The sequence below is a fragment of the Malania oleifera genome, chromosome 2 (assembly GCF_029873635.1).
Source record: "Malania oleifera isolate guangnan ecotype guangnan chromosome 2, ASM2987363v1, whole genome shotgun sequence".
Taxonomy (NCBI): Eukaryota; Viridiplantae; Streptophyta; class Magnoliopsida; order Santalales; family Ximeniaceae; genus Malania; species Malania oleifera.
The window spans coordinates 78,513,975-78,586,063 of NC_080418.1; the positions used below are offsets into that span (position 1 = coordinate 78,513,975).

At 34.9% G+C, this 72,089-nt stretch overlaps 1 protein-coding gene across 10 annotated transcripts; it reads right to left on the reverse strand.

Annotated features, from left to right (window-relative positions):
* Positions 1 to 9,873: 9,873 nt before the first annotated feature.
* On the reverse strand, positions 9,874 to 57,863 carry LOC131149174 (uncharacterized). 10 transcript variants are annotated; one of them, XR_009135159.1, is made up of 9 exons: positions 57,643 to 57,863; positions 57,136 to 57,208; positions 56,550 to 56,780; positions 38,392 to 38,500; positions 19,437 to 19,482; positions 18,757 to 18,842; positions 16,189 to 16,247; positions 12,350 to 12,540; positions 9,874 to 10,130 (listed from the first exon to the last, which is right to left on the reverse strand). XR_009135159.1 is itself a non-coding variant. In XM_058099352.1 (9 exons), the coding sequence occupies exons 1-8, from the start codon at positions 57,740 to 57,742 to the stop codon at positions 12,351 to 12,353; spliced, it is 831 nt and encodes a 276-aa protein (XP_057955335.1). In that variant the 5' UTR covers positions 57,743 to 57,863; the 3' UTR covers positions 9,874 to 10,130; position 12,350. The 10 variants fall into 10 exon arrangements, 8 of the variants coding, with proteins under 8 accessions (XP_057955335.1, XP_057955336.1, XP_057955334.1 ...); XR_009135160.1 differs by having other exon boundaries at positions 9,874 to 10,214; positions 57,643 to 57,835; XM_058099352.1 differs by having other exon boundaries at positions 12,350 to 12,477.
* Positions 57,864 to 72,089: the final 14,226 nt, after the last annotated feature.

The window sequence follows — 72,089 nt, forward strand, 5'->3', positions numbered from 1 at the left end:
ACAAATTTTCTACTTTGTTAATAAAGCACATACTAAAATATAACCAGAAAATCACAAGCACGATGATCCTAAAAATCTATCAGTCACATGCAAGATCATATGGCAACACAAAGAACATGTGGCAAAACAATATATATCAACTAAAGATTTTCACAAAGATCATTTCATTTAAACACAAGTATTCCAACACAGATCTAAGCTGAAAAGTTTGTGAGCATAATATGATAGGCATTTTAATTTTTGGATGCTCCCCCTATCAATTTGAGTTCAGGCTTTAGATGTAATAAGCTGCTTATACCAGTTAAAGACCATTTTCAATATGCTTAGTAGTATAAGCCGTTCATTTTAAAACCTTTAAACCAACCATACTAATGATTTATCAACTATGTTCTGATTAGTATGGTCATCCATATAGGCAACAAATGCATCGGCGAATATGTATTAAGGCATTCTATAATACTTATTACCAAGAGCAATCCATATCTCAATTATAGAACCATGAAAGCTGGATATTTTGCTCAGGGTTTCCAGAAGAGCCTCAATATGTCAAAAAGTAAAGCATGATGCATATGAAGCCATTAAGCTTTTTTCTCTAGGGATGGAGCTTAGTTCCCCTAATCATTTTCGATGATTATGCAAGGATGAAATTTAATTTTTCAATTAGTTTTCACTCATCCTTTCAAAAATATTTTAACATTTATTCTTTAATAATCATCTTTGTACAAGGTTTTACTTTGGGAAAAATCTACCGAAATTTTGGTAGCATTCCGTCTGTAAATTGGACATTTTCTAATAAAACATGTACCTGATAGGTTGTTATCAATAGATATATCATATAAGGCACGCAACAACCTATAATTTCTACTAGCATGCAACTCACATCAACTGCATTTGCCATGTAGAAGGCATTCAACACAAACAAGCAATCAGGTAGCAATCAACAAATCACAATATACAATCTATCCATTAAAGAATATAAATAGCAAAGAATAGTGGATAGTATTGAGTTCAGTGTAGTATTGTTAATCATCTAAGCATATATGGACATGAATGTTATGAGATGATGAGAGCATTTAATTTTAAAAATTATGAAGATGATGCTCTCCCTGAGTTATGTATATATTCAACTTATGCCTTTTTCTAATTTTCAAATCCTTTGCCAAGTGTTTTTAAGATTTTCAATGATTTAGGCTTGGCAATGAACGCTTTAGGCTTACCGGACCAAAAAGTCACAATGAATGCTTCTTTAAATAAACTAAGCCTACATTGCCTCTGTTCTTATGAATCCGTGTGAGAAGCCTAAGTTCAAATGGCATTCAATATAAAAATGCATATGTATAGGTCCACTTGAATTTTATGCATTCATCTAGATTGAGACCTAGTGCAAGCATATTAGTCATTTCACTTAATTCACAAGGATGAAGCTCTAAATGATTTTATATAAAGAGCAAATGAAGGGAATTTGAATGAATACTTTTAAATATTCAATTTCCTTTAAGTTCAGAAAAAAATTCATGAAGAAGTAGGACATCATTTAGAATGTTTTCGTGCTAGCGAATATGTCCTAACTATTTTGGCAAAGAGCATTTAAGGAGGATGTGAATAACTAGTAACCGATGTTCTTTGGTGATTGGAATGTATCCTTTAGATATGATTATGATTTGGAGCAAGGATACTGGCTAGTGAGTAGAAAGGACCTTACCGAATATGATCTTGGTTTGGTAAGGATTTCCTATGAAGGAGATAAACCAAGATTAGGAATTTGTTACAATTTAAGTACAAGGGAAATATTTAGATTTAACTAGATAAGAAACTTGATTCCCCTAGGGATACCCCCTAACTTGATTTTGATGGATTTCTTTTAATAAGCACTCAGTAAAATAGGCATTTATTATCCTTAGTGCTTTAGGCCAGAGTGATGACTCAATTTTGATTAATGAGCTTAGGGTAAAATGATATATGGTAAGACGAATTCCCTAAAGCTCAATTCTGTGTAATGGACAAAAGTATGCTTAACATTAGGTTTTTTTTTTTTTTTTTTAAATTCAAGTATCGATTAAGCATAAAGAATTATATACCTAGCAAAGATGTCTTGTCCAATTGGAAGTGGATTTTCTAGATCATGCTTTAGCCAATTTTCACATTTTATCCAGACACTATGATATATATACGTATTAAGTTCAAGTTGGATATATTACTTGAATACTCATATTGGCTTAATCATTTAAGATTCTTAGTATTCAATATAGTCTATAGTGAATGCATATACTAAGATTTTCATTTTAAGCACCAACCACTTCCCAATCCTACAGTCATTACTACCCCCTAAACCTAGGAACTAAGGGAAGATTAAAAATATTTATGTAATGTTAATTTAGATCCATTTCCCTTTTGGTCCTATGGGGTTTGCTTTCATAACTACCCATGCCATCTCTTTATCTAAGCCTCTGGCACTTCTAGATGGACAAGTAAATTGAATGTACCATAACATTTCATAGAATAAGCAAATTTTGTGTATGCATGAAATATTATGCTTATTTATTCAGTTTCTACAAGATGAAGCAGACGAATGACTATAGGTTTTACGTATCAATTTTGAACCCCTTTTGAAATGATTTTTCTTTTTGATTCCTAGGGGTTTATTCTGGTTATCTTCCTCACTTGTGAATTTGAAAACCATTTCAAAGTAATCTTCAGTTTTCCTTTTTAAGCAAATTATTTTCAAAGATCTTTCAACCTTTTTCCTCTCTAGAGTGGCATGATATACTTTTAATTCTTTTAAGTGTTTTGGAACCTTTTTATTTTCATTTCTTAGGAAGATTTTATGTTTAGGTATCCTACCTAGAAGCTTCTACATTTTAAATAAAGCTTTTTTCTAGTCTTTCATTAAAGAGCATGCTTTCATCATATAATTCAACATATGATTCATCACAAAATTTAACACAATCATTACATGATCATTGCATATGTCATTAGTAGGATTATTACAAAATTTAACAGATGATTCATCGTGTAATATATTTCGGTATTCTACCTGAGAATCATCAAGTACATCAATAACAGAATTATCATCACATTCAATGGATGTTTCAGCACATGAAACAACACAACATTCAACATACGAATCATCAATCAAGCTAGAGTGAGAGTCATATACCTCCTGTTTTGTTGATGCATTAGCCCTGTGATTTACCACTTCCAGATCATTTAAACTTGACACTTCCGAAGTGGTGGTCTCCTTTTCATGGGACTCTCCATATTTCCTTTCCAAGTCATCCCAAATTTCTTTCACACTCTTACATGCCATAATCTTAATAAAGATGTTAGAATCTAAAATGCAATATAGCATGTCTATGGCAAGTGAATTTGCATGCACAAAAGTAGTATCATTTTCATTCGTTTGCATACAAGTTTAATCACCTGCCAAGCCTTCTAGTCCATTAATTTTATAAATATGCTCATTCTAATTTTTCAGTGGGTGTAATTTACATCACAAAACAATGGAGGACTGGAAGGTGATCGTCCCTCTCCAAATGGGGATTCACCAATGAGAGTCATTGCGATCTTTTACAAAAACGTTTAAGTCTAGTGCAACGAGGCTCTGATACCAACTTTAACCCTTTGATTTTGGAAAACTTAAATGAAACTTAATTAAAAACATTTTTTGAGGTTTTCAAAATCAGGTTTCCAAGTCAATATTGAATCCTAAGAGCTTCAACCATTCATATTAAAATTTAGTGAAGTACTTACATAAAACTTCTTAAAAGACTACAACTTTTCTAATCACTACGTCTTCATGTATAGCTTGACTTCAAGCTTTGATAGTCTATAATTTTATAAGATCTTCTTTCTTGAAGTATGAGCTTTCAATAAAACTTGTAAGCACTTGATCTTGTATTCGCATACTTGAATCCTAAAACATCACTTAACTGAACATGTTAAGTTCCTTTGATTTGTTATCATCAAAATAAGAGTCGTAAGCCTTGTTAGGCCAACAATCACCCCTTTTTTTATGATGACAAATAATGAGCAAAAATGAGTGTACCTTAATAAGACTCCCCCTTACAATAAACATACTTTTAACATCATTTGGAAAATAAATCATTTATTCATGTGATGGTTAATCAGATTGTATCAGAATCAGTTTTAGATTCAATTTAAGTTCATATTGCAAGATAATTATATCACAAATAAATATCATTGTATCATCATATCACAAATGAATATCAACAATGTATATCTCAGTTGTGCCATATTTGTCAATTTAAACATCAGAATCATGCTTGGTTGTGAATTTTTAGATGTTTCAATTTCAATGATCAGTTGTGATAATCTCAATTTTACTAAAAAAAATTCTCCCCCATGGCAATCAAAACATAGAGCAATATTAAGCATAAAACAGAGAATGATAGTCATCACAAAGTGTCCAAAAACAGCATGAAATACATTCAAACATACAAACACATGTTTGATATACAAAGTGCAAATGATAACTAAAATAAACTACGCATCAGCAGCTTTATCATCACCATCTGCTTCTTCTTCATCTTCTCCAGTTCCTGCTTCATCTCCTTCTCCATCATTAGTTTCTTCTTCATCTCCTTCTTCATCGTCAATTTCTTCTTCATCTCCTTTGCCATCGTCACTTGCATTTGGAGAACTAATCTCCATAGGATCTATGTCCAAGGTTTAGCTAGTCAAATGTTGTTCAATACGACCAACTCATTGATCTAGTGAGGAAAATTTGGTTTGAATGGAAGCAAAATTTGCTTGAAGAGATTGAAGTTTAGTTCTCATGTCACCCCTAAAGGTGGTGAATTGTTGATGAAAAGCAAGAAACCATGCAGGTTTAGTATTAGCTTGAGAAGCAAAATGCTGATAGGGTTGCTGAACTGGAGGTTGTGGTTCAAGAGTTTGTTTTTGACGTCTACCACCTCTAGAAAATGTTTTATTTAAATATTCCAAGAACAAACGGATAAAGTGTTGAAAATCAAAGATTTTTTTGAAAGTTGTAAGCTCAGACGACTGACCTTGTTAGATCAATTGACTGACATTTTCATATGTTTTTAAGTATGCAAATAGAACTACATCAGGCAACTGCCCATTAAGGCTTAGGCGACTAACCCAGTATTGACTTTCAAAATATGTTGTAATTTCAAGGCACAGGCAACTGACCCTTTGGGATCAGGCAATTGACCTTCGTGTTTTTAAAATTTAAAACAATGAGGGAAGTTTTCAAAATTGATTACTTGGTCCCCAAACATTGCGAAAACTTGGAAACACTCTAAGAAACTTGAAGAATACAAAAATTAACTTTTTCTATCTATAAATACAAGGTAAACCTATAAATCAAACATACCTACAAGCAGCAATCAATCTAAATTCTTTCTACCCTTGAAAGCTTTCTTACTCAAATATTTTCTAAAGTCTTGCTGTGTTTGTGCTAATATAACTCACAGTTTCTGATTGTTCTCTACTGAGATTTTCAAATCAAATCAGAATCCCGGTGATAATAATTTGAGCTTCACTCTTTTATATTGATTATTGATTGAAGTATTTTATTTTTAAATTGCACTTATCTGCTCTTATTGAGAGAGTTCTACTTGTACACAAAATTGTTTCTTGTTTTGTTGTTGTTTGACGATTTAAGGTTGTTGAATCGTTGGCTAACAAGAAAGGGTATTCTTGTTAGAGAGAGATTTCCACCTAATACGGAGAGGTTGTAACTTGGCCTATAAATAAGTTGGAAAGGAAAATCCTCATAGCGGTTGCCTAGGGTAAGGATGTAGGCTGCTAGCTGAACCTTATAAAAAATACGGACTTCAGCTTTTCTCCCTACTCTCTTTAATTTTCTACAAGCATATAACCTACGTGTATGATTATTTAACACTTGCTAAATATTGAGAGTTGCTAAAGTTTCTTACTTTGATCCATATTTGAAATCAACATACTTTATTGATTGATTGATTGAAAAATCAAATTATTAAATTTTGAAACTCACTGAATTATTGAATTTGTTTCATATTTAAAACCAAGAAGCATGTTGGTTATCATTATTTGGTTATTAAGTGGTTTGAAAAATTCAAAAGTAATCTTGAATATTGATTTTACTACACTACTGAAGTTAATCTCACTTTATTAGGAAATTTTTAGGTCTTAAAAATCAAATCTCTGAAAATTATTTATTCTAACTGTTCATTAATTGAAAGAAAATTCAGATTTTGAATTTTCTAAGATTTTATTCAAATTGATCTTTACCATCATTCATTCATTAAAGGATTGAACTTGGATTAGTTGTTGACTTAACTTAAAAGGATTGTTGGTTGTGCTTGTAGGGTTGCAAATCAATATCATTGTGATTATGTGATTGTTGAATATTAGATCATTGGGTTAATTCTTAAATCAAGGAATTTGTAGAACAAAAGTTTTAAAGAAATTTTAATAAACCCAATTCACCCCCCCCCCCCTCTCGGGATTACACCTTACTTCTCATATTTCTCAATGACCTTCTCACTGAACATGTTTGCATGGAACAGCCCCCTGGGTATATTAACCCTCGCTTCCCCAATCATGTCTGTTAGTTGAAGAAAGCTTTTTATGGCCTTAGGCAAGCCCTTTGCACCTAGTTTCAACGTTTCAACTCCTTTCTCACTCACCTTGGTTTTTACTGCAATCGTGCAAATACATCTCTCTTTATTTTTCATAAGCAGTCTGACACAATATACTTGCTTTTCTATGTTGATGGCATCATTATTACAGGCAACAACACCAAGCTTCTTGACAGTTTTATTACCAAGCTCAATTTTAAGTTCGCTACCAAAGATTTAGGTTCCCTCAGTTACTTCCTTGGTCTTGAAGCTACCCCCACTACTGACGGTCTTATTATTGTTAGGAATATACGAACAAATTCCCGAAACCTGTGAGAAACAAATAGAGAAAGAATAACGCCAAAGAAAAATTCAATCACACGCACAAGACAATATTTACGTGGTTTGGCAATTTTGCCTACGTCCACGGAGTTGCAGGGATTTCAATATTATCAGGAAGAAAGAACAGAGAGTGCGGCGATACAATTCTCTCGCTCTCGCTCTCTCTCGCGGATACAAACACACAAACCCTAATCACCCAAAAGCACCCTTTTTATATGTTGCGCCTAGGGTTCCGCTCCGAATGGGCTCCAAAAATTTTCCCCGGGGCCGTTGCCCCCGGACCCCCACGAGTACAGCTTGTACCGACCCAAGCCTTAGGATAGAAATCTCTAATTAAAAAGAGGTCGGGTCATCATCCAAATTAAGACACAACTAGGCTCCACAAAAGCCCAACAATTATCAGTCAGTTGAAATATGCACGAGACATTCTTACACGTGCTCAGCTACTTGACAGCAAACCCGTCCACACCCCATTGGTTGTTTCCCAGCACACGTATGTTGATGGTCCTTTATTTTCGGATCCCACGATTTACAGATCTCTCGTTAGTGCTCTTCAATATCTAACTATCACGCGTCCTGATATTGCTCATGCTGTCAACTCTGTCAATTAATTTCTCCACTCTCCGATTGAAGATCATTTCCTTGCTGTTAAACGTATTCTTTGCTATATTAAGAGCACACTACATTTTGGCCTCATATTTCATCCATCTACTCCTCGTGGTGCTCTAGTTGCTTACTTTGATGCAAACTGAGCAAGTTGTTCTGATACTCATCGTTCAACATCTGGTTATTGTATTTATCTTGCCAACAATTTGGTGTCTTGGAGTCCAAAGAAACAACCTACTGTTTCTTGCTCCAGTTATGAATCTAAGTATCGTGCCTCGGCTCTCACTGTTGCCGAAATTCTTTGGCTCATGCATCTTCTTTGTGATCTCAAAGTCCCTCTTCCCCAGCAACCTCTTCTACTTTGTGACAACAAGAGTGCGATCTTCTTGAGCTCTAATCTCCATTTCTCACAAGCTGTCCAAGGAGCTAGATTACCACTTTCTTCATGAATTTGTTCTTACTGACAAACTTCGCACCCAATACGTGCCCCCTCATTTGTAAGTTGCCGATATCTTCACCAAAAGTTTGTCAAGACCTCTCTTTGAATTCTTTCGAATCCAAGCTTCACGTCCAAACAAATCCGACGCTTAGCTTGCGGGGGGATGTTGAGGATCATGCTGAAGATCTGCCTTAATTCTAGGACATTAATTATGTATATATTTTCCATTTTACTTGTTCTAAGATTGGTATGTAATTAATTGTAATTATTGCACCTAATCACTATAAATAAACCTTACTCACCACTTTACAAGGTGTGGTGGCTTTTCAAACCTTATTAGTACTAAATGTGCCCTCAATTTCCGTTTCTTGGTTAAGTACGTTTCTTGCTTAAAATTGTAGGAGGGGCTAGATTCCCCCTCGTCAATTGGTTGATTGCAAAAGAATGTGCTATTTTCCGACAACAATATACTCTATGCCAAAGCTTCAAAAAAAGACTTCGCATCACCATGCTAGGTCCCCTAGACTTGGTCATGTTATACAAAACTTTGACGCATAATACTTTTGAGGAAGATATTGAAGACAAAGAGCTCGTAAGTTTAAACTACTTCTTAAGATAACTAGTTTTTTAATGGTCTAAAATTCAATAATTAGTCTTTGATAAATCTCTTGATTGGCATTAAAAGGTCTAATCCAACGTTCACATCCCTACAAAATTGTAGGTTTCACAACACTTCGGGACATATTACTTCTTATCTCAGGATTCCTATCTTGCATATATATTTAGTATGACCAAAAGAATTTGTAAAAAACAAATAGAGAAAATGTTGCAAAATAGAAAACGCTTCAAGGCACGTTACAATGTTGTTTTAAGCGTTAAAACGTTATTTGCCTCCACCAGATAAGTGTGTATTGAGTCAGCAAACACGTTTTCAAGATACAATGAAGTCCAGAATATAATCTAATATCAGTTTGCGTTATACACAAACGAAAAACTGATCACAAACACCCTTAAAATAATTTGAACAAATTTCTGAAATTCTGTTTCTGCAGAAAATAGAACCCAAAATTGAAAAAAGATATAATTTATGAAAGCCTTATGAGAGAAAGAGAAGTAGAGAATGATTGACTATTTTTTGTAGGATTTTTAGAGTTAATTTTATCTTTTAATAGACAAAATTATATTTATTCCCAATAGTTACAAAGATGGTTATTTGAATAAACAGTTACATCCGTTCAAATTTAAACGATCAGTTAAATAACCATTTTATTAATTGCCATATGTCATATTAAAATCTGACCGTTAGATTATTTATATGGTTTAGATCGCATCACTTGATCTTATAAAAAATATAAGATTAATTTTAAGTCATCTGATCATGATCAACGATCATAATCTCGCAACAATGCAAGTGTACAAAGTGCTAAATGCTTGTGCGCGCCACCGTCCTAGAGTGCACTAGAGTACACACTAGGACTATCTCTTCACAAACTTAAAAGAATATTCTTTCTTATCATTTATTAAAGACTTATTCTTTTTCACTCTTTTCAAAGTGGGACAAACCCACATAACATTAAATACTTCTCATAAATGCTTTAAAGAATAGAGAAAGGGAAGACTTCGAAAACACATAAAATCAATTATTTTAGAAAATATTTCGATTGAATTCAATATTCATATTCAAAGACAATGCCAATTATATTTGGAACTCATAACTGCATTCAGCACACAATTCCAATTAGTCTTGATTTTATCAACCACTATCCTAAACAAAGTTCGGCTTTAAGCCAAACCCACAGATTTTTGCATCTGCACCAACCTAAAGATATAAAATTGCACCAAGTTAAGAAATTCGCCATCAATAGTTTACAGGAACCTGTTTTCTAAGAGTCAGATGCATAGTTGGAAATTCAATTTCCAATTTTCAATTCATTGCATCTATATTTATCAAGCTTAATTCACTCGGAAAATAATGTACATTATCAACACTTGATAATCACAAATTTTAATTACTATTTAACCATGTAGTTTGATAAAATAAAACACCAATAACAAGAAACATCATATTTGCACGTCAGCTCCCACCTCTAAGCTTCTCAATACGCTAAGGGGTTTCCAAGTCTTACCAAAATATCCACTGCTCAAGCAAAGAAGTCCTGCAATCTCAAACAAACATCAAGGTAGAAAGATTGATTGGTAGCGCTCTCACCTTCTAATATATTTATTTTGTTTTGTGTTGCCTGCAATCATTAACAAAAATTTAAACAAAAAAAAAAAAAATTGATAATATTGATACTGTTAAATAATGATGACATGGTCAGCAAAGAAAGACTTTCATGGCCAAATCATTGACAGAATCGCAAAGTGGAAGAGCCTTCACTCTGTTACCTGTGTTTTTTGCTGGCCAGAAACTGAATGTAGAGATCATCTGTTCTCTTCATGTGATTTTACATAACCAAGTTTACTACAAGGACCTATTAGAAAAACCGATAGTCCTCTTCAAGGATGGGAAACTGAACTAAAGAGAATTTCAAGCCTGGAAGGGCAGATTGCTGGTTAGAATAAACTCATCACGACTGCCAGAGTCTACCATATCTGGAAGGCTTGGAATGAGGCAAGTTTTGACAATGTTGCTTGCTGCATTACTAGTATAGTAAATTCCATGAGTGATGCAGTTGTTTTTACCCTTAAGTCTGTAGGCTCGCTTTTCCTACTGTCAAGGTGTTTCGTTTTGGTAACATCACTCGTAGTCTATTTTCTTTTACTTTTTCATGTATTGTGCTTACTTTCTTCCACCCGTACCCCCCCCCCCCCCCAACAAAAAAATAAATAAATAAAGGGCACAAGATAAGAGAACCAGCCATAGAGAAAACTATATAACCTAATCACTCAACAATGGAAAGTGTTTCTCATCAAATTGATTACTAAATTATAGCATAGCAACATTTTTCTTTTTATTTTGGACGATTTTTTCGGATACATCTATTCATCTAAAATATGAAGGTTAAATTCAATTTTAAGTTAAAAATGAAACCCAAAAACACAATAATATGTGATATTCAATACTTAGATCTGCAATTGTGACAGTAAATCTTTCATCAGAAAAAATTCAGTTATGGTTGTCACAAATAAACAGCAGTGTAGAAGGATTGCCTTTTCTAAGGGTAAATACTCCTCTTAAGAGATTGGCGTTGGCCTGTGGGTCCGCTGCAGTAGAAGGCCTTAGCTGGCGTCCATTTCACTTATGAATCATTGGCAGGAGCAAATAAAGAGTAAAAGCATCATATTAGTTATTTAATCCATTATCAGGTGGCCCCTTTTTCAGCTAATTTTCTCCATCAAATGACAGAAGATATGTTGGATTGCCACTTTACCTAAAAGCTTAAGATGCTAGGTTGTGGGCTAAACAACATATATCAAGCTGTAACACTCTCCCACACTGCAGCCCAATTGCATGTGGAGAAATTAATAAATGATAAATAATACCCAGTATAGGGAATAAGATTATTTTTAGCCATCACAACAAATGGGGGCAATAGGACTAGAACCACGACCTCCAGGCAAACCATAACTCCAATGCCATGTTAGATTACTAGTTTACTAAAAGCTTTAGTAGTAAGATTATGGGGCAACAATATATATCAAACAAGATCAAATTCACAAAGTAAAACTTTCTACCTAGCTCAAAAATATGAATTAACATAGGGTAATATAATATATGAAAGTTCACCAATGAAACAATGTTCACAATCATTTAACTCATCAAGTTCCCCAAGTCGAACATTTCCTCAAATCAACTCTAAACTCGAGTGCCTTGAATAAACAAAACAATACTTCCGCCATTCAGTTCATTAAGACTGCATTTGCCAACTGTTGTGAAAAGCTGTACTGAAATGTTTACTAAGGTGATTCTCAACGTGGAGAAGACAATTGAAATTTTCCAGTGGTAATTATGCGCTCAGTCCTAGAGTTGTGTGATAAGGTGCAATGCAACCTTTTACTTTGTTACCATTCTAAAACCAAGAGAACAAGAAAAGAAAAGGAAACAAAGAATTCCTATGTTACTAGGAACATTGAATTTCTATTTGTAAGACTGACAGGGCATAATATTCAACTTAGAAATCACGAAATAAAACAAGAGAAGTTGCTTTCACCAAGAATATGACATGATTTGGGATAAATTCATTTTGTAATTGTAGGCTTCATAGTTGAATGGATTAAGCATTCTGGAGAAAACAAAAGGCCCATCAGCACATTATGTAAATTTTTTTTTTATATCCTTAATATCATAAATTAGTTTGAGATGTCAAAATTCCATATATAGCCATCTACTGATATTATAAGTAGATCTGATGGGGACAAAAGACATGCTTACATCAAAATATGAGGGGACTCGAATGTACGGAAGACATCAACAATTGCTGTTGAACCCATTTGTCATAATCTTGCGATAACTGTTGTAGAAGCAAGGGTACGAGCCGATCCACTAGAGCTTGCATCATTCTGTATGCCACCACACTTCTAATTGCTTGAATTGGTTTATGTAGTGCTTCTGGCTATAAACAACTATAATATTCGAGAGGAAGAAAAAATGCAGCTTGGATGAACATGCAACTTCCAAATTGTATAAACTTGTTGCAAGAAACAAGCAACTTGGTTTCAGGATTTTTCATATAGTTTGCCATATTGATTATTAAAGAAAGTTCAAATACATAAGCAAGAAATTTTTTTTACATACTTTGAGTAACAATTCTTGAAGCAAGCTTCCTTTAAAAAATAAAACTGAAGGATGCTAGTAGAGAAATAGGTGGTTGTAGAAATATTTTCTTTCCCAAATTTTACAAAGTTCAGAATTACTTCCATGCATAAGTTCCCCAATTGGAAGTATTTTTGGAAAATAATTTAGTTGTGGGAAACAGTTTTTTTTAGATAGCAAAAAATTCATTAAAGCGAGAACAGGAACAATTACATAAAATGAGGATATGCTGTCCTCCATAAAAGCAGAAAACAGAAAAAGTAAAAAATACAAAATATTTACATCAACGCTGCCTCCCAGTCCCTGTGGGTATCAGAGAATGAGAGACCCTCAAAAACCCTTAAAAGAAGGAGCTGAAAAGGAAGCCAAAAAAATAGATCTCGATAACATCAAATTTGGTGGAGTCTTTTGGTCTTTAAAAGTTCTAGCATTCCTTTCAAGCCATAGTTTCCACAAGGTAGCAAAAACTAGACAATCACAAAAAGTTTTCCTTTTTCCATCCCTTCCGAAACCCCAAAAGTGCACCACTATAAATTCATGAATACCCAAACCTCACCAAAGCAGGAGAATAACTTGCTCCACAGAAACTTTGTTACCCCGCAATGCAAAAACAAATAATAATTAGCCTCGTTCTCCTCATGACACATTACACATACATCTGGCCTGTGAGCCTTGCGAGGCCTCCTAGCCTGAAGCAATTCATTTGTGTTAATCATGTTGAGAGCCAAAGTCCGAATGAAAGCTCAAATATTGGAAGGGACTTTTGCCTTCCACTAATGTTTGGTTTGAAGGGATTCAGAACACTCAATAGGCAAGTAAGTTCATCCACCTCTCACGTTGAGACTCCTAAAAAAATGGAAGTCTCAAGACACAATGCCCCCCATTAGAAGAATAGAACTCAGAAATTGGTGCATCATGGGTGGAAGACAGTCCATACAGTCAAGGCACTAAATATTCAAACGAAGTTTCAAGCACCCAAAGATCATCCCAAAGATGAATCCTATCACCAGTGCAAACAGTGAAATGAATGAGGAAAAAATAACCAGATACTTGTGAAACAAATTTCCAGGGGCTTGCATAAGAATGCTACTCCCCCTAGTGTCCCACCATTCCCATGAATACCATACTTGCTCTTAATTACCTTGTGCCATAAGGGATTAGACTCTAACTATTTGCCTCTTTAAGGAATTCTTAGAAACCACATTACCGAGCCCAAGTTCCACCCCCCACCCCCCAACCGAAGTGATTTTGGTCTCCTAACTGCTCCCAGCTAACAAGGTGATCCCTCTTTCCTCCTAATAACATGGCCATAAAAAATATCTTATTAGCTTCTTCAAATGCCCAACTACTTTTATGGTAATTTTAAAAACAGGCAACATAAATGGGAATATTAAAATGGGAAGCACCCTACATCCCAAAGAGAGAGTTTACTTCTTCCACCCCTCTAATCTTTTCCCTAGCCTTTCAATCACAAGGTCCCAGAAGGCAGTTGACAAAGGGTTACCCCCAAAGGAAAGCCAAGGTATAAGATGGCCAAGCCAACATACAGTTTTCATTTTTCATTTTTAGTTTTACAAAGAATTTAAATAAAAAAAATCCAGCTTATTTTTCAGTTTTACAACATGTATATAAAACAGGAGAAAAAAAAAGTATTTGCTTTATCCATTTTTAGAATATCGCTTTATTTTCCATTCTCAAATTTTCAAATACTTACAAAAAATGCCACCTTATTTTCCAATTTTTAAAATTTTTATAGGAACAGTGAGAAACATCTTTTTATTGTTTTTCTATATTTTTTATTTCTTATATAATTTTAGGAAATTGAAAAAAAAAAAAAAAAAGGTGTTTTTTTCGTACTTATTTAGAAATCTAGAAATCAAAAAAATGAAAAAAAAAATTGACAACTATACAAACTATTTAATTTTTACCCTTTTAATACAAATATTGGAAAAGCAAAAAATAAGCTGGTATTTTTATCACGGAAAAATTAAAAATGGAAAATGAAAACCGTCTTCCACAACTAAACACGGCCTTAATGATTTCCAAGCATGATATTAGTACATAAGGGAAGGATAGCCTTAAACTATTTTCATTCACTATTCTAGAAAACCTAAAAAAGAAACAAAGTATTTCCCCAAACCAACCAACCTGGCTTTTTAAAAATGAAAACCAATAATTCTAGGCTGAGGCCATTTTTAAAAATGAAAACCAATAATTCTAGGCTGAGGCCAAAATAAAGAAACCACCCAAATTTTTCGTAAAACTATAGCAGGAAACATGTCTGATAATTTTTTTTCCCATCCCCCGCTATTTATTCTCGAGAACATGTCCAAGTGGGCAAATTTTGGAAGCAGAAAAAAGTTATTTCCAACTATTTCCGAAAATAATTTTTAAATGTTGTATTCTCCTTTCTTTATAATAGGAAACTAAATGAAAACACATTGCTAGTTTTCATGAAACAAAAAACAAATACACACAGCGTAGCCTTAATTAAGTGGTTGTTTGGCATGACTATACAAGATTACGAAAACAAAAGCTAAAAACCAGAAGCCAAAATTAAAAACCAAAAACTAGTAACCTATTTGGGAAATATTTTTACAACTAAAACAAATTAAATTTTGATTGAAAAAATGCTCATTTTTATCCTTCAATCATATAACAATGAAAAAAATAATATTAAAATAATAAAAATACAAAATAATACAAATTAAAAATATTATACTAAAAATTTATTATAATTCTTTCACTTAATTATTATATTTCAGAATTTACTTTACAAAAACAATCTTATTGTACGTGACAATAGAAAAATAGTAAAAATATTTTTTAAATTCATATGATCAATTAATTTTAATTTTAATTAAAATTATGTATAAATATATGGTTTAGTCCACAAAAAGGTAATTCTAGATATAAAAGTATTCTAAAAACAAGTTGCCATAATAAATGAAAATAATATAATCTAGTGTGCAGTTTTTCAGAAAATGGCTCAAAATTGACACTAGAAACAGAAAACTGGAAAAATAAACAAACAAATTTTCATGATCTGTTTCTTCACTATATAGAATCGAAAATAGGAAACATAAAACATAAATGATACCATGATACCCTAAAAGGAGGTTAAAGATAATTCAACATTACAAAATTTGCCAACATATATTCCTAATCATCAGGTGGATGAGGAAGAGGAATTGAGAGAAAATCAAAGAGAAGATTAGTGCATCAAAAAATCACAAAGGATGTGCATCATAAATTGTTCATTAAAATTATGTTTGAGCAATAACTGGAAAACAAAGTTGGAGGTGCGGATTGAATTTACAGTCCAACATAAATTCAAAAATACATAACAAAGTGAGGCAATGTTCAGAAATTTAAGTAATAATGTCCGTGTGTCTGTGCACACTCATGTCTTCATGCAGATAAGCTGTAACTAAACCACAGTACACAAAAGTACTTACAAATTTCCTGGGCCCTCAACAGCAGAGGTAGGCAGCAGGGCTAATGGCAGTGTGTAAATCTGTGCAGAAAGGATGATGTTGCTGTATGACTGAGATAGTTGATAATTTGGGAACCATATTTTCAAGCTTAATAACTAGATTAAACATAGATGTAAGCATAAAGGACAAGAAAAAGTTCATTTTAAATACATAGAATATAAAAATACAATAAACAAAGGTTAGGTGTAATTTGCACATCAAAACTTGTATACTACAAGATAAAATCAACCCTGCAATACAAGGGAAAAGTTTGATTCATAACTGAGAAAAATTTTGTCAAAGGCGGCTAAAATTATTGGTTCTATAACCTAGAAACTTAAAGAGGTTGATTTAAATATGGTCAAGTTAATTCTAACTCATTTTTCCTATGGTACAAAGGTTACAAAGGCTGAACAAAAGGTGCAGCCCTTCCCTGCACGCCAATAAACCCCCAATCTTAGAGGGATTTTATCCTAGGTCTTCAGTAAGACATAATTTTTTTTTAAAAAATTCTTATCCACCATTAAGTTTTGCATGAAGCTTGGTAGTCGATTGGATTTTGAATTAAGTTTGTTAGAGACCAGTAGTCAGAAATTAATATCACCGATTACATTACACAATAATTTATATACTAGAGTAGATACAAAAGACGAGGAGAGCAACATTCAAACTTGCTAGAGGTGGAGAAAGAAAGAGCAAGGACATAGATAATATAAAATGTATAAGGGACGATGGAGTAAAAGAAAGATGGCAAAGTTACTTGAAGAAGCTGTTTACTAACAACCAAGTAGAAGACTTAAACTTAGTATTGACAAATGAGGAAAAGGCTAAAATTTAAGATTTATTTGCAAAACTAGAGTTATGAAGTTAAGTTTGCATTAAAAATGAAAAAAAATGGAAAGGTTATGGGACCAGATGACATCCCATTTGAAGTTCAGAAATGCCTACAAGAAAAAAAACAAAATTATTACACAAAAAATGCTAGACGATGAATCGGGCGAAAACTTGAACTACACACATACATACTTTTAAAAAAAGGTAAAGCCAACAGACATATAAAAACTGGTGCTATTGAGGCTACACCTCCCGATTTGTCAGGTATACTATGAAGAATGGCATGGATCGGTAGGAAATACCATCCAAGCACAATATGAGGCGGGGTGGGCATCGGATTAGCAGGCATATAATTGTCGGGACGCCCCAAAACATTGGGAGCATAAAAAATCCAAATGGAAAAAGAGATAGCAAAAGCTACCTAACCTAAAAGAACATTAGTACCTAATGAAAGGAGACATTCAACATTGTAATAGCTATCATGGAATTAACTTATGGGTCATATAATGAAATTGTGGGAAAGAGTAATTGACCAAAGGCTAAGGTTAGAAATGAAAGTTCCAAAAAAATCAGTTTTACTTTTATGATTGAGGAATTAACTACAGAAGCTATATATATATTAAGAAGATTAATGGAAAAATTTAGGGAAAAGAAGAGGGACTTGCATATGATAGACCACCTAGGGAAGTTCTATGGTGGATTCTTGGAAAAAAGGAAATATACAGCAGGTATACTCATACTGGCTTTAGGGCTACAGTTGAAGAGTTTATGCTACATTTGGTTTGCAGTATGGACTGAGGTAGGAATTAGAGAGAAGAAAGAAATCAAGTGATAAATTCGATTCCATTATGCCCGATTCCATTCCATTCTTATGTACCAAACATGCAATTAGGAATTTTCAATAAACATGCCTTTATCTTTTTGCATTACTCATGGATGAACTTACTAGGAGCAGCAAAATGAGGCTCCATGGTACTTCGAATAGAAATTATGAGATCATAGGGTTGGAGCTGTATGTATAAATTTAATAGAAATTATGAGATCATAGGGCACTTCGAAAAAAAATTGAGCTAGCTCTGTTGATGGTGGAAAGTCTACTAGCAGATACTATATAAGTTGGTAGCCTGGAAATGTACATAATGTCCAGTAAAACTACCACCAGACTTTTCTCTCTCTTCTCCATCTATAACTTTACAACAAATTTTTTGATAGATAATCTGAATCCTGTCACTTCAACCATAATATTAACTCTCAAAGTTTCTAAAGGATAAAAGTAAACAATTCACATTATTTTATGAAAAAAATCCTCCAATAATGCTTTTTTAGCAAGTTGTCCTGCAAGCAAGTACCCCAATCAACTATGAGTAGGAAGAACACCATAAACAAGCTGCATAGCCAAGCTACATTATTGCTATATACATAATAGTGATTAAGATTGAAGTGGGGCCACAAAATTTTACCAAAAAAGCTGAATATACTCCAAATAATGCAATTTTCACATCAAGTTATTTGCTTCTACTGAGACAAAAAACCATGAAGGTGCAAAATTTAAGCAAATTATAAAATATAAAAAATAAATTCATCTTAGTGCAAGTGTCTGTGAGGCAGACAATAAGAGCAATGTTTCAGAGATTAGTTGTGCCCTTGGGTTGTTTCACATCACAATAAATATCTTTCACGTGATTACTACTTAGAATAATATTATATGAGAGCTACCTCAAGAGTGAGATTCAACTTCACGTCGACATCCAAAAATGGCTCAGACTCATTAGTGTCCCATGTAATGTGGTTTTTCATCGATGCTGCAAATTGAAGCAAATTAAAGTATCATGTATCCTTCTGACTTGCTTGAGATAAAGCATAAATACCATACAATACACTAAACAAATTCCCAGGTTCTAAATTTCTAATAGATAAAGCATAAATACAGTACAGTACATGCTATGAATTCTTGAACTATGAGCAAACATGTTAAAGCCTCTAACTAGTATTGCAATGAAAGCATTAGGATACAGCCTGTTTCTGCAGAAAAGGCTTATTTTGGCAGGCAGACTCAGCAAAAGCACTAAACCAGTTACATAAATTACTTTGAAATAAAACTCAGCAATAGCACTAAACCAGATACATAAATTACTTTGAAATAAGTTGCATACATCCTATCAATATAAGGCTCTAAACAATCCACACATAAAGCATAGCAAAAATAAATTGATAAAACAAGGCTCTAAAAAGTCCACATATGCAACAAATTTACAGGAGTTCAATTTTTCAAATTAAACATAATAAGGAAGAAATAGCTCAAAGTAAATGAAGAATTTTCATTCCCATGTGCCACCATGCATTCATTTAACAGGTCAAGAGTAAGCAGCAAGGTCTAAACTAGGCTTATCATGTACCTGAAAAATGGCTATTTTGGCGCTCCAAGATGTCAGAACCCTCAAACTGCAATATATTCAAACAATAAATATCTATAGCACATCTTAAAGGACAACATATTTACATGTCATCAAATTGAGATGAGTATCATCAAATTAAAAACATCGACAAAGACAATCAGAAGCACCATAGGAATGTATGCTTTTGTGAAATGATGCAGAAGGTTCTTTGAAAAGAATAAAAATTAAATCTTTACTGTACTGTTCAACACTTAATATTGAACAACAGAATGAGGATTTATATCGTTCCAATAATTTTGCAGAAATATCTAAAAATTATCAATGATTTAAAAAAAATAAAGATAAAAAGCATTAATAATGAATAAGCAACAGGAATTGTGTTGATCATCATTATTACTCCTTCACAACATTATCTCATGACCAGTTGAATATAAAAAATAAAAGAAAATGAAAAACAACAACAGTTCTCTAAGTTTTTTCAACTCCTAAGCCCAATTTCAATGCCTTACCAATGGCCTATTTCAATCTTAACAAATCTTCAAACTTCCAATCCTAATCTCAACTTATTGAAGAACATTAAGTAGCTAACTTAATCCAAAAAATTTACAGAATTTTGAATAAAATCCAACATAAATTTGCATATTTATTATTATTGCTTTGTTTTTTTCAAAAATTGTGAACTCTAGAAATAATAAAATTCACATGTTCAAATGCACCGTGTTAGGGTACTACTTTACCCAAAAGCTTAAGTTATTAGGTTTGTAAGCTATCAATGTATATAAAGCCTTAACACTCCCCTGCACATGCAGGCCAATTGCACATGGAGGGTGATAACCATATGTTTAAATCCTGAGTATCCTTGACAATATTGAGTAAATTAGGAAAGTGAGTAAATGTAGAAAATTGTGTATTATTCTGTAGGGAGATTATTTCCTTGTTTAGAGTCTTTGTTTGTATTATATATTGCAAGATTGGGATGCACATATTTTAAGAATTCAAGAAATATTGAAATTGAATTCCGCTCACATGGTATCAGAGCTAGGTATCTCAACCTTAGCTAATGATGGCCAGCAGCACCAGCAGAGGGTCGACCTCTTCTGGAAAACCCGACGGGGATTCAGAGGCCACATCCGCTGGGGGTTTGAATGGGCTGGACAATACAACCTTTCCACTCTCAGTGGAGAAATTGAAAGGAAAAAACTTTCGTGAATGGGCACAATCTATAAAATTGGTGATTAAAGGAAAAGGGAAACTGGGTTACCTTATCGACGAACGGAGGACAGCAGACCCTACCGATGCTGTCACCTTGCAAAAAATGGAGGTCCGAAAACTCCATGGTCACGGCTTGGCTCGTCAACTCGATGAAGCTAGCGATCTGAAAAATCTACCTGTTCTTACCTACGGCGAAGGATGTCTGGGACACCGTTAGTGAAACCTACTCTAATGTCAAGAGTTATTCGCAAATCTTTGAAATCAAAACCCAGTTGTGGCAAATGAGGCAAGGCAATGGAGATGTCATGGAGTATTTCATGGAGATGACCCATCTCTGGCAGGAGCTCGATCTGAGCATCGAAGAGGAATGTGAGTGCTCCGGCAATAGCACGCGATACAGGAGGAGGCTCGAAAATGAATGGGTCTTCGAGTTCTTGGCCGGCCTCAACCGAGATCTGGATGATGTGCAGGGACAAATCCTCGGCCGGCAACCTCTGCCTTCAACCTGAGAAGTACTCACTGACGTAAGGAAGGAGGAGAGCAGGAGACAAGTGATGCTCAAGCCCCAAGGAGATCGTATTGGGCCGGACTTGTCCGTCCAAAATCTGAGTACAAATGGGAATGGGCCAAATCCCAATGGGCCTGACGTCTTGGCCTTATATCAAAAGGCCCTGCAGGATCCGGGCAAAGATCACGAAAAGGTAAAATATGGTGCGAGCGCTGTCAAAAGCCAAGTCATTCAAAAGATACTTTCTGGGAGATTCATGGAAAGCCTGCAGATTGGAAGCCGAGACAATATCAAAAAAATCGTGGGTATTAGGCTACTACTGACAGTTCAACTGAAAATTCACAAGGTGAAAAAACCAATAATACCACTCCAAGTGGTGTATTCAGTCCTGAGCAGTTGGATCAACTATATAAAATGTTTTCCTCAATTCAAACATCGGGTCAGTCTTCCACTGGTTCTCTAGCTCACCGAGGTAATTTTTTTTCAGCCCTAAATACTATATCCCATTACAAATCACCATGGATAATTGACTAGGGTGCACTGATCATATGACTGACTCTTATCAATTGTTCTCATCTTATTCACCATATGCTGGAAATCTGAAAGTAAAAATTGCAGATGGATCTCTATCACTTGTTGCTAGCAAAGGAAGTATTCGCATATCTGATTCTATAACTTTAAAATCTGTCCTACATGTTCCTAAGCTATATTGCAACTTGTTATCCATTAGCCAGTTGACAAAAGATTCCAATTGCTCTACTAAATTTGTTTCATCTCATTATGTTTTCCAGGACCTATCATCGGGGAAGATGATTGGCAATGCTAAGGCGTGTGAGGGACTCTACTACTTTGAGGAGGCAAATACGAGTGAATAATGTAATGCATTTGTGATTTTACATCTATTTCTAGAGATAGGAAACTTTTGTTATGACATTCTAGGATGGGTCACCCAAATTTTCAATATTTAAGACGTTTATTTCTTTTTTATTTGTTTAAATAAAACGTCTTTTGATTTTCAATGTGAAGTTTGTGAGCTTGCAAAACACTAGCATAGTTCTTTCCCAAAATCCACATGCAAACCATCCCACCCATTCACTATGATTCACAGTGATTTGTGGGGACCCTCACGCTCCCCCAATCGCACTCATACAAAATGGTTTGTTACCTTTATTGATGATCATATTTGTATTTGTTGGGTCTACTTGATGAAAGATAAAACTAAAGTCCGGTCTATTTTTGTCAATTTTCACTCCATGATTCAAACACAATTTCAAACTCGCATTCAAATTCTACGGGCTGATAATGGTACAGAATATTTTAATGATATTCTGGGAAATTATCTTCAAGAAAGTGGAATTGTACATCAGAGTTCTTGTGTGGATACCCCTCAACAAAATGGGGTAGCTGAACGAAAAAATAGACATATACTTGAAATAGCTCAAACATTGATTTTACTACAAATATGAAGAACTATTTTTGGGACAATGCTATCTTAACAGCTACACATCTCATTAATCGAATGCTGAGTCGACTTCTTTCCTTCACAACTCCTCTCAAAAAATTCCAGGAATATTTTCCTACCTCTCGACTCCACTCCAGTCTTCCTCTGAAAATCTTTGGATGTACTGCATTTGTTCATGTTCATGCTCACAACTGAGATAAATTGGAACCTCGTGCGCCTTTATTGGTTACTCTCCTACCCAAAAAGGCTACAAATGTTATGACCCTATATCCCAAAAAATGTTTGTTAGCCTTGATGTCACTTTTTTTTGAAACCACTCCTTATTTCCAAAAGCCCTCTCTTCAGGGGAACAAGTGGAGTGAAGATCGGTCCTTTGATTTCTTTACTACTAAATTTTTGCCATCTAATGAGTCTCCCATTGCTTCATTCCCTGACCCATCTAATGAGTCTACCATATACAAATGATCACTTAAACTCGGGGGGAGATGCAGAAAAATGAAAGGAAATACTTGTTTACTCCAGAAAACCAAAAACAAAGCACAGGAAGAATCTCATACCTGAGGCACCAAAAGAGTTGGAACCGGTGATAGCTTCGAGCAACCATGAGTCGATGCCCAGTCCTGATCAGGTAATCAATGATCATGAGCTTTCTTCTGATAAGTCTACACCTGATGACATAAATTTACCCATTGCAGTCAGAAAACAAACTAGGTCATGTACTCTATATCCCTGGTCAAAATACATGTCCTATAAAACTCTATCTACAGGGTATCGTACTTTTACCCCTAACCTTGATAGGATAAAAATTTCGAAAGATATTCAGGAAGCTCTGGAAAGTCCTGAATGGAGGGAAGCCGTTATGGAAGAAATGTGGGCTCTAAAAAAAAATGAAACTTGGAATGTTATGAACCTGCCGAGTGGAAAGAAACTAGTTGGCTGCAAATGGGTCTTCATAGTGAAATATAGAGCTGATGGGACAGTTGAACGATATAAAGCCATACTCGTTACAAAAGGATTTACACAAACATACGGCATTGACTGCAAGGAGACATTTGCACCAGTGGCAAAACTAAACGCAATTCAGGTACTTCTATCATTAGCAGTTAACTTAGATTGGCCACTACAGCAACTAGACATTAAGAATGCATTTCTAAATAGTGAGCTAGAAGAAGAAGTCTACATGATTATACCACCAGGATTCAGTAAGAAAGGTGAAGAAAACAGAGTATGCAAACTCAATAAGTCCATATATGGACTCAAGTAATCCCCCAGAGCATGGTTTGACAAATTTGCAAAGGTAATTAAAAATCAGGGATATCGACAAGGGCAATCAGATCACACTATGTTCTTTAAACAGTCTAAAAATGGTAAGAAAACAATTCTGATAGTATATGTTGATGACATAATTCTAACTGGAGATAATACAGTGGAGATGGAAAGATTAAAGAAAGTCCTAGCTGCTAAATTTAAAGTTAAAAACCTGGGACAAATGCGTACTTCTTGGGAATGGAAATTGCTAGATCAAAAAAAGGTATCAATGTCTCTCAGCGAAAGTATATCCTTGATCTCCTAACCGAAATTGGCATGCTTGGATTCAAACCTAGTGAAACCCATTGCATTTGCGGTAAAGAGGGTCGAAGAATGTGGAATACCAGTTGAAAGAGAAAGGTATCAGAGATTGGTTGGTAAACTAATTTACTTATCGCACACCAGACCTGACATTGCAGGTAAATGTTGTAAGTTAACACCTGCATTCACCGAAAAAGACTCATCTAGATGCTGTGTATAAGATCCTCTAGTACCTCAAGGGTTCTCCAGGCAAGGGACTCTTCTTTAAAAATTGTGAAAGCAAGGAAGTGGAAATATTCACAGATGCGGATTGGGCAGGATCGGCAGAAGACAGAAGGTCAACCACTGGATATTGCACCTTTGTATGGGGAAATTTGGTAACTTGGAGGAGCAAAAAATAGAATGTGGTGGCTCGAAGTAGTGCTGAAGCTGAATTCAGAGCAGTTGCACAGGAGATATGTGAAGGACTATGGTTACGGAAACTCTTGGAAGAGCTACAGGTTCTGGTGAAATGCCCTATCAAACTCTATTGTGACAACAAAGCAGCCATCAGTATCTCTCTCAATCCAGTTCAACATGGCGCGACTAAACATGTGGATGTGGACCAACATTTTATCAAAGAGAAGGTTGAAGAAGGAATCTTCTGTATGACTTATGTACCTACAAGGAACAAACTGCAGTTATCTTTACTAAATGGTTAGCACAACTTTGACGAACTCATTGGCAAGTTGGATATGATTAATATCTATGATCCAACTTGACAGGGAGTGTTGAAATCCCGAGTATCCTTGACAATATTGAGTAAATTAGGAAAGTGAGTAAATGTAGAAAATTGTGTATTATTTTGTAGGGAGATTGTTTCCTTGTTTAGAGTCTTTGTTTGTATTATATATTGAAAGATTGGGATGTAGATATTTTAAGGATTCAAGAAATATTGAAATTGAATTCCACTCACACCATACCCTTTAGGCCATGGTAAATTTAAATTACTTTGATAAATTTGCAAGTTTGTTGCTTTGTAATGAACAAGTTCATCCTAACCATGACGTGCATTAATTATTTTAATTAATATTGGAAATTTCATTTATTAGTGATAGGAGGAGGCGAGGAGTTTAGAAGAAAGGAAATTAAGATAACCCATGTCAAACATAGAGAATATAGGGGATTGGACAGAAACAAAAAAGAAAAAGAAAGCAGGGGCATGCTGAAACCAGGTGTGACACCTGGCAGCACTACAGACTAACAGAAGCCACCAGGCAGCACCGTAGAGCAAAAGCAAATACCAGGCAGCACCACAGACCAGCATCAGACACCTGGTAGCACTGCAGACCAGCAGCAGACACCTGGCAAACAACTGGCTGCACTGCAGTAGCTGCTGTTCTAATATGTTTTTAGCATTAGGCATACCAGCAACAGCAAAAATACACCTTAACAACTGCAATAAACCCAAGTTCTAGAGATAAGAGGAAAGGAGGAGAAAAACAAATCGCAGAAAGTTAAGAAACATCAGGAAAATTCAGGGAAAAACAGGAAAAAATAAGAAAATTGAGAGGAACCTCAAAATAATTTGGAGTAGCTAATGTTTAAGGTAGGTGTTATTAATTTTCATTTATTCATCCAGAGATTTTGCATAAAAATGGAGTTTTATAAGGAAAAGGGTAGAAACTTCCAGGAAATTGAATCATAACAAGCTAAGACTATGCTAGTTATTCTCTAAATTACTTGATAGGACAGCACTTATGTTATTCTAGGTTTTCATTGTTGTATGTTTTTTGGTTTAGTTGTAAATTTACATGTGATAGATGTTGATCTTGTAAGAAAGATATTGTGAAATTTGAGCAAGTAGGGATTGTGTCTCACTTGGGCGAAAGGCCCTAAACCTCCTGAGGGCATTTCCGCGTTAAGTGGTGGTTGGCCAAGCTAGAAATTGGTAGTTGTTTGAAATGAAAATTTACATTTGTTTAAGACAATGCTACTATGTTGAAATGATGTTGATGTGCATGCTATTTGAATGTCTTGTGATGGTAATTCTAGGTGAAGAGATTGCATAGAATAATAAAGAGTGTGTTCATGAACAATATGATTATGCATGTATATACAGAAATCATATCTTAAAATATTGAAATACTTGTATGAATAGGGGGAATTAAGTATGCCTACTGAGCTCATGGTTCCTCACCCTATCTCTAGTTCAACTGGACCGAAGGAAAGCCCCACATTTTGACATGTACTACAGGTTGGCAGGAAGACACAAAGCCTATGTTTGTTGGCAAACATATTTATCTACAGTGTAAAAATGTTGTTTACATGGAGACATAAACAAAGAATGAATAACACCTATATTTGGAACAATATAATTTTTTTAAGAACTTATTTCAAGCAAAGGCAACGAAACTAGAACTCAAGACCTCCTGACAACCATGGTTCTAATACCATGTTAAGTAACCACATTACCTAAAAGCTTAAGCTGTTAGGTTGTGGACCAACAATGCATATTAAGCCTTAACACACCATAAAAAGTTTTCCAAAATATGTTCTGTTTTTACTACCAATTGTCATGCTTCAATCAAGCCCATCGTAACCCTCCTCCCACTTTTCTTTCTCAAATCTCAAAACTGTGTTTATATAGGTGTTTATATAGAAATCTACAAAGTAAAGAAGTTATCACTCCTCATCTAACTATTAAGAGTGGACCCACAAAAAATATGCACTCTTCACCTATCAATTAGACAAACCAGCTGAACTTTAGCTTTCACCTTGAACTGAACAATCTTAATTTCTTTTTTTGTGTGGTTCTTCAACCTTGATTAACTGGCAAAGCATATATCTGTGGACACAGTCCACTTAGCTCCCCACCTCCACATGACACAGCTCATAAGTCATATCTAATCTTCATAATATTTCATCCAGCACAAAAATAGGTGTGCTCCTCTTCAATCACGGGTGCACCTAAATGGAATGTAGCTGGCTATAGACCTGAGCATCACAAAAATTGAACCTCTTTCAGTCAGCAATAGACCAAAGTGAATGGTAGCTAACAAAAAGCCTAAACAGTACCAAAATCAATTTGCGAGGTACAGAATGCATCTGTTTCAATGGACATATTTGTAAAACAAGAAACACAAAGCTAAATGAGCTCCTCTTGAGTTCCAGGACTTCGAAAATTGTCTATATATCTTCCCGCAATAAAAGATGAGAGACCCATCTAATTTAAACAGGAATTTAGTTTGTGGCACTCTAGATGCCCCGTCAAATCAAATGCCCAGTAACAAGATGCCCGTCTAATCACTACTGTGATTATTTCTGTTAGGTTCAAGTTACAAGACACCTAGGAGTCTAACACAAGATGCCAATCTTTCCTTTTGGTTCAATGTAAGTAAGAATCTTGTAAATATTTCCTTAAGATTATCAGAATTCCCTTGAGCATGTGATGTGGGCGAGAAGAAAGACCTTGGATAGATCCATCTTGGACACTACTTAAGAAGAATTGGATTGATAATTGTTAGGTTTAATTAGTAGTTTACTATGTGTTTAGTTCAATTTAAGATAGTATTTTGTGCATTTTGGGGCTTGTTTGTAATATTTGTGTATTCTGGGGTTATGTTTGTAACGCTATGTAGTTTTAGGGGCATGCATGTAATTTCATGTGTTTAGAGCCTTTCTTATAAATAGTGTGTGAAAGCCATGTTGTAAGCAATTGATGAATTTGAATTGAATTGAATTGAACGTTAGTTTCCCCCTTGTATCTCCTCTCTCCTCCCTTCCCCTTCCCTCTTCTCTTCTAATTTCCCCATGGCTGCAGAACCTTGATGCTGCCCCAGCATCATTTGGTATCAAAACCCAATATCGATCTCTGTTCTTCCATTTCAACCCCCCATCTTCCCCTTCTCTCTTCTCTTCTCTTCTATCATATCCTTCTTCTCCCTCCCTTCTTCTTCTTTCCTTCTCTCCTCTGTTTTGTGACTTCTCAATCCCTCTCTGCTGCTGCTTCTTTCTTCTCTTCTTGTTCTCTAGCTTTCTGTTCTGTTCTCTCACTCTCTGTTCCGTATTAGTGCTCCTTTCTTCTCTATTCTGTCTTTCTCCCTTCTTCTTCTTCTTGATCTTCCATTCTCTCCATTAATCTCTCCCTCTCTGTGAGTCTATCATCGCATCATCTCTGTTCTGAAACTTCAGTATTTAAAAAAAACAACTCAATGCAAAGCAATTTCTGAACAAATTCCAAAATTCCAGTTGTGTCCCATTTTTCAAAACCCTAATTTCCATCTTAAATTTTACAACACCAGCCATCCAACAAAGATAGAACCCCCTGAAACCCTAGGCACTGAAGTTTCTTCATCGTCCAACCATCGGAGGACTCCCACACACCAGCAAATATTTCCCAGCTGTTGGCCCTTCGAAACTCTAACTTCCTGATCTTTCTCATCACAGGACAGCCATCACTGCAAGCCTCACTCCCTGATCTATGCTCGCCTGCAGTTTCATCACCGGAGATACCTCACTGGTAGCACATGCGCCCGACGCTCCGGTAACCTGTGACTGGGAAACTTCCACAGTTTTCTGCAATTTCCACTCACATGAAAATTTGCTTCAACCACGAGATTTTGGAAGTTCTCCTCGATATTTTGACCTGCAAGGAGATATTTTGATTGTGGGCACAATATATTGAAAGCAAGCGCAAAATCCTAGAAATTGTCACTCCAGCATTAAAAATCAGGCTTTGTTGCTGTAATTTGTCAGTTTTCTTTGCGAATTTGTTTCATTTCAGCAGGACAGTCAATACTAAAGGTGAATTGAAGATAGTTTTTGAGAAATTGAGAGCAAGGCTTGTGAGAAATTGTGTTAAAAGGGCCAATGGTGATATAAAGCTGCAGTATATGTATGTATAAATTTAGGGCCTCTTTGGTATAGTTGTTATTTTCTGTTTTTATTTCTGCAGAGTGAAAAAAAAGATGATAAAAATGCATTTACTTATGTTGCCAGTTTTCTATTTCTGTTATCATGTTTATGCTATTTGCGAAAAAATTGAAAACCAGATTTTATAATTTTCAGTTGTTTTGACAACTTGTTGCCAAAAATTTTAATAACTAGAAATCGTTCTTTTGGATTAAATCATTAATTTTATACACTTTTAAATTAAAATAAAATGATCATTTAAATTTAAATATAGTTGGAATAAAAATATACATAAATTTCAAAAAATAATAATAAATCCAATTACAAAATATTTTTACAATTTTTCAATTGTCATGTGCAATAAAATTTTTATTCTAAAGTAAATTTTGAAAGTATAACAATTAAGTATAATTATAATAATTTTCATTATAGTATTTTTTTTAATGTGCATTATTTTGCAATTTTATTATTTTAATCAAATTTTTATATTATTATTTTATTTAAAAACGAAAATGAGCATTTCTAATTAAGTTTTTTAGTTTTATAAGTATTAACCAAACAGTTTGCTGGTTTCTGGTTTTAAGTTTCTATTTTTGATTTTTGGTTTTTATTTCTAGTTTTCATTTTGTAATTTTTAACATCCATACCAAACTGCCCCTTAGCAACATGGTGACAATAGGAAAAAGGAATGCCATATGCCAAACTTTGGGCACAATTTCAAGCTTTTCAACACCTTTCTCGAATTTGGAGAAAAGGTTTGCAAAATCATCATTGATGGAAGATCTCCAATGAATGTGGTTTCCGTAAATGAAGTCACTTGAATACAGCTTCATCTGGGACCTCACCGAGAGCCTTATGCAATATCTTGGGTGGACAACTCTATACATGCTTGCAAGAGATGTTTGGTTCCTATCCAAATGGGTGAATATTTGGCTAATGTTTGGATTGGTATCATATTCATACCTATAAAGATTGGTCATGTACTCCTTATTCTCCCTGGTTGGATGATTTAGGTGTCACTCAAGGACATGAGAACACATATATCTTGTACTATAATGAAAAGAAAATCATTGTGAAACCTGCTCTACCAACCAACTAGGACAAAGAATATGAGATTATTGCTCATGTCAAAGTTACTCAACTTGAACACTCTACAAGGCAATGAATATGTTTGAAGACATCCAAAGTTCTTCAAGCATTCCTATTGTAGAGTTTGTCATCCTCAATGATTTCATTGATGCTAATTCTCAAGTCCAGTCCATGGTGCTGCCAATAGAACATGGTTTCTTGTCTCATTCAAAGTGCTAGCTTTCGAAGAGTTCAAGTTTGCTTCTTAATTTTGACACTCGAACATTTCAAAATTCAAGGCCGAATTTTTCTAACTAGGGGAATGTTGATGTAGGACAAGAAGCAAGACATTAGGAAGATCCATGATGGAGACCACTTAAAGAAGAATTGAATTGATAATTGTTGGGTTTTATTAGAAGTTTACTATGTGTTTAGTTTAATTAAGATAGTATTGTGTGTATTGGGGACTTGTTTGTAATATATATTCAAGGGGTATGTTTATAATGCTATGTAGTTTTAGGGGTAAGTGAGTAATTTCATGAGTTTAGAGGCTTCTTATAAATGGTGTGTGAAGACCATATCGTAAGCAGTTCATGAATTTGAATTGAAATTGAACGTGAGTTTCCCCCCTGTATCGCCCCTCTCCTACCTTCCCCTTCTTCTTCTCTTCTAATTTCCCCATGGCAGCAAAACCTTGATGCTGCCCCTGCATCAGCATGTATCCAGAATCACGGATTAAAAGTAAAATTGCAAAAAAAAAAAAAATGAATCTGTCATCAACAATTCAACATATCAAACTAATGAGTCCTCAACAGATCAACAAATGAGAACCTTCACTCAATGGCAATAGATCAACAATATTTGACCAAGAGATTGAGCAAGAAATCATCACAGAGATTGAAGAGAATAGATTAAAAGAAAAAGGAGAATTCTTTGATAGAGATAAAGAAATTGAAAAGAATAGGAAACTAACCAGAATTCGAAGAAACTGCAACAGCCAGCACTGGAATTGGGAAACATGAAGAGTGGAGCAGCTCAGTGGAGAGGGAGATGAGGCATGTCAATTTTTTGGCTCTCTCATTACGAATGAGGAGCATTTTCATCTCAAGGGGCTTGATACTAGGGACAGTTTGATCGGGTAATTTTAGATGTTCATCAGAATAAAACCTAACCTGAGGAGGATTCCGGTATAGGATTCCCATAGTCTCTATGAATAAAAGATTCCAGAGACTTAATGCAAATCGGGGCGTAGGAATATAAGGAAAATTCAGAAATGAAGACTGAGAGTTCAGAATAGTATTTCACCAGCCTCTTTGAGTCAATCAACTAATAAATCTGTAAAATAATGAAAAATGACTGCTGCGAATTTTAGTTCAGCAAAATAAGACAATTTCTAGTCACAACAGCAACATAATCCCCAAACCAGCACCTGTTCTGGCACTATTTCAGAATGGTAACAGTGGCTTTCTGCTAGCCTCTCGCACCTTTAGTTGCGATGGAGGGATTGGTAGGCACCATGGGGTCGAATCCTCAAAACCCTAGCCTCCAAATCTTCACAACCCTAGCTGGTCTGGAGATGAGCTCTAGAGAAAAATCTTGTCAAAGATAAGTGCCAAAAACCTCCAGCAAAGTGGCTGAAGACTCCTACTTATACTAGGCCTAAAGCTTCCAAGAGAAGCCAACTCCTATTTTGCACATAGTCCCCTCTAAAAACCACTTATCTTCTAAGACCCCACCAAAAATAACTACAAGCACAAAAATACCCTTAAATATTACAAAAATAACCCCCCCCCCCCCCCCAAAAAAAAAAAAAGCTAATTTGACAAAAATAAACCCCCAAAATTCAGAAATTACAAAAAAAAAACCCCTAGCATCCATAAATAAAAACAGAAAATTAAATAAAGAATGCTGATTGCATCATTTCCCCACTTGTTAGAAAGGACTCGCCTCCATGTGAGTTGTCATCTTGGCTGCCCAGCACATGTTGGGGTCAATCTTCATGAATACCCCCTCGTTGATCCTCTCATAATCACGTCTGCCAGCCCATTATACCAAGAATCTGAAATAAATTCCAGACCTAGTCTTCACCCCCTCGCACATGTATGACAGCCTCAATTTTTTTACCTTGCTAGAAATGACATTGGTGGAGTTCTTGCACTTGACATTTCATATATCACCAAGGAATGGATACAAGTCATCCACTTTAAAGATTGGTGAGAGATCCAAGCCATGAGGGAGTTCAACTTCAAATGAATTTTCACCAAATTAGCACACCAATATTCCAACCTTTCAACTTTTGGTAAGCACAAAAAATCTCTCTTTCTGAAGGGAAAATATTACCCAGTCACCAACCTGACACTCGAGCTGCCTATGTTGATTAACAACTTCCTTGTAGAGTTGGTTCACATATCTTGGCATCAATCAGCATATGCTCCCATTTTCTTATCAAGGACTTTCGATGGTCAAGCTTTCCTTTTCACATGACTAGATATCGGCATTGATTATCATTTTTTTCTCTTAATATCCTGCAGCTCGATTGCCTTTTTCGTCACATCTTCTCCTTTGCAGGTAACCATTATTGAAATTATCTTAGTTTGAAATTCATCTCTATGCCTGCAGTTCATAGCCCTGCGGTCGACACACTCTCCAAGTTCCATCAATCTTAGGAGTGAGTGCAAATGGTATGGCAGCAGGACTTGGGCTTTCTTGAATAAATCCCTTTCTTATAAGTTCTCTAACCAACTTTTGAAGCTCTTCATGCTCCTTTGGGCTCATTTGATAGTGGGGAAAATTAGGTAATGTTGCACTTGGTAAAAGATCAATTTGATGTTGTATATCCCTCATGGGAGGGAGTCCATAAAGATAACTCATCTGGCATCACATCTTTGAACTCATTAAGAATCTCTTGGACATATTTAGGAACTCCCAACTGCAGCTTCCCTTCCTTTCAGAAATGGTTGTAAAAATTAGCCCACTTTCCTTACTTTCTTGAGCCAAATCCCTTCTATTTAAGAGAGCAAGAGAACAACCATTTTCTTGCCTCTTAACAACATCATCATTTATTAGTTTCAGCACAAGATTCTTCTTTCTCTCACCACCCACCATTCACAAAAAATGAATTCATGATACCATCATGGATTGTGCCCCTGCCATATTTCCAAGACTGCCCAAGAAATATATGACATGCATCTATGGGAACCATATCACAATAAATGTATTCTTTAAAGAAACCAATAGAGAAATGAATGAAGCATCTTAAAGAGACGATTACCTCACTTTCGTTGTTGAACCAGAGAATCCGGTATAGCTGTTGATGTCTTTCAGTTTTAAATCCCAGCTTGTCTACCATCTCCTAAGAAACTAGATTCTCAAGCTTTCCACCAGCTGTACATTTAGTTTGGAAGATATTCTTACATAGCCCATTCTCCCTGTTGGTTGGAGGGGAAAGTAACGACCTTCAAATGACTAAATCCTCACCAAGGACATCAGCCTCAATCCCTTCATCAGCCACATCCTTTTCAGCTTCCAGTTGCTGCTCCTGGTCCTTGAGAATTGCAAAATTCTCTTCATCATCAGCCTTTGGATCCTCAGCAAGATCAACTCAACCTTCAGCCCTTTTTGGACACTTGTTGGACTTGTGCCCAAGCTCGAAGCATCTGTAGCATTTCACCATTGTTTTCCCCTGGTTTATTTGGGCTACTTTCCCACTATTGTAACTGGTTGGTTGGTTAGCACGTGTAGGGACTGCTGTCCGACGACTTCTAGTGCTGCCACCCACCTAACTAGTTGATGTACCACTGTTGCATTCTGTCCCAAGTTTTTTAGGCATGTTGCTGATAAATTGTGACTCAACCTTTAGTGCAAGCTGATAGGAATCATTACCTTTATAAGGACGCTGCAAGCTCACATTGTCTTGTATAGTTGTGTGATCATTTTGAGACCATTCACAAAGCAACTAAGCATTTTCAGCATCTGTTTCAGCAAGATTGCACCTCAATGAAAACTTATGAAACTCCTGGGTGTACTCCTTGACTGACTTCCCATGCTGCCTCAAGGTTTGAACACTTCGGTACAATGTTTGCTCATGATCCTAGGGTAGGAATTAAGTCTTCAACTTCTCTTTCATCTTATCCCATCTTCTAATTTTCCTTTTCCCCTGTTCTCACGATCCTTTTGATAATGTTTCCACCAAGAAGAAGCAGGTCCCCTGAGCTTGGTTCCCACAAGCTTCACTTTCCTCTCTTCTGGCAATCTTTCCATTCAAAGTAACTCTCAATGCTATCATCCCAGTCCAGAAATTATTCAGCTTCCGTATCTCCATTAAATTCTGAAATATTTACTTGTGCACCACTCTCTTTGAAATTTTGTCAAACATGTACAATGCGACCTTTCCATCTTGACGGCATTATATTTTGTCGTGTAGGCCTTTCAATTTCAGAACTCCTATCATCACTAGAGCTGTCAATTTTCAGATTGCTCATTTAGTTCATTTCTTGCTCCTGCAACAAAATCATGTTTATTATCACCATCATATCAACAACCATGATTACCCATAGATTCTGTAACAAGCTAAGTTAGCTATCTAACTTGTTCCTGCAGCTCTCCAAACATCTCGAAAGTCATGTACCTCTATGGCTCCTATTTCCTCTTCCACCTCTTGCAGCCATGAACCCAAAAATTTGAACTTGCTCTGATACCAATTTTATACAAATCGAGGTGTAGGAATATAAGGAAAATTCAGAAATGAAGACAGAATCGTATTTCAGCAACCTTCTTTGATTCAAGCAACTAATATATCCATAAAATAATGAAAAATGACTGCTGTGAATTTCAGTTCAGCAAATAAGACAATTTCTATTCACAGCAGGAACTTAATCCCCAACCAGTACCTGTTTTGGCACTGTTTCAGAATAGTAACAGTGGCTTTCTGCTAGCCTCATGCTCCTTTAGCTGCAATGGAGGAAAAGCATATGATAGGGTACCTAGAGAAGTTCAATGGTGGGTTTTAGAAAAAAAGGGTGTATGTCGTAGGTATACTGATGCCATTAAGGATATGTACAATAGTGTAATGACTAGTGTAATGATATAAGTGGAGAGACTAGAGAATTTCCAATCACAATAGGTGTACATCAAGGATCTACTTTGAGCCCTTATCTTTTTGCTTTAGTGATGGATCAACTAACTAGGAGTATCCAAAATGAGGTTCCATGGTATATATTGTTTGCAGATGATATTGTATTGATTGATGAAACTAGGGGTTGAGTAGAGGCTAAGTTAGAATTATGGAGAGAAACTTTAGAATCTAGAGGCTTTAGGATAAGTAGAAATAAGACAGAATATATAAAATATAATTTCAATAATAGTAGGAGAAATATTGGAGACAAAGTTAAACTTGATGAAGCAGAATTTGAAGAGAATGTAATACATAGAGTTAAAGCAGGTTCGGTAAAATGGAGAAGTATTTCAAGTGTGCTTTGTGATCGTAGAATACCCTAAAAATTAAAAAGAAAGTTTTAAAAGACTAACTATGCTATATGGATCAAAATGTTGGGCAACTACGAAACAACATATCCAAAAAGTGAAAGTTGCCGAGATGAGAATGCATAGATGGATGAATGGTATAACATTGAAACATAAATTAAAAAATGAATATATTCGCACTAAGTTAGGCATACCTCCTATAGAAGATAAGATAAGGGAGGGACAATTCAAATGGTTTGAGCACTTGCAATGTAGGCCACATAGCGTGCCAGTGAGGAAGAGTTAGTTTTTGTGAGGGGTGATAGCACAGGTAGTGGTAGACGTAAAATAACTTGAATTGAGATAGTGAGTAAGGATTTAATAGACTTGAATTTGTTGAAAGAAATTGTCTATGATCGCACAAATTGGCAGAAAAAGATTCATGTAGCCGACCCCACCCAACGGGACTTAAGGTTTGGTTTTGTTACAAAGTTGAATCCTCAAAATACTAGCCACCAAATCTTCACAACCCTATATTGGGCTTTTGTGGAGCCTAGTTGCGTTCGATCTGGATGATGACTCGACTTTTCTTTAATGAGAGATTTCTATCCAAAGGCTTAGTCCAGAAAATTTTTTCGGCCCGTTTTGTAGCCCATTCGGAACCCTATGCGCAGCATATAAAATGATTGTTTTTGGGTGATTAGGTTAAGCGTAAACACTTCGCGAGAGAGCGAAAGAGAGAGAGAGAGAGTATTGTACCGCCGCACTCTGTATTTTCTTCCTAATAATAGTGAAATCCTTGCAACTCCGTGGACGTAGGCCAAATTTCCGAACCACGTAAATACTGTCTTGTGCATGTAATTGATTTTTCTTTGGCGTGTATTCTTTCTCTATTTTGTTTCTCACAGGTTTCGGGAATTTGTTGTTAATTCCCAACACCCTAGCTGGTCTAGAGCTAAGCTCTAGAGAAAAATCTTCTCAAAGATAAAATGCCAAAAACCTCCAGAAAAGTGGCTAAAGACTCCTACTTATACTAGACCTAAGGCTTCCAAGAGAAGCCAACTCCTATTTTGCACATAACTCCATCTAAAAACCACTTATCTACTAAAGAACCACCAAAAATAACTACACTCACAAAAATACCCCTGAATATTACAAAATGAAACCCCCCCTCCCAAAAGCTAACAAAAATAAACCCTCAAAATTCAGAAATTACAAAAATACCCCTAGCATCCATAAATAGCAACACTTGATATAAGCAGAAAATTAAATAGACCGCTGAGTGCCTCAAGACTTCTCAAATGCCTGCCATGTAGGATTCCCACCAAACAAGGTATCTCAAATTTCAGCCATCATATTACTGGGGATGCCGTAGCAGACCTAGCGATTGAATTCCATTTACTTTCATTTACAAACAGAACCAGCTAAAGAGGGGCAACAAGAAGAAAAGGAGCAATAAAGAGAAAACTAAAGGATAGGAGGAAAAACAATTAGACTAATGATTAAAGGAAGGGTGAGCTAAAAGGCCCATTAACTAGGGAGATGAAAAGGAAAACCAAAGGAAGTTCAATTGTGCACTTCTCGGTACAGTGAATTATTAAGTTTGGTATATTTAACTAGTGCACATACTTACAAAGATTAAGTTTAGTAGAATTTTCTTTAGAGCCTGCATTTGTAAGTTGCATGATTTTTGTTTCATTACCAAAAAAGAAACTTTTTATATTATAAATTTATTTACATTTTTAGGGTAAATGAAGACATTAACCATAATATCCAAATTTAGTTAACAAACTATAACCCACCAAATGGTGGGTCCTGATCTTTTCTGAATTGTAAAGTCCTTCAAAAATATAAATTCTTATGTAGCAAAACTCAAGTCATTAAAATGTTCAATGCAATCATAGCATGTCTGAACCAAGAGCTGGGAGGGAAGAGAATAAAAGCATCTTGATATAAAAGCATCTTTGGTGTGATTTATCTTCTCATGTTCATTTCAAAAGAAAAAAAATCTAATGAACTAGAGAGAACTTTAAGATTAGAAGTATGAAAGCAATATGATGTTCAAATTAAAAAAACTTTATCAACTGCAATTGTTTGAGTATTAGGTGCACATCATATGGTCAGTCCCTGTGTTCTACTGAAGAGTTGTAAAAATATTTCAAGTTCAAGACATCCCATGAGAAAACCAAAAATATGTAACAGAAGAATATTTTGGTCGTTTCAAAAGTTTGAACAACTGGGTGACTAGGTGTCACATGCGCATTTTTCTCATTACTGAAAGCATCAACTACAAAAAGTTTGAAATTTCACCCTCTAAAACTAAGGCACATTCATCAGTTTTTTGAGAAGCTGGAAAATATCAAAAATTTCAGTATCTCAAGATGCAAAATCTATTCTCTTTACCTAAGCACTTGACTTAAAATTCAGCTGCAATTATCATGGACCCCACTTCTTCGTGTGCAATTTGCAAGTAAGGCTCTTCAATCACCAGTTGTTTGCTTTGCTTGAACCTTCACAAATATATTTGATTTTCTACACAGAATCCAAAACCTAGCAGATTGCTATTCCTAAAATGCCGCACATATACACAAAAACATTTTTTATGGTCATTTTTTTCCAATATTCCTAGATGTTGTGAGCAATAATTACCTGCCCAAGATTTTAATTTTTTTTCCTTTGCGTCCATGTGGCTTACAAATAGCCCCCCATTGGGCAGTCTAAAATCTACCCATGTTCGCTAACTCTCCATTTTAAGAGCTTTTCAACAGGAAATAACAGCTCACCTTGCAAGATAACATTTCGATTGTACAATCTTCACTTGTTGGGGTTACACGTAAGTCCAGGATGGGAGCCACTTCAAAGTTTAGAAAATGAATTTTTGGCAAGGTGCACCTGCACAAAATGTCATTCAGTTGGCATGGAACAGTTATTTTAATACAGTGCTAGTTTTGTGACTGTAAGTAACATAAGTCCTCTCTCACATATAATTTTGATAGCGAAGATGCATGGCAGAAAATTATAGCCTGAAAAGTTTGCACCTAAGACTTTTAATTTTGTAATTATATACACTAGAGGCTAGAAAAGCTCCACAGTTCAAAATTTTAATTCTATTTTAAATCAAGAATGCTGAAACCAAAATAAGTCAAATACCTCGATAATTTTGGTTAACACTTTCTATTGAATAAAGTGTCTTTTTTGAAATAATATAATGTTGAAAAAATGGAGCATCTAGAATTTAGCAAAATAACCTCAGCGTTAAACTGTAGAACATTGTAGTTTAACATGACAAAGAATCTCTTAATTCCCTAGGGAGTACTGAAAAATATTCTTATTATATATTTGGCACACAGCCTAATCAGGATCTTGATATTAGGCACCACTACTAGACCAATTTCTGTAAGTGCAAACTGCAAAATAGTTGACAGCTATGCCACAAGTTGAGAGCTGGCATAGCACACATGGTTGACTGAGACAGTGACTATGCTCTTGTGGTGAGTTCAGCCCCCTCTTTTGGCTCAACTCTTCATTTTTAAAAGTAAAAGCTGTGCACAATGCATTATTAATGCATTCAGTAAACAACTTTCTCAGCTTCTAGAAAGCTATTTTTAACTATTTAAGGGAACTTCTAGAAGTTACAAAATTGAAGCTTCTAAAATCTATAAGCTAGCTTTTTAACAAAAAATTATTCTATTCTACCAGTGTCCTAGTTGTTCTCAAATTTATGAAATTATCAACACTAATTACATTTCCTAAAAGTACATATCCAATAGTCATTTTAAATATTTTCAGGCACCTTACAACTGTTTTTATCAAACACTTAATTTTTTTTTTTTTTTTTCAAAAGGAGAGATTTTATTGATAAGAGAAGAATTTACACAAAGGAGAAAAAGATATCTCCCTTCAAAATTCTGGAATAATCCAGAAAAAAATAAACTAATAAAACAAAAAACTAGGAAAAACCAAAATCAGAGCAAAAGATTCCTCAATTCTCGCTGAATCTCCGAAAAACTAACTCCCTTAAACCAAATGAAGCCAACGCACCATAAAGAGGCCAGGTAATGAACCTTTCCCAGACCAGCTGCCAATTCAGTTTTCTCCCTGAAAAAATCCATCATTACATTCCAATCATAATCCCCACAACACTGGAAAAAAAAAAATGCCGCATTTCCAAAGCGCAAGCCTCTCCTTCCTTCTTCCAACGCCCTCAAAAGAAATAGACAACAATTCCTCCACTGATGCCTGGCAAGCCCAGGATTCTCCTATCACACCAAATAATTTATTTCAGATTCTCCGAGCATAATCACAGAGTGAAAGAAGATGAGGTGCTGTTTCAGAATTATCAAACACTTAATATAGCAACTTCTTTCTAACAGTTCTCTTTTCACAGGGAGCCAAACAATTTTTACAACGATCTCAACCAATTCCTTTTCACCAGTTCCTTAAGAAGTTTCTTCTCAAAAGCTACAGGGTGGTTTGGTCAAACTAAGCCTTGGCATGCTTAAATTGAGATTTTCCCCATGTCTATAGCACTTGAACTCTATCAACACTAAAAAACCAAAAAGGAAAATAATTGAGTCCCTTTCCCCCCTCTCCAAACATAGTAAAAAACAATTAAGCCTTTTCCAACTATTCAAGTTTCTCCATTCATCTTGATCTAATTATATCTCATCTATTAAACATAGTTTTTGCAGAAATCTTAAGTATCTTGAAGTGATTTTGGGGTTATTTATGTATAGGATTGTCTATTATTGAGAGAGATTATGTTAGGAGATTATTTCCATCTTTAGCATACCCAATTGTATCATAAGTAGAATGTATAGGCTTGAACAAAAATTCTTTCAAGAAATACAGAAAACCTATTCTGATTTCATGGTATCAAAGCTAGGGTTTCTATAATCCTAGTTAACGATGGCAGAAGGAGCCGTCAACAGCAAAGGGTCGAACACCTCTGAAGCTCTCGACGGTGAGCCTGAAGCCACCTCCACCTTGCATTCGAATGAACTAGACAACTCGCCCTTCCCACTCTCGGTGGGAGACTAAACGGAACGAGTTTCAGTGAATGGGCTCTGTCAATAAAAATCGTGATTGACGGCAAAGGAAAGTTAGGCTACCTTACCGGCGAGAAGAAGAAGCCCGCCTCAACCAACGCTGCTGCTCTGCAGAAATGGAAGTCCGAGAACTTCATGGTGACTGTGTGGCTGGTGAACTCCATGAAACCTTCAATCGGCAAGACCCACCTGTTCCTACCGTCGGCAAAGGACGTCTGGGAGGTTGTCCGAGAGACATACTCAAATGTTAAAAGCTATTCTCGAATCGTTGAGATCAAAACTCAGCTATGGCAGATGCAACGAGGAGAAAGAGAAGTCACAGACTACTACATGGAGATGACGAATCTCTAGCAAGAACTCGACCTGAGCGTTGAGGAAGAATGGGAATGCCCTGGAGATAGTGCTCGATACAAGAAAAGACTCGAGAATGAACGAATCTTTGAATTTTTTGCCAAACTCAACCGTGACTTGGACGAGGTGCGAGGGAGGATTCTTGGTCGACGTCCCCTACCTTCAACTTGGGAAGTCTTCTCGGAGATGAAGCATGAGGAGAACCAACGCAAAGTAATGTTGAAGGAGCCGATCGAAAATAATGGGGCTGAAATGTTTGCCCTAATTTCGAGAGGAGCTCCTGCTGTGATGAGTCAAAAGACGTAGAAAGGGAAACCCTGGTGTGAGCACTACCGCAAACCAGGCCACTCAAAAGATAATTTTTGGGAAATACATGGGAAGCCCGCAGATTGGAAGCCGAGACAGAATCCTAAAAATCGTGGTTACCAAGCTGTTATTGATAACCCAGCCGAGAAACCACAAGGTGAGAAAAATAATAGTTCCACATCAAGTGGCACATTCAGTCCAAAACAGTTGGAGCAACTCTATAAAATGTTCTCTACCATTCAAGCATCCGGTCAGTCTTCCACAAGTATTCCTTCTAGTTCTTTAGCCTACCGAGGTAATTTTTTGATAGCCTTAAATACCATCTCTTATTACAAATCACCATGGATAATTGATTTTGGTGTCTCTGATCAAATGACTAATTCCTATCATCTGTTCTCATCCTATTCACCTTGTGCTGGAAATTTGAAAGTTAGAATTGCAGATGGATCACTCTCATCTATTGCAGGCAAAGGGAGTATTCGAATCTATGACTCCATAACTCTAGAATCTGTCCTACACGTCCCTAGACTGTCTTGCAATTTGTTATCCATTAGCCAGTTAACAAAAGATTCCAATTGCTCTACTAAATTTGTTTCCTCTCACTGTGTTTTCCAAGACCCATCATCAGGGAAGACGATTGGCAGTGCTAAGGAGTGTGAGGGACTCTACTACTTTGAGGAGACGCATATGGGTAAACAATGTCAAACTGCTATTGTGATTCTGCATCTGTTACTAGATATTCATATGTTCATATATCAATTACCCCAAATAGTTATTTTACACTATTTTAATAATTGTGCGCCTCACCTTCATGAGGCGTGCGCCTTCGCCTCGCGCCTCGGCTTCAAATTCCCTTTGTGCCTCGGCTCACCTCGTTCCTCTGACTACTATGCTTGTGCTGCATGAGGAGGTACCCCCGGACCTTTCGTGACAAACTCACGAAGTACCCATGTCCAACCCGTGATGCTGCCCTCATTGGTCCCCAAACATCCAAAATAATGTAGTTAAGAATACCCTCCGTTTTGTGTGTGATTGTTTTACACAGAACGGTATTATCTGACTCAGAACTTTCAGCTGCAACTCCACCTACAACTGTGTTACCTAGCAATGCATATAAATTCCCTGCTAACCTCTATCCCTTCATCACCATCAAGACGTCTTTACACACCTTCATTGTCCCACCTTCAAACTTGTAGCTATACCCGTTACAATTCAAAGTGCCCAATGATATCATATTCTTCTGTAGATCAGGTACATGTCTTACACCACATAACGTCCTTACCACACTGTCATACATCTTGATTCTAATATCCCCCATTCCGACAACTTTGCAGATAGCATCGTTTCCCATCAGAACGGAATCAGAACTCACCAATCTATAAGAGGTGAACCAGGCTTTGTTGGGTGTCGTGTGAAAAGAACATCCCAAGTCTAGGATCCAAGAATCCGTGAGGCGTTCTGAATCTAATGAAACAGAAAGCATCTCACAATCACTACTCCTTGAGTCTCCTTCTTCCACTACATTAGCAAATTTTGACGAACCCTCTTGAGCTTTTGTTTTTCTCTTCTCCCACTCTAGACACTTCGATTTTATGTGCCCTATTTTCCCGCACTTAAAACAGGGAACGTCCTTCCTCCTCCTAAACTGCGACTGAGTTCTATTACCACTCAATATGCTTCAAGACTTGCCTCTCCCATGATCTTGATTACTCTTCGCCACGAGCCTTTCACCTTGTGAACCCTCATCGCTGGTCTTCTTCCTCTGATGGAACCCCAGCAATGCACTCATGATGTCCTCCAACTCTAGGGTTTCTTGCTCCCAAGTTAGAGTCGTAACCAGATTCTCGTATGTAGGCGACGTAGGTAGGGAATTCAACAACATCAACGTTTTGTCTTCTTCCTCGAACTTCACATCAACTCGCATCAGATCACTAATGATCTGTTTGAAGGAGTCGTGTATTCAAGTCAATTCTCATAATTCTACAATACAGCAGCTGAGAAAAGAACTTGGAGCAATAAAAACTTAAAACCACCCAATAAAAAAATTGACAATATAAAACTCACTCGCAAGGAACACCCTCTATTTTAACAAATCAATCTTACTGTGCATCTATTGGTTTCTTCTGCACATCTATACCATCATGACTCCTAAGCATGAGATAGATGATTAATAATCAAGCCAGGACTCAATATTAAACCTAAGACATAGCTCTTGGCATTTGAAGATGACACGTAGAATTCAGGTTTCTAATTGACACCATATCAACTGCATCCGGATGCATAGAAACTAATTTGGACAGCAGATTTTTCAAAACTGAGACAACTAGTCTCAACCAAAAGTGTGTAAAATATGCGTAACTTCCCTTTATTGCATATTGTTGTAAAATTGAGTATAGGACACACACACAGCGGAAGATGTAGAAACAAAAGGAACTCCAAGTCTCAACAACAATTAACCAATATAAATGAGAGAACAACAACCAATAACACAAGAATGAAAGGAAATGGCATTCAATATTCACTACAATGTGAAATCACCACAATACCCCAGTTTTACAATGATCTACTACTTCAAATACACTCAGAAATACAATATATAAAAGTTATTTGGAGGTTTCCCTCCAAATGCCCAACCACCATAACATTCAAATTCAAATTTCCAAAATTTGCTCGCAACCCAGAATTGCTCAACGACGAGAACAGGGATTCATTGACGAGACCAAGAAGACAACTCATCGACGAACCTTTAAAACAGCCCTCGGTATCTCAAGATCTCTGAACTTTTAGGTCTCTCGGGATCTTCTCGTCGACGAGCACAGGACACTCGTCAACAAGTCCTTGCTGTCTACTCGTCGACGACCACAAGGCATTCGTCGACAATCTCCTATTGTATGATGAGAATCAACAAGCACTATCAAAGGATCCATTGCATGTGCCTGTTGGGCCTATCACTAGAGCGAGATCCAAGAAGATCAAAGAAGCACTTCATGGGCTGATTCAAGATATTTGGGCTTATTCAAAAACGGGTCACTCTAAGCTTGGTCCAAAGAAATATGAAGTTCTACTAAACTTAATCTAAGTTTTTGATGGAGCTTAAATGTGCTAATCTCCTTAATAATGGTGTGCTATTCAAATAGGGGATTTGACTCTTTGACTTTTGTGTTATGTTTGTAATCATGTAAGAAAACTTGTTTTACTTGCACATGTCTTAATAAGTTGTTGAGCTTACCTTTGATTTTTGTATTATATTTAATTTGTAATCTTGCAAGAGGTCTTAGTAAGTTGTTGAGAGTTGTTGAGTCTAATTTGTAATCTTGTAAGAAGTCTTAGTAAGTTGTTGTGAGTTGTTGAGAGTGGTTTGAAGTGTTTAATGCTTTGTCTCCAAGGCTATGCCTATAAAAACATTCTTATTGTAAGAACAAAAGATGATTGATCATGGAATAAAAATGTGAGGCTTTGTTGCTTCTTGGTTCTTTGAAGAACTATTCGAACTTATCGGGATTTCCCGTGGCGTTCACCAACGACTTATCAAACGGCTTTCCACCATCGTTTGTGGCGTTTTCCTTATACCAAGGTTCTTGTTTCGCACTAAACAACGGGTTGAGGTCGTATATACCAAGGTTCTTGTTTGTTGTAAACAATGGGCCAAGGTCTACCATTCAATTCTATCCAAAATCTGAATTTTAGCTTTCTTGGGCAAGCATTCTAACATTGTTTGCTGGGTCTCAACGCGTGTCAATTGAGGTTCGCATCAGCTGCCCCTTCATGTTTCTCTTTCTTCCCTCTTTGCTTAAGAAAAACAAAGTACAAGAGCCATAGTCAACAATCTCCACCTTGGCGATTATACGCCCCTTAGGAGAATCCCGAAAAACATGTTAAACTGCTCCACCTTGAACTTGAGAACATTTGGCTGGGTATCTCTCCCTTCTATCACTTGGAGACATGGAGTATGTCCAAGCAATGCTTGAACTTCTCTGAAGCAACTGATTTCATTAGAATATCCGCTGCATTTTCAGATGTGTGAACTTTCTCCAACACGAGCTCACCTGAAGCAATCAATTCCCGAACCCTGCGGAACCTCACATCAATGTGTTTGGTTCTAGCATGATATATCTGATTCTTCGCCAAGTAAATGGCACTTTGACTATCACAATGCAGCACCACTCCATCTTACTGTAATCCCAACTCTCTGACTAAACCAGTAAGCCATAAGGCTTCCTTTACAGCTTCGGCAACTGTCATATATTCCGCCTCAGTCATGGATAATGCTATCAGAGACTGTACCATGAATCTCCAACACACCGATCCTCCTACAAGGGTAAACACATATCCTATTGTAGACCTTCTGTTATCCATATCTCCAGCATAATCAGCATCAACAAACCCCATAACTAAAGGACAACTCTATTGCTTGCCGAACATGATGTTATATCCTGATGTACCCCGTAAGTATGTAAGTATCCATTCGACGGCTTCCCAATGCTGCCTTCCTGGATTAGAAAGAAACTTACTTACCACGCTCACCGCATGAGCCAAATCTAGCCTCATACGCACTGTGGCATACATCAAACTCCCCACAGCACTAGCATAGGGGACCTTTGACATTTCCCGGATTGCCTCATCTGTACTTGAGCAATCTGCAGTAGACAACTTGAAATGATTCGCTAGAGGTGTATACACCGGTCTTGCATCAATCATGCTAAACCTTTCCAACACCTTCTGTGCATAACCACCCTAAGATAACCATAACCTCCCTGCAGTTCTGTCACGGCGAATCTCCATCCCAAGTATTTTCTTGGCTGAACCAAGATCCTTCATGTCAAATTCCTTATACAACAGGTCCTTTAACTGATTCACCTCAGTTAAATCCTTTGCAGCTATCAACATATCATCGACATACAATAACAAGAAAATAAGTGAGTCATCATCAAGTTTGTTGACATATACGCAGCAGTCATACTCACATTGTTTGTAGCCAATTTTGATCATGTAGGAATCAAAACGTTTATACCATTGCCTTGGAGATTGTTTCAACCCATAAAGAGATTTTTTCAACCTGCAAACAAAATTCTTTTTTCCCGATTCAATGAATCCCTCCGACTGTACCATGTAGATTTGTTCCTCCAAGTCATCGTGAAGAAACGCCATTTTCACATCCATTTGTTCCAAATGAAGATCATAATGGGCTACCAACCCCAACACAATTCTAATAGAAGTATGTCGGACAACTGGAGAAAAAATCTCATCATAATCTATCCCCTTCTTCTGTGAGTATCCTTTTGCCACCATCCGTGTCTTGAATTTCTCACCTTCCTTTTCTGATATTTCCTCCTTCTTCCGGTACACTCATTTGCACCCTATCGGTGCCACTCACCTTCCTTTTGCCACTCACTTGCTAGTTTTCCAAGCTAGAGCTCCCTGCAACCACGGGACCATTATCATTTCCGTTGTCATGATTCCAACTCCACCTGCACGATATGTTCATTAGTGCCTCAACTTTTTGACTCCTGTTTCTGTTCATCACATTTTAGAGTACGCTTCACCATAACCTTTTCATCAAAGACTACATCTCTGCTGATCACCACCTTATTTGCCACAAGATCCCATAGCTTGTAGCCCTTTACACCTTCTAGATATCACAAAAAGATGCAACGATGAGACTTCAGGTCAAGCTTAGACCTCTCCTCACTAGACACGTGGACATAGGCTGGACACCCAAATACTTTCAATTCGTAATAGTCTACTACATTTCCCATCCATACCTTTTCTGCCACTTTACCCTCTAGTGACGCCCTTGGTGATCGGTTTACCAGAAAACAAGTCATACTAACTACCTCAGCCCAAAAGTTCTTCAATAGCCCTGCATTAAGCCTGAGACACCGAGCCCTATCAGCAAGAGTCCAATTCATCCGTTCTGTTACACCATTTTGCTGAAATGTCCGTCAAACTGTAAAGTGCCTCTTAATGCCCTGCTCCGCACAAAACTCCATAAACCGAGAATCAGCGTACTCGGTCCCATTATCTGACCTCAAGTATTTGATTCTCCTCCCCGTCTGGTTCTCTACTTCAGCCTTCCAAATCTTAAACCTGGCAAACATATATGATTTTTGACGTATGAAGTATACCCAGACCTTCCGTGAGTAATCATCAATAAAAGTCACATAATACACATGTCCACCCTTCAATGCAACTCTAACTGGACCCCAAACATCTAAATACACAAAGTCAAGAATACCTTTCGTCTTGTGAGTAGCTGATATGAACTTTACCCTGTTTTGTTTTCCAAGAACACATATCCTACAAAATTCCAACTAACATGATTTCAAGCCCTTCAAGAGTTTCCTCTTGTGTAGTTCCTTCATGTCATGTTCCCCCGTATGCCCAAGGCGCATATGCCACAAAACGTTCTCATCTGATTCAGCATCCACGGCTGCAACTCCACCTACAATGGTAGTTCCCTGCAATATTCTCATCCAATTTCTACCCTTTCATTACAGTTAGATTACCTTTCCATATCGTCAAGACTCCACCTTTGGACTTGTAATTGAAGCTATTACAATCCAAAGTGTCAAGAGATATCAAACTTTTTCTCAACTCAGGTATATGTCTTACATTGCAAAATGTTCTTACAGCACTATCAAACATCTTGATCTTTACATTTCCTATGCCAATGATCTTACAAGAAGCATCATTACCCATAAGAACTGATCCAGAATTCACTAACCTGTAAGTGCTGAACCATCCCTTATTCAGAGTCATGTGATAAAAACATGCCAAGTCAAGTATCCAAGAGTCCGATAGATTATCCAACCCCGCTGAAACTGATAGAACATCACCATCACTACACGTTAAATCTTCTTTTTGAACATCATTCACAGATTTTGAAATCCCCTCATGCTTTTCGGCATTTCCCTTCTTCCAATCCAGACACTCCGGTTTCACATGCCCCTTTTTACTGCATTTATAACACCGGTTTTCCTTCTTCTTCTTGGATTGTTTTCAGGATTTCTAACTAAACCCATTATTAAACTTTCCTTTGCCTCACTTATTACTACCTTTTACCAAAAGTCCTTCTCCTTCATCACATATCTTACAAGGCACTTGTTACCTCTTCTAAATCAAGAGTTTCTTTCCACGTAAGAGTGGTCACAAGATTTCCGTAGGTATGAGTCGAGGGTAGAGAATTTAACAGCAACAAAGCCTTATCATCCTCATCAAACTTACCATCAACCCTCATCAAATATCTTATGATTTGATTAAAAGCATTGATGTGTTGGTCCAGAATTGATCCTTCAACCATCTTAAGCCAATATAAACGCTGCTTAAGAAAAAGTTTGTTATTGAGAGATTTAGACATGTACTGACTTTCTAACTTTCGCCAGATAGCCACTGGAGAATCCTCCTCCATCACCCGATAAAGAACTTCGTCGGCCAAACACAAGTGTATTGTATACGTAGCCTTTGCTTTCAAATCTACCCATGTTACCTCATCCATTCCTTCTGGTTGATTATCAAGTAGAGCCTTAGCCATTCCTTCTTGCACAAGAATGTCCTTCACTCTCCTCTGCCATAAACCAAAGTTTCCGGTTCCATCAAATTTGACGTCAAATCTTGCAGAAAACGATCCCGATGCCATAACAACAATCACTCTAATACCAATTTGTTGTAAAATTGAGTATAGGACACACACACAGCGGAAGATGTGGAAACAAAAGGAACTCCAAGTCTCAACAACAATTAACCAATATAAATGAGAGAACAACAACTAATAACACAAGAATGAAAGCAAATGGCATTCAATATTCACTACAATGTGAAATCACCACAATACCCCAGTTTTACAATGATCTACTACTTCAAATACACTCAAAAATACAATATATAAAAGTTATTCTGAGGTTTCCCTCCAATTGCCCAACCACCATAACGTCCAAATTCAAATTTCAAAAATTTGCTCGCAGCCCAGAACTGCTTGTCGACGAGAACAGGGATTCATCGACGAGACCAAGAAGACAACTTGTCAACGATTCTGACCACTCGTCAACGAACCTTTAAAACCGCTCTCGGTATCTCAAGATCTCTGAACTTTTAGGCCATTCGAGATCTTCTCGTCAACAAACACAGGACACTCGTCAACGAGTCCTTGCTGCCTACTCGTCAACGAACACAGGGCATTCGTCGACGATCTCCTGTTGTACTGCCCCTTCATGTTTCTCCTTCTTCCCTCTTTGCTTAAGAAAAACAAAGTATAAAAGCCACAGACAACACATACATGTCAAATGCCACCAAGTTTCAATAGTCTATACCCATAAAGAACTTTAGTTACGAACAGAGAGACTGTGTCCGAGTCATGTGGCATCATACTATGACCTAGCAAAATCCAATTCCAATACCCTTGGTCAAATAAAAGAAAAAACATACCACTTCCAACTGAAGCCACTCAAAAATTTCTATTGTAGCTTGCAAAATAAATATTTTAATACTCAAAAATATATATATATATATATATATATATTTTCCGGATCATACATTAGACCAGCACAATATCCCTACCAGTGAGATGAACAAAAACACTAGCCAAGTATAAAGATGCTGGCCCTTCTTACACCAGCATTGAATCTTTGACTAATCAGGCCCCAAAAGATGTTAAACAATTTTTGTTAGCATGACGATTATAGATGGCACAAATAGGACAACTAACCAAATTACTTCCTAAAGAGTTGATGAACTCTTCTTATCCCCAAATTATTTTTGCAACACAATGCAGTAGCATTGGTTCTTAATAGTTTAAGCCCACACTCATTGCTTTTAAAGGGTTGTTCGGTATCATTGTCAAAATTTATGAAAGAAACCAAAAACAAAAATTGAGGACCAGAAAAAGCTAAAAACTAAAAACTAGCAATATATTTGGTTAAGCCTAAAACAAACAAAATTAAAAACCTAATTGGACTCATGTCCATCTTCCTTGAATCAATTAACAATTAGAAAATATGAGTGAAATGAGAAAACAAATATATATATATATATATATATTATAATAAAAAAAAGAAATTACTTATAATAATTTTATTTAATTATTATATTTTTAAACTCAGTTGTTAGTGTTCGAAGAACAATCCCATAACAATTAAGAAATGGTCAATCATTTAAAATTTAAAAATTTTATGGATATTTTCATTTTAATTATATTTTAATTTCACACGGTCATTTATTTTACAAAGTGAATTATTCAATACACAAAAGTAAACTTTGGATATTAAATAACTGCAACATCATATTGCCACACAATTGAAAACCATAAATTTGGTTTTCAATTTTTGCGAAAACAGAAACAGAAAACTAGAAGCACAAGCAAACACATTGCCAAAACTAGTTTTCTTTCACTTTACAGTGACACAGAAAACCAAATACAAAGGTGATACTAAACAATCCTTTATGGCCTTTGGTTAATGTTTTGGAGACAGTTTTCTATACCCAGAAATGTGGGATACAAGGAGTATATAAAACTCGCATTTGGTTAAGAGTTTTCAAAAAATTGTTTTCAAAAACATATCCAAAAACACCTCTAGAAACATAAAAATTTTCAAAATTTGATTTTAAAGTGTTTCCCATTTTTGGAAACAGTTTTTCCACATACAATGAAAACATGAGGTATGAAGAATAACCGTATTTTATCAACAAATTGCCACTTGAATCAACCTTAACCAAACACAATTCCACCATTTCAATTTCTAGGAACAATTGCGAAAGCCACACATCAAATGCATTTTTGAGTATAAAAAATACATTGACACAATCCTTTGTTTTCATTTTCAAAAACAACAATATGCAAATCTTTTTTTAGATCCTTAACCAAACAAACCCTCATTTATTTTCTAAACGAACCCTTATTTTTTTCTTATTTAAGATATAACAATGAATGACATGCAGATCAAGAGGCAAATCAAAAAGCTATAAGGATGTGCTCCAACAATGTTGTTCTCAGGTTAAAAAAGAAAAATCAAGAGTATCTTGCTGAAGAAGATCACCAAATGGCTACTTGGGATTTGAAAACTGTTTGGGTTGGATGCTCAAATATAGGTGATCACGTCTAGTATTGAGATAAAATTTTCTAGAAACAAAACAGTGCTCTCGAGTAGAATACTAAAGAATCTCTTAAAAGAAATGATGATGGGGGGCTTGTTGCTTGTCAAGTAAGAGCTTGATTTTGTGTTTGGGTCCATGGACAAGAATTGGGATGACTGCAACAGGATTGTAGATAAAAATGTGGAAACAAGTCAGAAAAGGAGAGTGAATTTGACAATGATTTTGCGTGTGATGATGGCTAATCAACAGGTAAAGTTCAAGCACAATATGCTTATTGTCGATGCCAAATTTGGTCTAGGACGACTTGGCAAAAAATGAATTAGGAGGAGAGGAAGAAAGACGAGCGAAGTTGCCAATTTAACTTTTGAGAAGGGAAAAACAAAGAAAACTCTAATGGTTTGCAGACAGAGAAATGGGTTCAAGAGTCTAATTATGCACAAGGAAGTTGTTAGGCACCTCAAGACATCCGTTCTAGGAACGATTGCCATTTATTATTTACTCTAAAAGAAAGGGAATTCTGACTGGGGATTTTAGAAAATGAAGTGAGGAGATGTGCCCAGTGTGCCCTAACCACAACACTAATGATGGTACAATTTTGGGACTGAGGGCTAGCTAAAGAACCATCATCATAAAGCTATGAAACCTTTAAGAAGTTTCGAAACAAAAAACCAAAAAGATTTACCCTCATTGTTTATCCAGCAGAGATTTCATCCTCGTTGGCCTAACAAGGCTTCATATCGTTTTGATGATAATAAATTAAGTTTACTAAATATGCTTTCAAGTTAAGTTTCAAGAATTAATTATTTGACAAAGTAAAGTGATTCTACTTGAAGGGGTTAAATGAAGCTTAGACTTAAAGCTACAAGTCATGAGGGATATGAAGCATATTAAAGAGTTGATCAAAGCTTGGACAATTATTGAAGCGACATGAAGACTTAGGAATTGATTAGCATCTATATTTTTGAAGTCTCATGCAAGTACTTCTAAGGTCAATATTGTATTTGAAGCTCTTAGGATTCATTCTGGAGTTAGCAACCTGATTTAGAACATGGAAAATATTTCTATAAGGTCTAAAATACTTTTCAAAGTAAATAAAAACAAGTTTTGGAGTCAAAATGTGAAAAACACTAAGTAGTATAGTGGTCAGGCGACTGATATGCTACTGCCAGTGTTAATAAGAAACAGAATAGGATTAGGCGACTAAACTGCTACTGCCTATTCTATTGCACTATTTTGAATAAGTTCAAGCGACTGACCTCATGGATCAGGCGACTGAAGTCTATGTTTTAAACTTCTAACAGCGCACATTTTCTTTCTAAATTCGAACGTTTGAGTTTCCAAACTTTGGGAAAACGGTAAGAAAGTTTCCTACTCTATAAAAAGTTTATTTTTTTGCAAACGAGGGAAATTAATACTCACACATACAATTCAAATTCATGTTATACTCTCGTTATACTCTGAAAAATCTGTTATGAGCTTTTGCTGAAATCCCTAGCTGAAATTCTGATTCATTTTTATTAAATCTTCATCCTACAATCAAAATTCTTTAGATTACTTGTGAGCTTCAATCTGATATTGATTATCTGAAGTATATTGTGCTTTAAACTTGTACAAATTCTGCTCTGCTGAGAGTTATTTTCTTGTACGAATTTGTATTGCTGTTTTGCAATTTTTGACGGTTTAGGGTTCTTGAATCATTGCCTAGCAAGAGGGTGTTCTCGTTAGAGAGAGGTCTCCACCTACCAACGGAGAGAGGGTTGCTTCACCTGTTCAACGAAGTGGTAAAGGAAATCCTCACAGCAAGTTGCTTAAGGCAAAGACGTAGGCGGTAATCCGAACCTTGTAAAAAATCTGGTGTTCGCTCTTCTTCCCTATCTCTTTAATTTTTGCAACTTATAATCTGCGTGTATGTTGTTGGATTATGTTGTTGGATGAAAAATCAGACAAGAACTGATATCTAAATTCAGGTGTAATTGGCTGAGGTTAAGTCATTGTGATTGATCATTCAATTGAAGCATAAGCATCAAGATAACTTAACTTGTATTACTGAATTTGTGCCTTGAGAAAATTCTTGATTGTTGCCGAAATTCAGAACTGAATACTGAATTAACTAAAGTTTAAATTTGGATTGTATTTGCAGCTTCATATATATATCTAGGATTGTTGATTGGTATAGTACGTTTGCTGATTAGTATTTTGTCGTTGTTATTGGTGTGAGGCTGTAGTTGGATTAATTTTAAAGGCTTAAAATGAATTGAAATTCCGCTAAATAATTTTAAAATACTCAATTCACCCACTTCTTGGGATTACATCTTTAGTTTCAATCCTTCCCCGAAGATCTCCTAAGTAGAAGGATTAATCTCTACTCTCTACCATCTAATAGAATTCAAGAGGACTTCAAATCCCCTTAACTATTTCTTATCGGGGTGGCCTCAGGTATCATAGTTTTCTGAAATTTTGAGAACATGATAAAAAATAAGTTTGCAAATTGGGATCTTAAATCTTTTGAAAAACGAATGGATAGTTGAGAAAACTAGAATTGGGAAATAATGAAGATATTGGGAAATGATTTAAGATCATAGGGTACTAGGGATGCATCATTGGCCATAATATCAAGAAACTAATTTTTTAATTTGTCATAGGAGAAACAGTGGATTAAGTATGAAGAGGTTTTTTGTGGAAACAAAATACCCCCTCTAGGATCCCCCATGCAAGACAAGAGTTGATGAAGAGTTCTGCATCCCCGAATTCTAACCTAATTCTAGAGATGACAAGAGAATACAAAAATTGAAAGAAACAGCTTGAGATTCAAGTGTATGACAGCAAATTATAGGCATTCAAAGAACCTAAAGAGCATTGCAAACCATTAAAACATCTCAAAATTGCCAAAGATTCAATCAAGCAATTTTCCCTATTTTTTGGAATTTTTCCTGAGTTTCAATTTCTTTGGGTTCTTTATGCATTTATTGGAATTTTTTATTTTTTATATTTTAAAAATAAATAAATAAATGTAACAATATAACAAAGATAAAACAAAGGGATTATTTTACTAAAATAGTACTAAAAAGAGTAATAGTAAACACTAACAATCACATCCCTATAAAACAAAAATATTAATAATAAATAGGAGTTATCAAGCAATAGTCTTTGCAAATGTAACGAAAAAAGAAAAAAAAAATTGGAATTTTCTTGAATTTTTCTTTTTTGTTGGCATTTTTCAATATTTATAAAAAAATAATAATAATAAATAATAAAAAAAAAGAAGTTCAAATTTTTTTTCTAAAAAAAAAATCAATAATACCCGCAATTTGCTCTTTACCCTTGAATCTCACATCATTTCTTTCAATGTTCACATAGTCCTATCATCTCTAGGATTAGGTTGCATGAACATCTCTTCATCTATTCTTGTCCTACATCAGGTTTCCTGAAGGGATAATCTGTTTCCACCAAAAACCTCTCCATACTTGATCCACCATTTCTTCTCTCATAGATCAAAAGGTTATCTTCTTGACTTTATGGCCTATGCAAATTCCCTAGTACTCTATCATCTCAAATCATTCCCAAATATCAAAATCATTATTTCCTAAATCTAGTTTGCTTAAATATACTTTCCTTTCGAAAACATTCACTGTACAATTTGCAAACTTATTTTTTTATACTGTTTTCAAAGTTTCAAAAAGATAAGGTACCTAAGGCCACCCTTATGAGATAGTTAAAAGGTTTCTTGGGATTCAAATTCCCTCTTGAATTACATTAGAAGGTAGTGTATAGGGGATCCTTGAGGAAGGACAATACCTCCACCAAATGACCAATGGGTGTAAATCCCCTTTATTTATTTATTTTTATTTTTTTTTTACTTTTTTTTTATTTTATTTTTTATTTATTTTTAAAAAAACTTCTTAAAAGCTTCATAGATTTACAATGATGGCTCTTTGGTCACTCCTCAGTTTCAAAATACACCATCATTGGTATTGTGATTAGGTAATGCAAGGCACATCTCCTCAACTCATCTTCTAAAATCCTCCTTCAAAATTTATTTTCTTTTAGGATAAACATTTAACCAGTCAACATTCCTAGAACAAACCTTGTGAGTTGCCTAACACCTTCCTTACGCATAATCAAATTTCTGTACCTATATCTCTGTCCATAGACCATTGGGGTTTTCTTTATTTTCCCTCAAAATATAAAGTGGGAACTCTGCTTTTGTCTTTTTCCATTCCTCCATTTCGTTTTTCGCCATGTTGCCCCAAATGAAAGTCGATGTCAACTATTATAATTTGAATTATTCTGTTAATTATGTTGTTCATGTACCCAAGACTCCTATTGTAGACATGGAAGTTGAACCCATTTCTACTAATGATGAGGAGATGCTTGTGGTCAAGCTATGTGGAAGATATTGATACTAACGAGGATAGTATTTTACCAACCTCTATTTCATTGAAGCAAAGAATAATGAAGAGGATATCAAGGCCATATATCTTTTGAATAAAAAGGGTTTGACATTGACTACCCATGAAGATGAAGAGATAAGATTAAATTTGGAAAGAGCAAGAAAAAAAGGAGCAGGAAGAATTGGAAAATTTACAGTGCTCCATAAGCAATGATGGAAGGGGTCTTAAAAAAATTCTTTTGAACAAATTGTCCTAATTTCTTTCTAGTTTTCATTTGTCTTTATCTTTCTTGGCATATCCACGGGGACCCTCATTCTCTTTAGTTTTCACTTTCTCTCTTCTCTTTTAATTAATTCCCTTTCGTTGCTAAAAGAAAAAAGATTTCTTGGGAGAATTTCATAAAAATTATACAAGGTGACAGTGGCAATAGCACACTAGTGGTATGTGCACACACATAAGATCATTTATTATCGAATATGCTATAGAAGACTTTAATATGTCATGGTATGATGTGATTTATGGGGTCAAAATTTTTAAAAATATCTAAAAAATTTTCAAAGCAATTTCTCTACTTAGAATGTATATTTATGGTGACCAAAAAAATTATCCAAGATCAATTGGTAAGTGAAAAAAAGTAGACCATAGCTCCTCATGGCCTACATAATTGTAGATATATACTATATACACAAGCATACATACATACATATACGTATATACAGACCAATCAAATAGCTAATTAGAGCAAGAAGAAGAGAAGACCTGTATATATTTGAATCAAGGGTTTGAAAATTTTGCAAGGCGCTTTTGTTCAAGACTGTTTCAACTCCAGATTGGTGAGTAAGGAATTCACTTATGTGATGTGCCTTGCCCCCAGAAACGTCAGCATAATTCTGCAGCTTAATTCTTTCCTTCTTACTTGCAAACAAACTAGCTTTCTTCACATAATTATCTGCTGTATTTGCTTTCTGTAGCTTGATACTAATTCTCCTCCTGAATAAAAAATATAAAATATAAAATCTTGACTTCAAAACAGCCAGTGATAGAAAAAGTATGAAACAAAAAAAGGGGGCATATTAAATAGAATCAACTACAAGAGAGCAAGAACATCTATTACACAACAAACAAAATATGATGTCAAATTTTTAATTAAGCAGAAAAGTATATATTCTCAAAAAGGAAACTCTCCTCCGTATGCACAAGCAAACAGATACACACATGTGCGTTTGTACACAGATATTTACAATATCTTATGCGTTCAAAAAATGCTATCAAAATTAAAAACAGAACCACAAGGGGAGAGAGAGAGAGAGAGAGAAGAGGGAATTTGGTATTAGAAGATTAAAACCTGCTTAAGTTTGGAAAAGCAGAGAATCCTTCTCTTCCAGGCACCTTCATCGCCACTATCACATAAATGCCTCCTGTTCCAAACATATTTACGTCGTTATATACAAATACATGATATCAATCTAAATTAAATTTAATTAATTTAGTTTTTTAAGGACTGGAATTTCACGCGCTAAAGTTTAAATTATATATTTTGAAGAAATTGAATCCATGCTTAGCTTCCAAGTCTGCATTGTGAATTCCATTAACACTAAATATTAATCAATGACTTTGTATTCAATCCCTTGGTTTTGACTGTCCATTCGCCACATTTGCGTATATAGGAAAGAGGCTATCTTTTATCAAAGCTAATATGTAATTATGCAAAACTCTACCAGAAACCGTCCGAAATTCTAGAATCAGAATTTGAGACTTCAGAGAATGTGAGACAGAGGCGTGGCCCAATTTCAGGTCTTCAAATGGCATGATTGATAAGAAAATGAAAATTGACGGAATGTTAATCGCGTACCAGTTTCAGTTCTGGGGAGAAGGACTTGAGGTTGAGAAGAGAAGTGTTTGTGGAACGACGACCGACACATGCTTCCTCCTCCTCCCACTGCACAAGCCATGTACTCCGTTTTGAGAGAGAGAGAGAGAGCAGCGTGAAACGCTAACCCGTGAAAAAGGTTCACGGTACTTCCTCAGCTCATAGCTGGGGCTGATAATTAACTGTTCCTGTAATGCAACAATGCGTACCCAACGGTGCAGCCTCACCTACTTTCTCGGTGTTTTGACCAAAGTCAAACCATTCGCCAAAAAAAAAAATATATATATATATATATATATATTTATTTCTTCACAATCAAAAAATAGATTATAAAAATATATTTATTTTTATTATTAATTTCCTATTCTTGCTGCTGATTTTTAACTATTTATCAAAAAATTTAAAATCAGATTTTATGATTTTTTGGACTTGTCAAAAATTTTAATATATAGAAATAATTTTTTTAAATTAAATTATTCATTTTATATACTTTTAAATTAAATTCAAAATTAAATAATCATATAAATTTAAATACAATTAAAATAAATATATATATAAATTTTAAAAAATAATAATAAAGCCAATTAAAAAATATTTTTATTATTTTTCAATTGTCATGTCTAAAAAAATTTTTAATGTAAAGTATATTTTAAAAGTAGAACAATTAAGCAAAATAATTAGAACAAATTTTTTTTATCATAGTAATTTTTTTAATGTGTATTATTCACAATTTTATCATTTTGATCATATTTTAATAATATTTTAATTTAAAGATGAAAATGAGAATTTTTTTAGTTAAATTTTTAATTTATATTAGTTTATAAATGTTAACCAAATAAGTTGTTGGTTTTAGGTTTTTAGTTTCTTTTTTTTTATTATTTTTATTTTCATTTCTAGTTTTCGTTTCTCTAATTTTTCCCAGTAATACTAAACAACCCTTAAGGGTGTGTTTGTTTTTGTTTCTCTTTTATTTTCTTTTTTTTTCTGTGTCTGTTTTTGTATTACAAAGAAATAGATAATAAAAACACATTTATTTATTTGCTAATTTTCTATTTTTGTTATCTACTTTTTACTATTACAAAAAAACTAAAAATCAATTTTATTATTTTCAATTACTGTCTTATCATAAATTTTAATATCCAAAAAAATTGTTTGAATTAAATCATTCATTTTATGCCCTTTTAAATTAAAATAATCATATAAATTTAAATATGATTGAAATAAAAATATACATAAATTTCAATTAATATTTTTGTAATTCCTAATAATTATAATAATAATAATAATAATAAAATTAATAATTTCTCTAGTTATTAATAATAATTGAATGAATAACTTATGTAGTCATTACTAATAATTGAATTAATAATTTTTTAATGATTTTAATTGAATGAATTTGTGAAATAATAATTGTAACAATTAATATTTTAAAAATATTCATAAATAAATTAATTATTATTGTAAATTTTTTATAATTTTATTTTTTTCAACTGCTAATGAGTATGAAGTAATAATTTTTGTAATCAATGTTAATAATTACAGTAATAAATTTTGTAACCTCTAACAACACTAAATTTATATAATAATAAATAAAAGTAATAGTTATTACAAATAAAAATAATTAATTAGATATCATCAATAACATTCCATAACTATTTACAAATTTTATATAGCTAACTATAAAAATTTTATTTGATTATTTTTTATATTATAAAGTGGTTGACCTTATAAGTCACACCCTGTTTTGATAATGACAAATACTCAGGTATTTGATGGCTTTCAAGTGTATGTGCAGATTCATTTGACCTTATAAGTCACACCCTGTTTTGATAATGACAAATACTCAGGTATTTGATGGCTTTCAAGTGTATGTGCAGGTTCATTTTAGTAGATCAAGTAATGGCACATGAAAGCAAAGCATGAAGACCCTAAAGATTCGTTTCAAGTTGTAATTTATATTATTTGGGTCTGTAATAATTTATATTGGTCTATAATAGTCTCTGCATGTCATACATGTAAATTTTGTAAGCTCAAAATGACTGTAAAATGACCATAGGGACCGAATGACCTTAGGGCACCCTTCGGTCGACCAACGCCAAATTTTGGGAACTATCTCAAAACGGCATCAATAAGACACTAGTATGACTCTAGGTCCCAACACTCTCACATATATCATACCAAATACAAGAGTGTTAAAAATGTGCTTAAATTGAATATTTCAAAGGAATTTGAGAGAGCTTGGGTGACTAAATCCCAGGAGTTCAAAACTCCTCGAGCGCCCAAACTGTTGAAGAGTCAACAGTCGACTTGGGCTCTCGAGCGATTGAACCATTTTGTGTGTACTATCCATGGGTGCCCGAACCCTTCGAAAGGGACATTCCACCAACTCGAGCTACCAAGAGATATAGTTCAAAAAGAGCTTCGGGCGACCGAACACATGAGTTCGGACGACCGACCCTATGACCGGGCACCCAAACTTACGAACAAAGGCTACTGACTTTTATTCGAGTTGCCGAAACATGACATGAGCGACCAAACCTATTTAAGTACCTTTTATTCCTGTGTCTATTCGGGCGACCGAACCATGGTTCAGCCACCCGAACCTCGCCGAGTTAAAAATTAATTAACTAAGGTAAAATTGAGTTAATGATTAAATGAGCTTAAGCATTTTGGAACTTTTCTAATAATACCCAATAGGTCCCAAATGGTTATATTTTTGACCTTGTCTATAAATATGGGTTTATTTGTGAAAATTAAAGTGAGATTAGCCAAAATCATTAGTAAAAATCTTCTCTATCTCAAAATCACATTTTGCTCAAAATACTCTTAGATATTCATTCTCTTGATACATCTTGATAGTGTGAGAGTTTATTGATTGTCCTTGTATTCATTCAATAATGCTAATACTCCCATTTGTTTAGTTAATTGTTTGATATTATTTTTGGGGAGTTAAACAAAAGTTTTCCTACATATTTTTATTTGATAAATCTAGTGTTGAGAAAAACTCATTAGCTTAAGGATCTTTGCATTGTCATTGCAAAGATTCATATAGCTTTGATTTTGTTATGCAAAATATTTTTCTACAAGCTATATTATTCTTTCAAACAACTTTTGAGCATATTTCATTGAAGAAAATATTTTTAAGTTGTTCTGAATATTTGCAGCATCTTTGAAACTCTAATTCATTATTGAGATTTGATATTTACTGTTTCAAAGAAATAACTTGATTAGAACACTCTTAAGCATACTAGTAATAATACGTTATTGAGTGTTGCTTGCACAAAATCACATCACTGAACTTAAATTTCCTATATTATTGATGTGTGATTGATTAAGTATACTATACGTATTGGGGTACATATCTGCTTTACTTAAGAAACACAATCACTGTACCAGTTATATTGTGAGAAATATTGTTGTATTTCTAGGCATGGCCTGAGGGGGTTTGATCTAGCCCGGAAGGATTAGGTTAGGGTCAGCCCTGTGAATTTGACCTAGGGACTTTTCCACCCCACAAGGAAAATTTGTAAAGGTTGAGGTCAGTGCTAATTGACCTAATTGTATTAGGTGCCACTCTACCTATTAAGTGAGCATTAGTGGAATCCTTGGGCTTGCAAGTTAGAGGCAGGGATGTAGGCACAATTGGCCGAACCCTGATAACATATCATGTGTGCACTATTTATCTTTCTGCAATTTACATTTCTGCACATGTATGTTATAGTTAGTGAATACTGCGCATGATTTTAATTTTTGCACCTTATATTTATCTGCGCATTTGGAACTGTATGACAAATCCTAGGTTGTGAATATACTCCTTCTAATTAGGTAAAACCTAGGAAAAAGGTTTAAATTCTAATTCACCCTTCCTCTTGGGAATACACCAAAGTTAAAAAAAAAATTATACTTTAATTTTTTAAAATATTTATTTTAAGTCCACACAACATGGTTGTGCTAGCGTTACGTAATTTTAATCACAAAGACTTGCACCCTTTCAAATTTATTTAAGTTAAAAAATATTTTTAATTCTAAAAATTAAAATTTATAATTACGTGTCGTTGGCCTTACAAGGCTTAATCTCGTTTTGATAATAACAAATTAAGGGTATTTAACATGATTGTTAAAGCGTATTTCAGGACCTCAAAAGGAGCTTATGAGATCAAGATTATGTGCTCGAAGAGCTTGATGAAGTATATACTTAAGTCAATGAACTATGAAGGAAGTTAAAGCATACTGAAGGAAGAAGTTCAAAATTGGACATGGCATGAAAGTTGAAGCATGAAGACTTAGTGTTTAAGATAGTTCTATCATATACAAGTCTACTTCAAACAATTCAATATTAATGTATGAAGCTCTTAGGAACCATTATTGACTGAAACCTGTTTTGAAAACCCCGAAAAATATTTTGAAGACTCATTTAAGTTTTCCAAGATCAAAGATTAAAGTGTTGAAAATCAAAGTTTTTTGGGAAAATTGTAGGATCAGGCGACTGACTTGATTCAATCAGTTGACTAACATATTTATGCTAAATAAAGTGAGCACATAGAAGAAGATCAGACGACTAATGAAACACTATCAAGCGACTGACATTTTTACGCTATTGAAATCTAAACAGACAAAATAAAGACAGGCGACTGACCTCGTAGACTTAAGCAATTGACCCCATTATGTGTTTGAAAATTTGCTAAATTATAAAGAATCAGGTGAATGATCTTGTGAATCTCAGTTGACTGACCTTCGTATTTTCAAATTTAAAACAGCGAGGGAAAGTTTCCAAAATTGATTACTCCCCCAAACTTTGAGAAAACTTGAGAAACACTGCCAGTAACTTGGGGAATACGAAAATTCACTTTTTCTATCTATAAATACATTTTAAACCCAAGAATTAAACTACCAACTATCAGCATTCAAGAAAATTCTTTCTACTCTTCAAAGCTATCTTGCTAATATTTTTGCTAAAGTACCTACAGTGTTTTTGCTGATACTATTCACAGTTTCTGATCATTTTCTACTGAGAATTTCAATCCTAAATTAGAATTCCTGTGATAATCATATGAACTTCATCTTTCTATATTGATTATTGATTGAAGTATATTGATATTCAAGTACTAATCTGCTCTTACTGAGAGTTCTACTTGTACAAAAATTGTTCCTTGCTTTTCTTATTGTTGTTTGATGATTTAGGGTTGTTGGATCGTTGCCTAACGAGAAGGGGTATTCTTGCTAGAGAGGGATCTTCACCTAATATAGAGAGGTTGTAACTTGGCCTGTAAAAAAGTTAGAAAGGAAAATCCTCACAGCGGTTGCTTGAGGTAAGGACGTAGGCCGCTGGCCGAACCTTATAAAAAAGCTGGTGTTCTTCTCTTCTTCCCTTAATCTCTTTAAATTATTGCAAACATATTAATTACATGATTGTTTAAATATTTATTGAGAACTTGCTGAAAGTTGGGATATTGCTAAATATTGATTAGAATCAGGGATATTGATTGGATTGAATATTCAGTTGAAGCTTTAAAATCTGAATTGTTGAATGAATAACTAATATAAATCTTGGGTAATCATATTACAAGACACTTCATAATAGCCTATTGAGATCATCTATTGAAGTTATTATTGTTCAGTGTTGAGAAGAATAATTGATTCCGAAATTTGGTTTTGTATTGAAGTATTGGTTTTGAATACTGAGTTGTTGAGTATTATAACTGAGTTTAATCTTGTGAAATAAATTATTCTATTAAAGCAAAATTGTAGAGTAGTTAAGATAACTTTCTAAAACTAATATTGTCTTTCATATATATTGAAAAGAAAATCTAATCTGGAATGTTTATCCATTGAAGTACTGAAAGTTGAATTGGTAATATCATCTTTACATTACACTAATTATTGGTAAGGTGGTTGATAAGAATTGTGTTGATGGTTGGATAGTATGATTGTAATCAACTAGATTGTAAAAGGGTTATATTAGACTAAAAGTTTTGTAAAGAAAATTTTAAAACCCAATTCACCTCCCTCTTGGGATTATACCTTTATTCTCACATGCCAATTTGACAATTAACTCAGGGTTGGTATTATGATAAAGAATTATAAAAAAAAATTAGAAACAAAAATAAAAAAAACTAGAAACATAAACTAAAAACGAGAAACTAGAAACTTGTTTGGTTGATATTTATAACACTAAAATAAATTTAAAAAGTAATTAAAAAAGCTCATTTTTATCTTTAAATCAAATAATATTTTAAAAATATGACTAAAATAATAAAATAAAAAATAATGCACATAGAAAAATAATATAATAAAAATAAAAATTATTATAATTATTTTACTTTCAAAATATACTTTACAACACAAATTTTATTAGATATGAAAATTGAAAAATAGTAAAAATATTTTGTAGTTGACTTTATTTTTATTTTTTGATTCCTTTATTACTAGTAGTTATATAAATTATTAGGTCTATTATTATTAATTAAAAAAATTATTAGAATTTAAAAATTGAATAAAAATATAAATTATCAAAATTTTAATGTAGCTATTAGAGATTACCGAAATTATTAATTGAATTATTAGTAGTAATTCAATTATTATCAATGATTAGAAAAACTATTAATTTAATTGTGATTAGTGCTCATAAAATACTAATCAATTATTATTAGGGGTTACAAAGACTAAATTATTAATTTATGGAAAGATTGCAAAATACTAGCAAGTCTTTTATGAAGTTTTCAAAATATCAATTATTTAATTGTTTCATAAATTTTATTTTTTAATTATTTTGTAGGTTAATTATTTTATTAATTATTTTGTAAATTAATTAATTTATTAAAAATTGTCGTAAAAATTATTAGTTTAATTATTGTTAAATTATTTAACTCATAGAAATTTAAAAATTAAATTATAATTTCAAATTACAAAAAACTTTATTTAAAAATGAAATTATGATGGTGCCCTAACCAATATCACTGTGAATAAATATTCCCTTACAATTGGATTTTTACACAAAGAAATTTCATTTGGCAAATTAATCACAACAAAGTGAACATACTAATAGTTGAAATGCATGAAACCCAAATAAAAAATCAAAATTAACTAAGAAATATTTTGACAATTCAATGAATGCAAGAAATAGTGTGGGTGACAATTAGGTTTTTCAGCAATTACATCACTATAAACAAATTGATTGTTAGTCTTACAATGCTTAAAATTTAATTTTGATGATAACAAATTAGAGGAACTTAACATATTTGGTTAAGTAATGATACTTCAGGATTCAAGTATGTGAATACAAGGTCAAGTGCACACAAGGATTATTGAAAGCTTATATTCCAAACAAAGAAGATCTCATAAAACTTATAATATTAAAGCATTGATTCAACGATGATTTGATGAAACTTAAAGTGAATTGAAGTTGGAGGTTAAGATAGACTCAAGAGAAGGAAAAACATGAAGATTTTAAGTGCTTAGAATGTCAAAATTTTAAAAAGTCTTTATGTAAGTACTTCAAACAATTTCAATATGAATACATGAAACTCTTAGGTTAAATACTTGAACCTAGATACATTTTAAAATACTTGGAAAATATTTTTATAAGGTCAAAAGTTATTTAAAAAAAGTTTAAATTATTTTTGAAATGAAAAGCACCAAAACAGGATCATATCACTTTGTGGTGTATGGAGAGAGGCTTAAAGAAAAATGAAGACAAATTGTTTACATTTGTATTTTATATCTTTAATCATTTGGGTCTGTAATAATTAATGCATGGTAGGAACTATAAACTCAAAGACCTTAGATTGACCCTAGGTTCCTACATATTTACTTGCACAAATCTCCTATATCTTACAAATCATATCATGTGTATCGAGGGTAAACTCTAGCAAGAATCTGGACTTTAAATAAAATTTGAAAGGGTCTCAATTGATCGAACCCAGCTGTGTATGTTCAGCTCAGTTGACCGAACCACTCAGGAGTCAATAGTTTGATTAAGGTTTAGCCAACCGAACGATTTTGAACAAATCTTCCATAGTTGACCGAACTGGCTCGTGTTTGAGACCCAATTGTTCAACCGACCGAACCTTTAGTTCATTTTTGATTAGGTCAACCGAACTATATAATTAGCAGACCGAACTTAAAATATAGTCGACCGAATCTCTAACACTTTCAAAATTATCTTAATTTAGTCGACTATATCTGTAGTTCAAAAGTGTCTTGGTTGACCGAACTTGGCAATTAAGTCGACCGAACTTAAAATATAGTCAACCGAAACTCTCGGGTTGTCATAATTTTTAACCGCCCTAACTAAGGTTAATTAAGGATAAATTAGATTAAAAGCTTATTAAACAAATTTAATAATTCCCTCTATGTCCCAATGGTCATTTTTTTGATAGAGTATATATATATATACCCTCATTTGCAAAGATTAAGGATTGATTAGCACCTTGATTAAGAAAATTTTTATTTGAATTTCTTTGAGCTACACATTCCTATACAAGTCTATATTGCTCACCTTTTACTCATTCCATTGCAAAATCATATTGAGTAAGAGTATCTTGAGATTACCTACATTTCTATTGCAAGATTTTATTCTCATTGTTTTGATTGCTTGTTGATTTTATTGAGAGTTAAGAAAAAAAGTTTTTCCCCATAGATTTAATTCATAAATCCATTTCGTAGGGAAACTTTTATTAGCTTGCGAGTCTTTGCATTTTTATTACAAGACTCTTGAGCTTGTCTTGTGATTGTTTTGAAGAAAATATTTTTTACAAGATTGTGTTCTAAATATCTCTTATGCTTGATTTTCTCGAAATATTTTTGAGATATTAGATTATACTGTTGAAATCTTTGAAACCCTATTTGTGGTTGATTTACTTATATATATTGTTTCAAAGATATTATCATATCAAACTCTCACATTTTGATTGCCACACTGACATTATCTTGAGAGTTGTAATACTGTCTTTACTGAGCAGATCTCATCATTGTGAAGTGCATTGGTTATACTTGTACAAATTTTCTTCTTGGAGAAGTATGTATTTTTGTACACAAAATTTGTATTGATTATCTGCTGTATTCTAAGCGTGGCCTGAAGAGGTGATAATCTGGCTTGAAAAGATTGTATGTAGAGGTTGAGGCCAGCCGCGATAATTTGACTTGATTGTAACCGGTGCCACTCCACCCGTTAAGTGAGCCATAATGGAATCCTCAGGCTTGCAAGCCAAGGTGGGCATAGGCACATTTGCCGAACCTCGATAACATATATGGTGTTATCTCTACTTTACTTGCTTCACAATTCTGTGTATGCTTGGTTAAATTACTTGAGCAAATTTAATTTAGTTGTATTTATTAGTTTATTTTATATATGCTCTAAATTGACCCTAGGGTTGTGAAATACTGATGTTGGCTATTTGACCTATGAGGGAAAAATTTTAAAAATCCAATTCACCCCCCTTTTGGGATTATAGTAAAGTTAACACGATTCGACCCCATCGATAACAAATCACCTCCCTAACTCGGTAGTCTCCTAGATGACTCTAGTGGCACCTAGGACAAGGAGGGTACAATGGTTTGCCCTGTATAGCTCACTCTACCGTCCCCTGTCTCTGATCTCTTCTGCCACCATGCCTCCTCGAAGGCCTTCAGCTGGTACCTGCCTAAAAATCAAAAGGCGTGGGTCTTTTCTTCTGGCTCTGTGCTGGGGCACCTCTCTGTAGGCTAGACTCAATAATTGTAACTTTATCTACTAGCTCTAAAAAAGTCTGGACCTGAAAGCCCACTACCTGCTAATATAAACCCTGCCTCGGGCCACTCTTAAAATTCCTCGCCTTCTTTTCCTCGTCTGGCACCAATTATGGGAAAAAATGGGATAGCTCAATGAATCTGGTGGCATACTATTGTGCCATAATGTATCCTTAAGTTAGATTTAAAAATTTCGCCACTTTAGCATTTTGGGTAGTAGCATGGAAATACCGCTCGAAGAATAACTCCTTGAAGTGGCTCCATGTCATAGTTATAGACTCAGGCATTTGCTCTTACAACAATCTTGCTGATATCCACCAACATTTAGCCTCTCCTATCAACTTAAATGTAGCGAATGATACCTTCTACTCCTCAATGCACGGGAGAACTGCCAACATCTCCTCCATCTCCTCAACCAGTTCTCAACCACGAGTGGGTCAACCCCTTCCGAGAATGATGGGGGATTCATACGTGTGAACTGCTCAATTGTGTAGCTCCGCTCCCCTAAACTGCTGGCCATCTCTGTCATCATGTCACGCCCCGAACCCACTAGGTGGGGCTTGGGGTGGGATGAGACCATTCACCATATCTGATACCATTCTCACAGCGGAAATAATAAAACAACCCTAAATAAAATACCAGAGTTCTATACTATTCAACCCAAAATGTATATCCATCTATCCATACACTTCATATTACATAACCAACATTTAAAACATAAACTATACATATAATTGTTCTTACCACCACTCAAAATTAACAAAAACTAAACCCTGCCCCAAAGCTTTTAAGCTCGATCACCAGAAGTACCTGAAAAGTCAATAATTCATTGGGGTGAGACACCTCTTAGTAAGGAAGAATAAACTATAATAGTGTGTGGCAAATGTGTTTCAATATACATAAAATATAGTTGTTTCTTAATCCACCACAATAGAGAATACACATGCATATCCATGCACATATACAATAATATTTACTGGCAAAAGTTCTAGTGGATAGGGAAGATTACACGCCTCTACATGTACCTTCCCTCTGCTCTGATACTATTTGTAACCATACCCTGTTTTATTCAGGTGAGGCTACAATTGATACTTATCAGGGCACCCGCCTTTCTCATTAAGCCCTAAGGCAAAGAGTTTTACTTCACCCTATTTATTTACGCAATTAAATCTAAGTACATAAGTTCACACACAATCAACACTAACATATCCTAGAATCTACATATACAATGCCACAACGCATCCACATAGGATACCACACATCCACATAGGATACTACACACTTCATTCACACCCACACAGGGTCCATATCCACATAGGATTCACAACCACACAGGTTACTACACAAGCTTCATGACCACACAGGTTTCCATTCCACACACACAACCCTAGTCATAGTAAATTGGTAAAACGAACTCCTCATTCCACTGCCAACGTTTTACCCCCTTTATATAAATGACCATATAACAACCTCCTCATGCCATTGCCAACGTTTTATGGTAATTTATATCAGGTACGATATAACGACCTCCTCATACCACTGCCAATGCTATATCGTAATTTACATGAACCACAATACACATTAATGACATAACCAATCATCTAGGCACATCAACGCATTCATCACAGTATTCACAACCAACCAAGCAGTGTTCTCAATCAAGCAGTATCCACAAACAAGCAGTATTCACAAACAAACAGTTTTCATAAGCAGACAGTAGAACTGAACAGTATTCACAACCATTTAATTATAAAGGGTTATTCTCATGCCTCACTATTTTTTTCCCAAATATAAATTATATTCAAAACCATCATTTTTCAAATGTCTAAACCATTCAAAAAATCATACTATATATATACAACTTTTATACTTGAAACTAATCGGTTCAAAATTAATAAAAATTGGTATAACTTACTCCCCTAACTTGATCCTCAAAGTTCTACCTAAAACTTTCCAAAATATCGAAACCTAGCCACTCAAATTCGTAGAGGATTAATGACCTACGCACCGGGAAAAAGGAGAATGAATCGTGGAGCACGGAAGCTACCAAAAGGCTTAAGGAGAGAGAGAGATGAAAGAGATTCGAGGTTGAGAGAGAGAGAGAGAGAGAGAGAGAGAGAGAGAGAGAGAGAGAGAGAGAGAGAGAGAGAGAGAATGATTTCCTTAAAAAATTGACCTAAGATATATTTATAGGCAAGCTGTCCCCGCAGAAAACTGTAAACGATTTTTCTAGCCACACTGAAATCGTCGACGGAAAACTTGAGCTAGAGTCATTTCTGGAGGTAACCAGCAACGGTTTTGTTTGGGGTTCCCCAAACCATCAACCTTTTTTTCTTGTCCTTCACCAATTTTTTATTTTTCCATTCCTTTATTTATTTCCATTTTCTTTTATTTTCTAGATTCGGGTTATTACACATCACCTGCTGGGTGACTCTTTATAACACTGCATCTGAATTTCCGCCACCCACATTAGAAGGCCCTGCCTTATCACCTCTCGCATTCGTATTACTGTTCCTAGGGTCCATCCTAAAAGGGGAACAAAACAGTTTTAGAACTCTGTCATTATGACGCAACCAATATACTCATCGGACTATGAATCATAAAATATTCTTCTATAACCATTCATATTAACATTCTCATTTCCCAATTTAAGATTTGGTCTTGCCACTCATAAACAAGGACCGACGATAGTTTACTATGACTTTCCTGAAATCGTCACCTTAGGAAAATCACAAAAACCATCATGGAATTTCTTGCCTCCAGGCTGCAAGATAGAACCCTAAATTTCAATCTTATCCTCCTACAATGACTGACTCATATCCTAGTCTACCCATCTCCTACTCTCATCAAGATCCATTCATATACTTTGGTTTCATATTCCGCTGTAGTTTGCAGAACCTAGAAAACCTAGGCTCTGATACCAAACTGTGATGACCCAATTTTTCTACCATTTTTTTAACACAATAATAAACAATAATAATAACCCACAAATATCTCTCATACCATATATCAACATAACCTGACCCGAACTGGGGTACCAAGCAATCCATCCATCACTCAATAATAATACCAAGCAGCGAAAACACAATATGTATACAACCCTAACCATAATACCAGAGTACTAACATCATCAAAATACATCAGTAACTCTCTCTACAAATCTAGACATTAATACAATACCAAGATATTGACTTTGGTGCAATCCTAAGAGGGAGATGAATTGGTATTTTAAAAAATTTCTCCCTTAAGTCAATTATCCAGCACCAGTATTTCACAATCCTAGGGTTAATCTAGAGTAGATAATCAGGTAAACCAATAAATGCAACTGTAATTTAAATTACACAATTAAGCATGCACATAAAAGCGAGTAATGTAAAAATAACACCTGATATGTTATCAAGGTTCGGCAAACGTGCCTACGTCCCCGCCTTAGCTTGCAAGCCCGAGAATTACCACTGTTGCTCACCTAACGGGTGGAGCGGCATCTAATACAACCAGGTCAAATTAAAGTAGGGTTGACCTCAACCTTTACAACCAATCTTTCCGTACTGGATTAACGCCCCCTCAGGCCACACCTGGAATACAACCAATTCAAAATACAAAGTGTGTACAAAAATGAGTGCTTCTCCAACAAGCATATTTGTACCAATATCAATCAATGCACATCAACAAGATAGGAACTATAAGCTCAGTGCAATGTGTGTTGTCACTCAATCTAATGTCAATATGCAATAAAGTCCAAGAGTGTATAATCAATCTATCTTAGAAACTATGTATCAATATTAATCAACCACAACTAGGGTTTCAAAGAGTTCCAACAAGTGTATTCAAAATATCTCAAAAATAATTAGCTCAGAATATTAGCTCAAGAGATATTTGAAGTATATGCTTGTCAAAAATAATTTTAGCATAATCAAAATACAAGCCTCGGAGTCTTGCAATACAAATCCTAAGACTCACAAGCTTCAAAGTTTTCCTCACACAATGAAGTTATTAAATAAACTGGGGGGAAACTTTTTGGTTAAAACTCTCAATAGAAAATCAATCAATCAACAAAACAAATGAGAGTTTAAGCAAGTAGAATCAATGTAGAATCACTCCAGGCACTCTCACCAAGCTAGATTTAACAAAGGAATAACAATGGGTGAGTGTATAGGCTTTGTTTTTGGAAGAATAAGCCTTAAAAATTTCAGAGGATTTTTCTCTTAATCAAAAGGCTAATCTCTGCTTAATCTTTGCAAATGAGGACCTTTATATAGACAAGCCAAGAATTTTGACCATTAGGGACATCAAGGGAATTATTAAAGTTATTTTAAATGAGTTTAATAAAAATAACCTTATTTTATCCCAATTAACCCTCGGTAAAATTTGGCCAACTCGAGAGTTTCGGTTAATCGAGCCATAGGTTCAGTCTCCCGAACAGACACATGAGAAAAAGTGAATTTTTTCATGTTTGGGTGCTTGAAAATATGTTCGGTCTGCTAGCCAAGGCGATTTTCCATCTTGCTCGAGGTTCGGTTGCCTAATTAAAAGTTTGGTCTGCTGAACTTCAATATTCGGTCGCCTGAGTTCAAAATGACCGTGAAGTTCAGACGCCTGGGTTGTTGGAAAAGTCCTTATTATGGCTTCGGTCAACCGAGAACACTAGGTTCTTTTCAGTTCGGTTGCCCGAAGTCAATTCAACATTTTGACTTTCCCAATGT

Excerpts from the sequence above, each read along its gene's own strand:
- LOC131149174 (XM_058099348.1), bottom strand. The coding sequence starts at position 57,742 with ATGGCTTGTGCAGTGGGAGGAGGAGGAAGCATGTGTCGGTCGTCGTTC. Across the intron at positions 18,843-19,436 it reads CCAAAATAGCCATTTTTCAG|CATCGATGAAAAACCACATT; the intron begins GTACATGATAAG and ends TTCAATTTGCAG. Across the intron at positions 12,478-16,188 it reads GTTGAGGGCCCAGGAAATTT|AATGATGCAAGCTCTAGTGG; the intron begins GTAAGTACTTTT and ends GGTGGCATACAG.